At 41.7% G+C, this 72,089-nt stretch overlaps 3 protein-coding genes across 5 annotated transcripts; 1 reads left to right on the forward strand and 2 right to left on the reverse strand.

Annotated features, from left to right (window-relative positions):
- Window positions 1-1,531: 1,531 nt before the first annotated feature.
- On the forward strand, window positions 1,532-9,225 carry LOC125098442 (pepsin B-like). The gene is given in 9 exon segments (XM_047727271.1): window positions 1,532-1,602; window positions 2,026-2,197; window positions 3,331-3,430; window positions 3,932-4,050; window positions 4,725-4,924; window positions 5,367-5,489; window positions 7,548-7,695; window positions 8,604-8,702; window positions 8,928-9,225. Coding segments are annotated over 9 exon segments (1,170 nt in total). The 5' UTR covers window positions 1,532-1,546; the 3' UTR covers window positions 9,081-9,225.
- Window positions 9,226-14,834: 5,609 nt separating this feature from the next.
- On the reverse strand, window positions 14,835-28,867 carry PIFO (primary cilia formation). 3 transcript variants are annotated; one of them, XM_047726956.1, is made up of 6 exons: window positions 28,657-28,867; window positions 20,030-20,172; window positions 19,341-19,439; window positions 18,485-18,615; window positions 16,315-16,432; window positions 14,835-15,326 (listed from the first exon to the last, which is right to left on the reverse strand). In XM_047726956.1, the coding sequence occupies exons 1-6, from the start codon at window positions 28,829-28,831 to the stop codon at window positions 15,258-15,260; spliced, it is 735 nt and encodes a 244-aa protein (XP_047582912.1). In that variant the 5' UTR covers window positions 28,832-28,867; the 3' UTR covers window positions 14,835-15,257. The 3 variants fall into 3 exon arrangements, with proteins under 3 accessions (XP_047582912.1, XP_047582913.1, XP_047582914.1); XM_047726958.1 differs by lacking the exon at window positions 28,657-28,867 and adding an exon at window positions 20,397-20,457 and having other exon boundaries at window positions 14,839-15,326; XM_047726957.1 differs by lacking the exon at window positions 19,341-19,439.
- Window positions 28,868-32,343: 3,476 nt separating this feature from the next.
- On the reverse strand, window positions 32,344-41,388 carry CHIA (chitinase acidic). Its single transcript, XM_047724907.1, is given in 9 exon segments — window positions 32,344-32,597; window positions 33,370-33,511; window positions 33,599-33,718; window positions 34,189-34,374; window positions 34,663-34,786; window positions 34,958-35,082; window positions 38,572-38,738; window positions 39,416-39,471; window positions 41,195-41,388. Coding segments are annotated over 9 exon segments (1,251 nt in total). The 5' UTR covers window positions 41,272-41,388.
- Window positions 41,389-72,089: the final 30,701 nt, after the last annotated feature.

Raw genomic sequence — 72,089 nt, forward strand, 5'->3', positions numbered from 1 at the left:
TAGCTCAAAGGCTTCAAGGCAGATTCATGACAAAGTTCCAGTAACTTCTCTCGTGCCCGCTACAACTTTATGTAGGGAGTCATTTTGTAAACTGACTTCTTTCATCACATGCTTCTAGAAGGCTACAATCTAGACATTAGTAAAGGATATATGAAAAGCATTAAGTGTTTCATTTCCTTGATTAAAACAAATTAAGGGCTCCTTACTGCTTAAGGAATAAAGTCCACGTTATTTAACATGGCATACGAGGTCCACATCAGCAACAAGTCATGCCAGTGTAGTCACCTACTACTGTGCTCCAAGAGTTTGATCCAGATGCTCCATGGCGTGCTTCATCAGTATGAGGCTTAACAGTAAATAGTTTGATGGAACAGAAGTTAAATACTGTGGATACTGAGCACATGCTGCTTTAATATAGTTTTGTAGAATCAAGAGTATTCTTATTTTAGCATTATAGTCCTTTCATTTGCAATGGAAACCTGAGTAGACAAAATTTCCAGAGCTAAGTGGCATGATGAGGACTGTGCAGACCCAGTGCAGGTCCTTTGGATGGGTCTTAGCTTGTGAAGAGCCATGCTGAGAAGTGCTCTTGGCCACACTGGTCACAGTGTTCCATGACACCAACTGCACTTCTGGGTGCCATTGCTCAGGCTTTGCTTCTGCCTCCAGTGGCTTTTCCACTTTCCTTACTTTCTCATCTACCAACCAGGAAGATCCTAACTCAAGTTACCTCTTCTCTGAAGGCTTTTCCATGCCTCCACAGGAGCTGTCACTTCCTGTCTCTGCTTGCTTTATGAATACTGTTCTTATCATTCTCATTCATTCAACACACATCTGGATGCTAGAGTGATCACATCATCTCATAATCAGATTCTGTGTCAGTCATTAGGCAGGATGCTGACTTTTCATAGGAGGAACATTTCTGAATTTTCTTTGTACTCCCAGAGCTTAGTACAGAGGTAAGCGCAGAGTAGACAATCCATATACGTTGGCTAATTGTGAACTAGAAATTGAAAATAAAGATCAGAGTGTCATGGACCATGAGAATCACACCAGAAGACTACAGCAGAGTCTGATGAGAGGAACAGGAAGGAAAAGGAGAAGAAGAACTGGAGAGTCTACTGCAAATCTCCAAAAGCACATGGACTTTGGAGCCAAAGAACAAATTGTTCCATTGTTCTGGCAGAAGTTGCCAGCACCCATTTTCCAGCAGATGTGGGCGCCAGGATCCTTTGTCTCCAGTGCATTTCCCATTTGCTATCACATCCTAATCTTTGGATTCCATCAGCAAAGTCACTAATCACTTCTTAAGCTGACTACAGAGTGTATATGAAAGGCCATAATTCTTGCCAGGAGGAAAAACAAACAGAATCCATAGATGTGTAGGGGCACAGGTTGGTACAAGGCTAAGAAGATCATGTGCCTACAGGTGAAAAGGGCAGGGAGATCAGAGTATAAAAGAGAGAACCAGTCTCACTCTGTGTGTCCTACACATTGGGTGTGCCACTGTGTCTTTTTGTGTGTGTGGGCCACCAATATCAGCACCATGAAGATCCTGGTCTTGGTCTTGATTTGTCTACACCTCTCAGAGGGTGTGGAAAGGTATGTATGAGGATTCAGCTGCAGATCTTTTGGAAAGGCAATCATATTGTGTCTTGGTACCATTAACTGAAAACCCAGGGAATCATGACTTAAAATGGATGTATGGATGGAGAGATGGATGGATGGATGGATGGTACATGCATGCATGAATGTGGTGTGTGTGCGTGTGTGTAAGGGTGGATTGGTTTTGTGTTGGCTAAGAAAGAGGGAAACAGGATTCGTGTCCCAAGTTTATAGGAGGGACTTCAGATAAACAGAAATTTATTCTGTGGAAACAATATGTAAGTAGAAAAACCCAAATATATGTTGCAGTGGATTTTCAGAGTACTAAGGAGATTTGAAAACTCTAGACCAGAGCATTGAAGGAATTCCTTTAATGGAGAACGTGAAGCTCACTCCTTTTGTTTGCCCTAATCTCTGCAAAATCATTCTGAAGAAAGGCAAGTCTATCTGCCAGGTAATGAAAGAGCGGGGTGTACTAGACACATTCCTGAAGAACCACCCAAAGGTCGACCCAGGTGCCAAGTATCTTTACAATAATGATGCTGTTGCTTATGAGCCCTTCACCAATTACCTGGATGTAAGTGAAGGGGAGGTGGTGTCCATAACCCTTGGCTAAGAACCATTCTTGGATACTTATTTAGATTTCTCATTAGCTCTGATTTTGGACTTCTTACTAAACCTAAGTCTCACCTTCCTATGGAAAGTGTCAGGATAAGTAATGAGTTGGAACCACTTAACACTACAGTATTCCCTTTCCTTCCTTCTTTCTTCCCATTCCTGGCTCACTCTCTAAAGCTCCATTTATATGGTTATGAGAATCACAGTGACCATATTGAAGTCAATTGAGAGAGCCAAAGGAAGTCCCAGTGATGAGCTCCAGGGGAAAGAAGAAAAGCACATGCAAAGCTGCCAGGCAAATCTCCAGTGGCTCCAGATGCCATATATCTCCCCATTTGGAAACATACACTGGTAGTACTCAGAGCAAGTATTTGAGTGTTCTTCAAGGCTGCAGTGTCTGCTCAGGGCGTCTCAACACACTGGTGTCCTATGGACCACCCTTAGTGATGTCACATGTGTGTCAGATCTAGAAGCCACACTAGGGATCTCCCATTTCGACTTTCACTTTCTATAGATGGTGTAAGAAGAGGCAGGTACATGACATGACTGGCCTGCATTCACTTAGAACTTAAACCGTGTCTCAGTGAAGTTCTCTTCTTGCTTTCCATGCTACCTCTCATTCTAGACTTTCTGGTGCCTTAGCTACTGTGTCACCAGAGTGAGGAGAATGGTGGAGAAATATTTAACACTGGAAGAGAAAGAAGTGTGTGTATGTGTGTGTGTGTGTGTGATGTGGGGAGAGGAGATGGACACTGGAAATGGAGAAAAAGTGATTACTTCTCCAACTTTGCATGTTCTAGCATAGAATGGTAAATCCATAGAGAGATATCACCTGATAAAAAGTGAAAATGCTTTGGAAGATGAGATTGTGTTGCTAGACTCAGCTAGTCACAGGCTTGTAATTAGGGACAAAAATGGGGAATATTGAGAGGAAACTGGCTGCAGATGGGAAGAACTTTTTGAGGGAGAAGGTACTTAACTCCCCAGGGAAATGATTTTGGCGAGATGTGGTTTCTAGTGAGTCAACTTCTTCCCCATCCTTAGGACAAAACTTGGCTGCTTAATGAGAGTGAAAAACTTTTCTTTGCAGAACTACTAATTTTAGAGATCAGTATTGGGACACCACCACAAAATTTCCTAATCCTCTTTGACACAGACTCCTCCAACCTCTGGGTGCCCTCCACCTACTGCCAGAGCCAGGCCTGCTGTGAGTATACCACCATTATCACTCATCCATGGAGAGGAGCAGAGGGCAGGGCAGAGTCAGGATTGAGCACAATCTCAGCATCCAAGTCCAGAGTTCTTGGTGCATACCCATGATCTCATCCTCCTTAAATTCAGACCATCTGGAAATCTTGACCTTGGTCTACATTTCACTGGTGCTACAATTCTGGAGAGAGACAGTAGAAGTAGACCGAGGCTTCCATTCTTTTCTACATTGTTCCCTTTCCTCAGCTCTCTCCTGTAGGTCCCAATTCCTGGCACTTTGAATTGAACCATCCCTCAGGAAATGGAGGGAAGGGGCAACATCTTTTTCCTAAGGGGACAGACTTTTCTGGGGCTACAGATTGTCTTTAGCACAAAGGATCTGAGACTGAGGCCCAATCCCAGGCTTGGTCGGATGGTCTCAGACCATCAAGGATAAGTGTCCTCCAAGTATGTTGGAGAGCCATGAATGCTGCTAATATTTCCTTCTGTCTATCTGCAGCCAATCATAACAAGTTCAACTCCAGCAGTTCCTCTACCTACAGAAGCAGTGAGCAAACCTATACATTGGCCTATGGTTTTGGCAGCCTGACTGTGCTCCTGGGATATGACACTGTGGCTGTAAGTGCTGTTCTCAATCCTTCTGTGGGTCTGCTCTTTGGATCTCCTTCTTTGGAGCTTAATGCTCTCAGAGAGACCCATGATTACTAAATAGGTACAAATTCCTGGAAACTGATGTTTGGAAAGGATGCTGAAGACGATTTAAACATTTCTCCCAAGACAGGAATTGCTTCCCCAGCAGTCCTGACTGCAGGGAGCTCTTTTTATTGTGCCTCCCCTGACTTTGCTCCCTGGTCTTAAGCTGCCCTCCATAGCCACATGGAGCACATCTGCTTCCTTCTCCACATGGTTTTACTGTAGGTATTTGAAGACCTTCCTTTCACTATTTTCTTTTCTTTACATCAAGCACCCACAGTTCCTATGTCATTTGTGCACATGGATTGTTCAAAATAAAATCAGCCACTGTCCTTTCACTGTCCATGGAAGTAGAAACTCTAACTCCAGAGCACAATGGCCTCTGCTTCCCCAACTCCCACACTCTTCTTTCTAAGACATATACGGTTGGGTGATGCTGAGTCCCTTCATCTTCCAGACCCCACCCATGATTGAGCTAAGGATGAAATAACCCAACTTCCTCTCTCCGCAAAAGGGTCTAGATTCCATTCCCTGGGCACCTAAGTCTGGGAAGACTTTGTTCACCTGAGTTGTTAATCTTTTCTTTCTGCTTGTCCCAGGTTCAGAACATCATCATCAACAACCAGCTCTTTGGCATGAGTGAGAATGAGCCCAACTACCCCTTCTACTATTCACACTTTGATGGTATCCTGGGAATGGCCTACTCTGACCTGGCTGTAGGCAATAGCCCAACAGTTCTTTAGAACATGATGCAGCAGGGCCAGCTCACCCAGCCCATCTTCAGCTTCTACTTCTCTCGGTGAGCACCCCTGCCATGGGTAGGTCTCAGCAAATGAGGCTATGGGGGCTTTCAGCAAGTCAACATAAGACAGGGCCAAGGTCTTAAAATTTCCTGATACAATGAGTTTAACTAGCTAAATGCAATTCATGCATCTCTGAAAATTTATTTCATTTTGGAGGGAATTTTATTTTAAATGCACTGGAAGTATTTTTTTTAAAGATTTTATCTATTTATTTGAGGCAGACAGACAGACAGACAGAGACAGGGCATGAGCAATGGGGAGGAGGGAGAGGGGGAGGAAGAAACCGGTCCTCTGGTTGAGTCTGAAGAGCAGATCAAAGCACAAGACCCCTCATCCTCTGGTTCCTCTGTGTCTGAAAAGAGAAGGATGGTGAGAGGGGAGGAAGGAGATATCTGATCATGTGTATTGTGGGAATTCATGCTCTTCTTTTTTCCATAGCCAACCAACCTATGAGTATGGTGGGGAGCTCATCCTGGGAGGTTCAAACTCCCAATTTTATTCTGGTGAGATCGTCTGGACTCCTGTCACCTGGGAAATGTACTGGCAGATTGCTATTGATAAGTACTAGAGGAAAATTCCTATGGATCATGGACACCCCTAGGATGTTCCTCCAATATGACAATATTTCCTGTTCTTACATTGGCACACACTTCTGAAAGAATCAGCAAACTTTCAGACTGATTGTTCCTGGAGCTCAGTAGACTCTGGCATCTAGCTCTTGAATGAACTTTCTGACTTGGTCACTGAACCTTGTCATGTCAGCAGGTTGGTCATTCCTAGGATTCTGTGAATCCATGTCTTTGTTCCTGGAAGCTTCATTATCCCATGTAGCACAATCTTTACCAAGTCCTTCATCAGTGAAAGTAACAGCTGTCATTGAGGTTCTCTATGTGCCAGATACTGTGCTAAATATTTTATATGTATTATTGTATATGTATATTCCGCTAAACACTGTAAAGTGCTCAGTAGTATATTTCATTGCGTAGATAAAGGAATCAAGGCTCAGAGGTTCAGTAACTTATCCAAAGTCACACATTTCACAAATTTCAAAATTTGAGCACAAGCATATCTTCTCCCAGAGCTCAGGACCATGAATCAGTTACTTCTATACTCCAAGCCTTCAGGAAATCTCCATCACTACCAATTCAAGATGCATTTCTTTGGCCTTTACTCAAGACCATACAACAGCTGGGCACTACCTGTCAGTATGGCCTTCCTACCACTTCCTGACGTGCAGTGCGGACTTCAACATGTCCTTGCACCTTGTCATGACTTTCTTGCTTCTTCTCTTTTGACTATATCACCTGAAGCGCCTCATGTTCTGTGTGTATCCTTTGGAGCCCATATTAGCTCCTATCTCCTAGCTCCTCCTCTTTGGAGGAGAGGGCTCCTCCAAAGGCCTCTCAGGGGCCCAATCTCTCTTCAAGTCCCCTAGTGTTACTGGCTTGTGTCCCAACATCTAGCTCGTCATTTGCAGGTAGACACAGGGTAATAAGCCCAATATGCATGAGTAGAGAGAGAGGTAAGCAGTTGAATGTCTGACAAGTAGTTTTTTGTGCCTGCAATAGAAGGGTCTTTTCACTTGGACTGATTGCACTCACCCCTTAAGCATCTCTTTTCAGAATAATCCTTGTCTGACTGACTCACTCTCACCGCCAGAGCAGATCAAGTCCCCTCCTCTCTGGCCTATTGCATTTCTTTCATGGCACTCACCAGAGATGCAATAAAACACCATTTATGTGTTTCTGTTATGTATGTGGTGTCTGTCCTGTTCACCATTACATCCAAGTAGTTTGATTCACCAACTATACCCAAAATACAAAGGGACTTAAGAGGAAGAGTAGAGCTGCAGAAAAAGCTGGATGAGCGATTGGGGACTGAATCACATAGGACTACATTATGGAGATCAGCAGCTATTGGCTTATGGTGTTGTCTCATGTCCATTAGAATGGGTTGTTTAAAAATAGCGAATACAATTTAGTCCTCTTTATATCACCATAATTCTTGTAAGAGTGTAAGAGTGTGTTCTACATGGTAGGTGTCCAATGTGTATTTACAATGTGACTACCAGCTCTTGCTGTTTGGCACTATGTGCTGGGCCTCATGTAGGCAGATTAAAGAGGATAAGACATAGTACCTACTCCCCAGAGCACTCAGTTAGAGCTGGTGTAGTCACCAGACCAAGACTGAGGATATTACTCCAATGGTAATTACTATTATTATTAATTTTTATTACATTATTATATGGATTGCAGTGTCAAGGTATGCCCTGGCTTTTTGGAAGAGGCATATTTTCAGAGCTGCGGGGTTGGGAGATTAGGGTGGATGTGGCACTTACTTATGGCAAATATGTCTGACTTTCTCTCTCTCTTTTTAAAGATTTATTTATTTATTTGAAAGAAAGAAAGAGAGGGAGAGAGAGAATGGGGAGGGGGAGAGTCAGAGGGAGAGAGAATCCCAAGCAGACACCAAACTGAGCATGGAGGCTGATGCAGGACTCAGTCTCACAACCATGAGATCATGAATCAAACCAAAAGCAAGAGTCAGACGCTCAACTGACTGGGCCACCCAGCTACCCCAAGAAATGCCTGACTCTCTTTGTATTGGTGTTCCCCTCAGGTTTCTCATTGGTAACCAGACCACTGGCTTGTGCTCCCAGGGCTGCCAGGGGATCATGGATACGGGAACCTTTCCACTGACTGTTCCCCAGCAGTACTTGGAATCCTTTGTGAAGGCAACAGGAGCCCAGCAAGATCAGAATGGTGATGTGAGTAACCAGAAGCCAGGGCTCCTCTGCACATCCAGGCAGCCTCAGCACAGGAGCCTGAGTGCAATGAGTTCATGAGAGACAGAAGAAGGGATTGGTGGAGAACTGAGCTCCTAGTGGGACAGAACAGGTGGGGACACATCATGGCCTTTTAGGCATGAACCTTGAATTCAAGGAGGCATAAAGGGAGGGAATAACACCAACTCCAACTGTGAGTATGGGCCGAATGGTTGTCAGGAGGGGTGGCTGTTCCATTGCAGGCCCTAGGAACACCTCTCACCTTGGCATGGCCACTGTCATTTGACTGTACACAACAGAGTCAGGCATATTGTACTTCTCCAGTCCACTTGGGTTTCCTTCTTCCCTAGGAATACTCCTTTGGCTTTTACTCTGAGCAGCCTCCTGTGCCCAAACCTGTTCCCTTAAATGTGCTTCTGTAGTTTGCTCCTCCTGCATGCAAGAGTCTAGGTAATCAGACGAAATCTTGGTCCTCAGGGTGTGTGTGTGTGTGTGTGTGTGTGTGTGTGTGATTTGAGCACATGGATAGGTGCACACTACTGTGGATATGAATTGTGTGAGAACGTGTTTCACACTGAATGTGCCCAGGCTTCTTCTCTGTAAGTGGGACTTTCTGGCAATAGAAATCTGTGTTCTGGAACGAGCCTGACTCCTTATGGCCATATCAGTACAACCAAAATCTCAGAGCTGAGATGTGTCCAAGGAGGCCCAGGAAAGCAAAAGCTTCTGGTCAGTGTTGTGCCTGGGAATCAGGCTTTGCCTTCCACGCTCTCAACCAACCTCTGCTGGAAGGTCAGGAAGAGATTCTCACAGGGAATGGGAGACTTGGGCCCTTTGTCTGGGCCCCAAGCCTCCTGGCACTCTACAGCTCTGCATCTCCTCTCTCTCAGTTTGTGGTCAACTGCAACTTCATACAGAGCTTGCCCACCATCACCTTCGTCATCAGCGGGACCCCATTACCTCTGCCTCCTTCTACTTATGTCCTCAATGTATGTATGCACCCCAGGCTCCAGGGAAATGGGATTGGATTGGTCCACAGCTGTTGCATGTCCCAGCTCACATGGAGCACCTATGGAGAGTCACCAGTGGTAGGGCTGAGGGTGAACAAGAAGCCAGGGACCCCACAGGCATTGTGGAATATAGGGTGGGAGGTACCTGTGGGGAAAGGCCTCTCCATGCACCTGGTTATATCCTTATGTCCTTTGTCTCTGCAGAACAATGGCTACTGCACCCTTGGGATTGAAGTCACTTACCTGCCCTCCTCCAATGGATAGCCCCTGTGGATTTTGGGAGATGTCTTCCTCAGGGAATATTATACTGTCTTCGACTTGGCTGTCAACAGGGTGGGTTTTGCCCTTTCTAAGTAGACTAGCAAGAGGCAGCTGTTTCCTCCCTCCCAGCAAGACTCTGGGATTGCCCTATTGTCTCTCTGGGCTGACAGCAGCATTTTATTAGACTAGTTCGATCCCTCTGTGCACTAGAATCATACTCCCTCAAGTAATAAACTAAGAATCTCTAAACATCCTTACTGATCCTTCTAGATGTCTTCTTTGTATTCTGCTTGTATTAAATAATCCAGTCAAAAAATGGGCAGAAGACATGAGCTGACACTTCTCCAAAGAAGACATACAAAGGGCTAACAGACACCTGAAAAAACTGTTCAACATCACTGACCACCAGGGAAACACAAATCAAAACCACAGTGAGATACCACCTTACACCAGTTAGATAGAATGGCAAAAATTAACAAGACACAACAAATGTTGGTGAGGATGTGGAGAAAGGGTTCCCCTTGTACACTGTTGGTGGGAAAGCAAGCTGGTGCAGCCACTCTGGAAAACAGTGTGGAGGTTCCTCAAGACATTAAAAAATAGAGCTACCCTATGACCCAGCAATTGAACTACTGGGTATTTGCCCCAAAGATACAGATGTAGTGAAAAGAAGGGGCATATGCACCCCAACATTCATAGCAGCAAATGTCCACAATAGCCAAACTGTGGAAGGAGCCGAGATGCCCTTCAACAGATGAATGGATAAAGATGATATGGTTCATATATACAATGGAATATTCCTCAGCTATCAGAAAGGATGAATGCCCACCACTTGCATCAGTGTGGATGAAACTGGAGGGGGTTATACTTAGGGAAATGCATCAACCAGAAAAAGACAATTATCATATGGTTTCACTTATATGTGGAATATATGAAATATCATGGAGGATCATAGGGGAAAGGAGGGAAAATTGAAGGGGGAGAAATCAGAGAGGGAGACAAACTATGAGACTATGCACTGGGGGAAACAAACTGATGGTTTCAGACGTGGGGGTGAAAGGATGGGGTGGCTGGGTGATGGGCATTAAGGAGGGCACGTATTGTGATGAGCACTGGGTGTTCTATGAAACTAATTAATCATTGAACACTACATAAAAACTAATGATGTGGCTAAATTAAAAAAAGGTTTATTCTAAACTGAAAACAACAATTCTTTGGGGGATCTGTGAATTGATCAACGGGTGAGAACACAGGGCAGAGCTCCCTGAGTGAGGACCCACAGCACAGAGATTAAGGACACAGTAGCTCCTACATTCTGGTGGAGGTGACTAGCCCTCCCAGCACTATTCCTTCTAACACATTCTTCTCTCCATTCTTGAAAGTTAGAGAAGAAAGAGAAACCTTAGAGAACATTTCAAACTGGTGGTCTGAGGCCGGCTCAGATGACAAAATGGTGGGTCTTTTTGAGACAGCATCACAGTTTTAATGAATTTTTTTCATTAAATGGGGGTATTTTCACAGACCCCTTTCCTCCCTACTCACTATGGGAGCTCTCAGCCTGCTCACATATGAGTTTATCTGCCTGGGGCTTAAAGCTTTTGAGTTTTGAAACCCAATCTCATTTTACAGTGGAAGAAAGTGAGGTGTGGGGAGCCTGGGTGGCTCAGTGGGTTAGGCCTCTGCCTTCGGCTCAGGTCATGATCTCAGGGTCCTGGGATCATGACCTGCATCGGGCTCTCTACTTGGCAGGGAGTCCGCTTTCTCCCCTCTCTCTCCGCCTGCCTCTCTGCCTACTTGTGCTCTCTCTCTCTGTCAAATAAATAAATGAAATCTTAAAAAAAAAAGTGAGGTGTGGATGGGTAATCATACAATTACTGTTAAAAGATGGGATTGGGAGGGAGACAAACCATAAGTGACTCTCAATCTCACAAAACAAACTGAGGGTTGATGGGGGGAGGGGGGTTGGGAGAGTGGGGGTGGGGTTATGGACACTGGGGAGGGTATGTGCTATGGTGAGTGCTGTGAAGTGTGTAAACCTGGTGATCCACAGACCTGTACCCCTGGGGATAAAAATATATTATATGTGTATAAAAAATAAAGTTAAAAAAAATCGGATCCAGATCAATGTATTAAGTTTTTTTGTCATGTTGCTATATGATAAAGCCTGCTCTGTGAATGGCACAGAGGCACGTGATGACAAATAAGACATGGCGTTGGCTCACTAGGAATTTTCTATCAGCCTATTGCTCGTGAGCATGTTTCCTGTCTGAAGCAAGCCCAGTGCCTGAACTTGCAATCCACAGTAGGTTATGAACAATCATCCGCAGTGGGTTCTTCTAATGCAGTAATGCCACCTTTAGGGAGGTAAAAACTGGTACTGCTCTGGGACCCAAAATTCTTGCAAGAAATGTAATTAGAAGGATGTACCTGGGAAGAAAGATGCAAAGAATTCACCATCTAGATGTGTGGGAGTGATAGTGGTGTATGGAGGAGTACATTTTCCTTCATCATTGCATCATTCCCCTGCACCAACACACAATGGAATTGATCTTATGGAGTTGGGTAATGTCTGAACTCTGGCCATTCCTTTCTCTTTCTGTTGTGTTTCTCTCGTGGGAAACACAGCCTTTTCTGTCAAAGGGAAGGGAACTCAGCTCAGCCCCAATTCACCTGCATCCTCATTCCTACCCCTTCAGCCACGGTTCCTGCCTCTGCCTCATGCTCTGGTGGTGGTTGGCCTCAATTATATCTCTATCTTGAGATAGAGATATTATTGCTAGAAAGTTCTCAGCACCAAGATACACCAAATTCAGGTTATCATGAGTAACCTAAAATTCATCAGCGGGGACTAAATGCAGCCACGGGAACAACATATGGTATTGGTAAGGCCAGAGCTAGCAATTCTGTCTGCTCCTGGATTCTAGAAAATAACACCCAACAGAAGCTGTCCACAAGTTATGGTCTGTTCCACCTTGTCTATCATTGTAGGACAGGGACAAGATTTATTAATACGGGAGTGTTCCCCACCTTGCAATATGTTACTCTGTCCCCACCACACTAGTAAAGATCTTGCCTGTCTGATTCTTGTGTCTTATGTGGTAGAAACCGAAGGTCTGTGGACAGAGAGAGACACACACACACACACACACACACACACACACACACACACCACATGCGCACGCGCGCAGAGGAAGAAGATGCTAGTGGGTCAAAAAATGTAAAAGGAACGAGGAGCAAACGAAATTTTTAAAAAGTCAGAAGGTAACAGGGAAGAGAGAAGGGGAAGAAACTATGGATGGGAGAGGTGAAAATAGAGATTTGGAATTTGGAGTTTCTTGGGGGAAATGTTCCCACAGCAACATCTTGGAGGGGAACGTAGGATGAAGATTTTGAGAAATGTTGCCTATGCTTACAAATCAGAGACTTTTTAATGTTCTGTAAGAGATATAAACATTGGAATTTCTCTTTGTTTTGGGCAGCTGTAACATGGTTTTTAAACATGAATTCATGCAGAAAGTGGTCACATGGAACCCAGTCTGTATTTGGGTTCTACTTGTAAAACACGTTCTGAGTTTTCTTTCCATTTACTACTTGTGCCATCATCACTGATGAAATATCATCAATTTATTCATAAAGTATTTATTGAAATCTCTTTGTGTAAGTCAAATCTTCCCTGATCCCTGAATCTTTCTGCGTGTCCTCTGCCTACCCTCCCACACTATGAGAGGTCATTACTCCTCCTTCCCTCCCCCCACAGCACCTTCTATGTCTGACGTTTCACTACACATCACACTGTACCCATGGCATGTCTCTCTCCCCAACTCATTATGATCAAGGGGAAGAGATTGTTCATTTTTCTCTTTAAGTCCCCAGATCTGACATGTCTTGTGATAACAAGTCCTTAGCAATGCCTGCTATACAACCAAATTCACGGTAATACAAGTGACATAGAGACTGTTACAGGAAAAGGTGCCTGAGAGCAGCAGGCAGGAGGAAGGTATCACAAAGGAAACCCTGTTAGATTTCACCCTGAAGCATGTGTAGGAACTCACTGGGTAGAGAAAGTTAGAAAAGGGATCTCATGCAGAAACTGGCCTAAGGACAAGCACAGAGGCTGGAGAGAGTTTGTGTGATTGTAGAGCAGCAGGAAATGCCAGCAGGTGGACACAAGGTACCTGGAAGGGATAGCAGGAGAGGAGGCAGCCAAGGTGGGCTGTGCTCAGATGGGCAGGACCTTGCGAAATGTCCAGATTTGATTCTGCTGTCAAGGGGACCCATATGGGTTTTTGTGGAGGAGAGACCAATGATTAGATATTTGAGGAAGAGGGCTCTGCTGGCAGGGCTCCTCTGCTGTTCCCTAGCCTTCAGCTGGGGTAGCTTCCGTGGAGACTCAACTTCAGATAGAGGCATATCCTTTGTTCCTGGTAGAGCTTCTGCTCTAGAACTCTGTCCATTTTCCTGGGCTCATAGTCATGGCTGAAAGACCTAAACAGAATGAAAGACCCCTTTGTATCTCACCCCTAAATCCAGAATTTAGAGCCAACCAGTAGTGGTGAGGTCTTGGCTTCCCCTTTTCTTAGTTCGACTTTGACCCAGCTCTTACTATGCAAACGTCACCAGAAATCTCAAAATCTGCTTTTTGGCCATGATGGTAGGAGTTTTGATTGAGGCCTGCTTCCATGTGTCATTCGCCATCAAAGCCATGTGCAGAAGAATACTATCTTGTTGAGAAGATTTAATGTGTCATGAGTTCTCTGAACTTGGCCACAGCAAGTGGGGGCTCTGCCAAGAAAATAGGCCGGTTGGTGGGGAGGTGGGGCTCAGGAATGGACAAATGTCGACCCGGAAGCAGGCTTTAGGCTGGATTTCTGGTACTCTGCCTTCTGCAGCTGTTCCCCCTTCACAGAGACACTGAGGCCCCTCTAGGCTCAGATCTTATGTAGAGGGCCTGGGGCCCCAAGCTTTGTGCTGGACGGCAGCCAAGATGGGATGGTGCTGCTTTGAGCTGCTAAGTCACACAGACCCTAGCTGTTTTGTCTCTCCAGCAAGGAGCAGGGAGCAGAGATCCAGCCCCCAGCTTCAATGGACCAAGGCTCAGTTTGGATTTTTCCATACCATTTCTCTCTTGTCCTGGCTTGTCCCCTGACACCCCCCCGACAGGCCTTTAGACCTCTGGTATTTCACACTATTGCTTTCTCTCCCTTTTCCATGTGCTCAAGGTCCAGAATATAAAAGTGACGCTCCCTGTGGGTTGCTAGAAAGTGCTAAAGGAACCACATAGAGCATTTCCAGGGCCTAGAGAATGTGTTCCAGCAAGTCAGGCATTTCTGGAATATGTCTACAGCAGGACATTGCTTCTGTGGCTTCCAGACCAGGAGATGAGGTTATTTTGATTCCTGCTACATTCCCAGTCCTTGCCACACTTCCTGACAGATGGTAGGAACTCAATTAACATGATGACTGACAAATGACATAGATGAGGTAATGGGAAGTGAGGAATTTCTGATCCAGTGAGTTTAATATCAGTCTGGGAAAGGGAACAAATTCTTGACCTGCCCATGCATGTCAGAAACTCAGAAATCTGGACAGTTTCCTTAAAAATAAAGTTTTCTTGGGGCGCCTGGGTGGTTCAGTGGGTTGAGCCTCTGCCTTCGGCTCGGGTCGTGGTCCCAGGGTCCTGGGATCGAGCCCCGTGTCGGGCTCTCTGCTCAGCGGGGAGCCTGCTTCTCCATCTCTCTCTGCCTGCCTCTCTGCCTATTTGTGATCTCTCTCTCTATCAAATAAATAAATAAAATCTTTAAAAAAAATAAAGTTTTCTTAAAAATAAATGTTTACCCTGCCTGTCAGTACCCTCTGAGTATAGCAAGCCCATGAATAAGTCCAAGGTGGCCATCCAATCCAATCCAAACTGACCATCCAGTCAATGGCGAGGCCAACAGCCCCTGTCCCCAGGGCTCGTGGTAGAACACATAAGACTGGGAATTAGAGCGTGAGGACAGAGACCCATGAGTATTTCAGTAAAATGGAGCCACCACACTGAACATTGGGCAGGACCCCCCCAGGCCCATCTACATATGTACATGACAAACCAGCACATGGACACAGAACGCTCTGATGTAGTCTTTCTGTTCTCACATAGGAGTTGGGAGCCCCTTCCCTCCCTGGGTCCCATGCTGGCAGACAGCGAGCACAGCAGTGCAGGGGGGAAGAGTAGCCCTGTCCTCAGTCCTAGATCCGTGGTCAGGAGGGGCGCGTGAAGGTAGTCACAGCACCTCAATTGTAAAACAGGCTTAGGTAGGCCACACGGTTCCGGTGCTTTCTGAAGTCCTTGTCGGTGGACAACTGCAATGAAGGAATATTGTCTGGGTCAATATTCTGATGCGATACCTCTGCCTCTGTCTTCCTGACTTGCAAAATAGAAGTGCACATCAGAGCTGAAGCCCACCCCATAGGAACCAAGTCTTAGGATTCTGTCAATGTACAGCTGCTCTCTGTCATCTCCCTGGGCGGTCATGCTAGGACTTGGTAAGTCTCTAAGTATTCCTGGTAAGCTTCTCAAAAACAAAGATATGCATTTGATTCCTGAATGTTACTCAGAGGTCTAGCGTGATGATGTTGATACATTAGGCGTTTAACAAATAGTTGTGGAATTAACCCAAATTTCCTCTTAAAAAATAGCACCTCTGAAATTATGATAACTCACATGGGTTGAACATTTATTACGTTATAAGTACTATGTTAAATGCTTTTCTACATTAGCTTGATCTTTAAAACTGTATCAAATTGATTCTATTATAATATCCATTTTTAAAGAAGGAAAACTGCGGCTTAGAAAACTTGCCTGAGATCACCCAGTCAGCAATATGGGAGCTAGTATTTGAACCCAGGCAGTCTGTCCCCTGAATCCATCTTCTTACCAGAATGCTCTACAGCCCCCTCATGATCGGATACTCTAGTGGTATATGGAAAGAGCACTGGCTTAGGAGTCACAAGATCTAGATTCAAGTTGTCAGCTTGCACAGATCACTTAATCCATCAGAGTCTGATTTCCCTCCTCCGTCACCAAGATATAATTGTCCTGTTCCTGTACCAGAACATTATTTGAGGATTAAGTATGAAAATGCGACTTTCGTCGTTCATAGCCACCTATAAAAATCTAATGAAACTGGGTAACTCTCCAAAAGGATTCTCATATGCATATCTGTACAAAACCGCACAAACATATACTGTCAGGGGAGCAAGGACTTCCTGCAGCTCTTTCTGGATAAGAAGCCCTGATACATATGAAAGTACCAGAGAGAGGGCTCTACATAAATTCAAGTCTTCTTACCTCAGCTTTTAGGGTTCTTTTCTGTAGACATGGAACCTGAGCCCAGTCTGGAGATCCAAATTTCATTGGCCAAGTGATTTTGGGGGGTGGCTTCATCTCCGGGTTGTATGTGCCAGGGCTAGAAATAAAAATTTAAGCATCATGTGTAATAGCTTAGTGACCATATACGAACTCCATCAGTACCACAGCTATCCTTGAACTTGGCCTAATTCTTTGAGAAAAGTCAACAGGCCAATTAGCTTTCTAATGTGGGGGCAACTGTGGGGTTTTCTTGCCTCTTAGTGTATTTCTGATTAGCTGTGAGTGTTACAGATATTTAGTCTTGGGATGCCTGGGTGGCTCAGTCAGTTAAGCTCTGCCTTTGGCTCACGTCATGATCCCAGGGTCCTGGGACTGAGCTCCACACTGGGTTCCTTGCTCAGAGAGGAACCTGCTTCTCTTTCTCCTTCTCCCACTCTCCCTCTCCCACTCCCCTCCCTTTATCTATTTCTCTCAAATAAATAACATTTAAAAAATAAATATATCTATGGGGCGCCTGGGTGGCTCAGTGGGTTAAGCCTCTGCCTTCGGCTCAGGTCATGATCTCAGGGTCCTGGGATAGAGCCCCACATCGGGGTCTCTGCTCAGCAGGGAGTCTGCTTCTCCCCTCTCTCTGCCTGCCTCCTCTCTGCCTACTTGTGATTTCTCTGTCAAATAAATAAATAAAATTTTAAAAAATATATATCTAGTCTTGACATCCCAGTTAAGATTAAAATCGATTCTAGTTTGAAAAATATTTCTGCAACCCAGTATCCTTGGCTGAGATCCCAGGAGGGGTGGGTGAGGAGAGAGTCTACCACCATCGTGAGTAGGTACTGCCCGTGATTTGAAACTGGGAGTAAGAGAGTGATGATTATTCAATCAGCAATCTCAGGATAAGGAGGCAGAACCAGTTAAAGTTTGACTGAGGTGGCATTATATTATAGTTGCCTTTGTTCATAACACTTGGTCTTTGGTGTAGACTTTTTGCTGTGTTAGAAATAGTACTTAGTTGGTTAAGCGACTGCCTTCGGCTCAGGTCATGATCCCAGGGTCCTGGGATTGAGCCCCGCATTGGGCTCCCTGCTCAGTGGGGAGCCTGCTTCTCCCTCTCCCTCTGCTGCTCTGCCTGCTTGTGTCTCTTGCTCTCTCTGTCAAATAAATAAATAAATAAATAAATAAATAAATAAATAAATCTTAAAAAAAAAGAAAGAAATAGTACTTAGAATCAGCACGGGGGCCAATATTCAACACTTCCACTTCCTTAATGCAGCCTGGAGAAAGTTACACTCATTCACTGATCCCTGCATTTCTCATGAACCAAAAAAGACCTTGACTCTTTGCCCTGCAGTTCCACTCATGCTGAGTGGCTTCCTGAAACACTGGGTCTACAAGGGCCACATGCTCAGCCTCCGCCCTCCTGCTCTGTCTTCAGTTCCTCTCTGCTCACACTCTAGCCACACCAGCCTCCCCCTTATTCCTCCCACCCATTCCTCCCCAGCTTATAGCCTTTGCACTTGTAGCTCCTCCTTCCTAGGAAGCCCTGGCCCAGATCTTCACAGGCTGGCTCAGTCTCGTCATTCAGACTTCAGGTCAAGTGTCATTTCCCCTAAAGACCTTTCTGGACATCCTTGCCAAAGTGGCGCCATCCATCCCATCACCACCACCTTGTTCACTGTCTTCACAGTGCATCACTGGGTCACCACACTGCCCAGTATGCCTGTGACAGTCCTAGCTCATGGCTACTGTCTTGCCATAATTAGTAAGCACACTTTCAGAAGGGTCACTGTCTGACTGCTAAATTATATGGTAACTGTCCTTATTACCACTGATTATTTTTTTAAAGTGTATTTGCTTCTCATCTGTCCAGATTTGGCAGTGTAATTTGCAAGGAATGAGGAGCCTTGTGCGATGGGTTTAATACAAAACCTCTGGATCCCTTGGAAGTGCCTAGCACATTGATAACTATTGATTGACTGAACCACTAGGATTTAGAATTCTATAATGCCAGAGATCTGGAAGGTCAGAGGTTGGCTCTTTAAAGATGGGTGGGTGGTTTCTTATTCAGAGGCATGGTTTGGATGGAACCCCTCCTTTGTGCATCCTTTCCTATTGCTGTTTGATGAAATGCTCCAGAAGAGAGAAGACATACCCAGGATAAGAATTGTCCTTTGAGTATGTCTTAAATCGAGGCAACGAGGCATTGAATGGAGCAAAATTTTGTTTGTATATTTGTTCCTGAGGATTTGCAGCCTGGTACATGCCTGGGTAAAGCATCGTGTCCTGTTTGTCAGAAAAAGATAAACATGTTAGAGGGTGAGATATATACTTATAAAGGCTCTAATTAAAGAAAACCGACTCATCCTCTTTCTGTTCATGTATCAGCCATAGGTTTACCACCCCAGCTATAGACATAAGGCTACAGTAGGGAGAAAACCAAGATAAACATGGGATTCAGCTATTGAAACACACATACGCTGAGGCTGTAGAAAGAGATCAGCAGGAGGTAAAGGACCAAAGTGACTTGTTGCAACTGCTGCCCCAACCATCCTACTTGGAGACTCTTTAGAGCCAGTACCCGTCTCTTGGAGCTCCAGTGTCAGAAAAATATCCAACAACTGATTAGGATCCTGTACTGAAGACTTTTAGACTTGAAAACCAAAGGGTGCAAAAGTAGCAATTTGTTTTTTAAGTGGCAAGATAAAAGGATATATAGAAACAAAGCTTTGGTACTTGAACATAAGCTGTGTCAGCCCCAAAGAAATGGTCTTGATACCATTTCTTTCAAGAACTGTTTTCCATGCTCCCAGGACTCTCATACACGTTTGAGATGCTAACCCCTAAACGTTCCAGATAGATTTCTTCATAGTGTTCATCTAAATATTTTTCTTGAATTTCAGGGCACATTTTTTGGTAACTTCCCACTCTCCCCGCTTTGCTTCCCAATGCAAATACATGTAGCAACATGGATCACACGAAAATCTAAGCACATTCAAGCCATTTCTAACCTTGTTGATCGCCTTAAACCTCTCAGCTGTTCTGGCACCAAAAGTATATCCTTTTCTACTGGTCGGGATCTTAGAGAGGTTGTATGCCAATCCATATACCTTCAGGTAGTATATTTAAAAAAAGAGAGAAAGAAAGAAAGGAAACACACAGAGAATATCACAGTCATCAAAACAGAATGAACTCAAAATGTTCTTGTCTGACTCTTTTGCAGAAGTTGCTCTTTCTTTTTTGACTCCTCTGAGTGAAGACCATAGCAACAATTCTATAAGTCTGGTATACCAGTCTGCAAAGAAATGTGGCTGCCTAGGCAGAGTAAATGACATTCCTGTGCATTCCAGTGAATCCCGTCCTGTAAGCCCCATAGAGCTGAATTTGCCATAATCCCATCCTCAGTCTGATGGCCTTCACAAACTGATCTAGCAGCACAGCAACATTCCCAGTTTGGACTAATGGGAGGCATTGGTTCGGAGGCTTCGGAAGGTGAGGATGGAGTGGGGACTATATAGAGGACTATATGAAGAAAGGCTAGAAAGGCTTGCGTTTGGAGGGTGTTGGAAGTGGGGAGCAAGGGTCTTTTAATTTCCTACATTGGCCCTGACAGCTGGGTGCCGAGGACTAGGACACCTTCTCAGCCTGGGTATTCGCAGACAGGACATTGAGACCCACCCAAGGGAAGGTGTATACTCACATCTTCTGCTATGTAACATCCAGGCCCTCTGTGGGGCGCTCCTCGAAGCGGGAGAAACTTGTTCCCCAACAAGTTTTGGGGGTGGTAATGAGGAAAGAGCTTCCTTTGTTGACGTGTACCAAAGGGGTAGCTAACCAGCGACTCTGAGGATCAAGAAAGAGCAGAAACTCCACGTGAGGAAGTCCCCTTCGTCTAAGTGAGCGCCCTGGGGGCACGTAGGTTGTGGGGAGGCCGAGACAGGACTGGGCCCCATCAAGAACAAAAACCCGACCGAACCCCATGGAAGGTACGACTCCCCCCGCCCTCCAGCCTCCCCACTCTTCCTCCTGCCCTCTACCCTTGATTCCTCCACCTCAGCCCCGCGCACCCGCTTTGCCGAAACACATCGCGCGCGTGGCCGGGCTAGCAATTGTGTACCTCGTTGCTAAGGGAACGCAGGGGAACACAAGGGGAGTGGCTCCCCGCGCGCCTGCAGTGGGAGGGGTCTCCGGCCCCGCTGAGTCCGCGGCGGAGAGCAGTGTGGCCTGTGGCTAGGAGCAGGTGGAGGGTTTGCTGGACCCGCGGCTCCGGCGGCTTCGCGGGTGAGGGATTGAGCAGAAGGGCTTTGGAAGCTGGGCCACCGGGAATGCGCTGCTGAAGCGGGACACTGGGTTCAGAATGCCCCGAAATCTGGACTGCCAGGATCAGGGACCTAGGAAAACAGAGCCCCTGCAGTGGTGGCGGGTGGGGTGGGCTCCCAGGACAACGCCTGCAGCAGGGGAAATGGGGACTAAGTGGAGCTTAGCCCAGACAATTCCCCTAAAAGGCCCCTCTTAGACCAATTTTTCTGCAGGTTGCCCCCTTCTATCTCTAAACGTGGCACGCACGAGGCTTTTATTTATTTTTAATATTATACTGACGCGAAGGGCAAAAGCGGGGGGGAGTAGCAGGGAGAGGGAGAAGCAGGCTCATCGAGGAGCCGGATGGGGGGGCTCAATCCCAGGACTCTGGGATCATGACCTGAGCCAACACCTAAGGACTTAGCCACCCAGGCACCCCAGGCACAAGGCTTATTTATTTATTTTTATTTTATTTTATTTTTTTAATCATTTTTTAAAATTTATTTTCAGCATAACAGTATTAATTGTTTTTGTACCACACCAAGTGCTCCATGCAGTCCGTGCTCTCTCTAATACCCACCACCTGGTTCCCCCAACCTTCCACCCCCCACTCTTCAAACCCTTCAGATTCTTTATCAGAGTCCATAGTCTCTCAATTGTTCACCTCCCCTTCCAATTTTCCCCAACTCCCTTCTCCTAACTCCCCATGTCCTCCATGCTATTTGTTATGCTCCACAAATAAGTGAAACCATATGATAATTGACTCTCTCTGCTTGACTTATTTCACTCAGCATAATCTCTTCCAGTCCCGTCCATGTTGCTACAACATTGGGTATTCATCCTTCCTGATGGAGGCATAATACTCCATAGTGTATATGGACCACATCTTCCTTATCCATTCGTCCGTTGAAGGGCATCTTGGTTCTTTCCACAGTTTGGCAACCGTGGCCATTGCTGCTATAAACATTGGGGTACAGATGGCCCTTCTTTTCACTACATCTATCTTTGGTGTAAACACCCAGTAGTGCAATTGCAGGGTTTATTTAAAAGAGTTGGAAGCCTTGAGTAGAGCAGGGACTGCAGAGGAATCACAGAAGTGCTTAATAGTTGTAAAAATCTTGGGCAGTCACTTAAATATTTAAGTCCCAGTTTCCTCATCTCCAAATTGGGAATAATAATTCCTCTTTATTGGGTAAGGGCAGGATTGAGAGAACATGATGAGAGCAATCAGGAAGGTGACAATTCCAAGTACATTTTGTGTGTGTGTGTGTGTGTGTGTGTGTCTACATGGGTTTTTATTCGTCTATTTAAAAAAAATTTTTATTAACATATAATGTATTATTAGCCCCAGGAGGCAAGTAGTTATTCTTAAGATGGTACTCAGCCTCCTCAGGAGCACTCCCATCCTAACCCAAGAAGAAAGGTCACGGTGTATGTTGACTTCTTTACCTTCTTTACATTTACCTGTCCTGGATATTAACACCAATCTGTTTTCTCTTCAGTTTTGGATGGCTTTAGGAGTTATCAGAGGTGGGAGGCAGCAGACCTACAGTGTGACTGGTCCATGTTACCCTTTGGGCTCTAAAGATGACCTTGGGATCCACACACACCTGGCTTAGAACTGTCCACAGGGATGATTTCATGCATTTAATGTAGGGTTTCCAAAAAAGGTGATACTGAGTCCTACAGGATATTTTGGAAACTTGAGGAAGCCTTTTGCTTGTTGAAAATTACTAAGTGGGGGACGCCTGGGTAGTTCAGTGGGTTAAGCCTCTGCCTTCGGCTTAGGTCATGATCTCGGGGTCCTGGGATCGAGCCCCACATCCGGCTCTCTGCTCAACAGGAAGCCTGCTCCCCTCCCCCCCCCCCCGCCTATTTGTGATCTCTCTCTGTCAAATAAATAAATAAAATCTTTTTATTTTATTTTTTAAATATTTTATTTATTCATTGGACAGACAGAGATCACAAGTAGGCAGAGAAGCAGGCAGAGAGAGAGGATGAAGCAGGCTCCTTGCTGAGCAGAGAGCCCGATGTGGGGCTCGATCCCAGGACTCTGGGATCATGACCTGAGCCGAAGGCAGAGGCTTTAACCCACTGAGCCACCCAGGTGCCCCAAATAAAATCTTTTTAAAAAATTACCAAGGGAATGCTCCTGGTGACTGCACCAGGGAGGCCGGACACCTGCAGCTCATTGTCCCATCACACAGTGCATTGTCATGTGTCCTACATAACATTCAGATGTCCTGCTGGACTTTAAAAAAATAATTCGTTGTACCTGACTTATAGCTAATGACACCGAGAAATTTTTTTTACAAGAAATAATGCATAAAGCCTAGTAACATAGGAGAAGATTGTGTGAGAAACAAAGCTTATAAATGGAATAAGGATACGGTCTCAAAAGTATTGTATAATTTGCTCTAAGCATTCTGTCTACTCAAAATACTCAAAATATAATTGCAGTAAAATTGATGATAAAGAAAATATTAAAATACTGGTATTGATTTGACAATTTTCTCTTTCATTAATATTTCAGGTAATAGTAATATTTCTAGACACCCACTGTGCGTTTTGAAATTACTGTTTACATTATCAGTGACATGAAACACGTCTTGCAAAATACTTTGATATGATGGCACCTAATTTCCTCCATTGATGGGCTAGATTGCTTCAGACTAATCCTCCAGCTGAGAAGAGCTAGAAAAGCTGGACAAAATAAAACACGTATGTTTGGAGACATCAGAGATTTACCACGGAAGAAAGAATAGACAGGGCCAAGAATGCAGAGAGAGGGGAAGCCCAAAATTGTGAGCCACAGTGGGTGCTCCTGTTCTCTTTGAACATCTGCTAATCAAAGAGTGGCTGAGAAGCAGAGAATTTGCGTGGAACTTTGGACATGTGTGTCTCTGAAAACTGGGGATCAAAAATTAGGTTGGCCATGGAGGATGGGAGATTGGAAAACACCCTGGGTTTTTAATTAGGGCCCTAAAGGGATAAACTCTAGGAATAAGGGTAAATAAGAAATAAACTGACTCTCAAAAAAGAAAAAAAAAATCCTGAAATCCACCTTTGTATCTACATAGTCTACAACTGTATTAAAGTGATCTGCTTCTACCCTTACTATATACCAGAAAAAAAAAGTAAATAGTCTCTGAAGATAACATCATCCAAAGCTTCAACTAATTTTTACAGTTTTTCATGAAAAATATTTGGCATTTAATATAAAATAGCACTCACACCAAAAAAAAAAAGAATGGAAATAAACCCAAAGGAAATCTAGAGATTAGAGTTATTAAACATGGACTTTAAAGTAACTGTACTTGGCTCCGATTTTGGAGGAAGCTTCCAGACTGCAGGGTAAACATGGGAAGCAAGAGAAAGCAAGGAATTTGTGGCCATCAAGCAAATCCTTGGCTTCTGAGGTAAGACGCTAAAAGAAAAGGTGATCAGACCCTAAAGACAAAGTCAGTAAAGGTCCCAGTGTATTATAGAAAGAGAAATTTCCTCCATGTTACTAATATAACACACCACTGGGTCCACCAACATCCCAATTGATGCAAATTATCAACTTGTCATTAAAGCCAATCCAAACATACTACAAAGATGGACTGTCCGTATACTACATGTATCTCTTGTATAAGCATTGTGTAATGGTGAAATTGAGGAGTTAAGGTAGAACCTTAGGCAGCTCTAAGGATTAGCAAGGATTCAATATCTGAATGATGCTCACACACAAAGGAAACTATGCAGGTGATGGTCTAGTACCAGAAAATGTTTAGACAAAGTTTTATATTGGGGCCACTATTGATGATGACCTGAAGAATTTTGCAGTTCCCATCATGTACATTTCTAACCATAGTTGTAACATCAGAAGGATGCCTGATATTTATGGAGATTGTTTTAGTTTTATGAGACAGTTTATCAGCTCTCCTCATTTGACTACGTATGGGGCCATTATAAGAATTATTTTTCTGGGGTCCCCTGGGTGGATCAGTTGGTTAGGTGTCTGTCTTTAGCTCAGGTCAAGATCCCAGGGTCTGGCTCCCTGTTCAGTGGGGAGTCTGCTTCTCCCTCTCCCTCTGCACACCCGCCCCCCACCTGTCTTGTGCTCTTTTCCTCATGCTCCCTCTCCAATAAATAAATAAAATCTTATGAAAAATAAAAAGAATTATCCTGGGAAACCACCCACTCTGTTGTAGTGGTCTAATGGAATGGGATAAATAGATTTTGTTTTTGACATTATGTTTTATATAGATTTTTGTCTCATTTAAAAATTTATTGAATTAAGTAATAAATCACTTCAGCAAAGGGGAGAATGCTGGTAATTCAAGAAATTAAATGATAAGTTGGAAAACTTTAGAAACAATAAAAAGGAACCAAATAAAAATTGTGCAAATAAAAAGTGCCATCTCTGAAAGTAAGAACGCAAGGCATGAGTTTACCAGTAGGTTGTAAAAGCTGAAAAAGAGATTATGCTGAGTGAAATAAGTCAAGCAGAGAGAGTCAATTATCATATGGTTTCACTTATTTGTGGGACATAACAAATAGCATGGAGGACAAGGGGAGTTAGAGAGGAGAAGGGAGTTGGGGGAAATTGGAAGGGGAGATGAACCATGTGAGACTATGGACTCTGAAAAACAATCTGAGGGGGTTGAAGGGGCTGGGGGTGGGAGGTTGGGGGAACCAGGTGGTGGGTATTGGAGAGGACACGGATTGCATAGAGCACTGGGTGTGGTGCAAAAACAATGAATACTGTTACACTGAAAAGAAATTTAAAAAAATAAAAAAATAAAAATTAAAAAAAAGAGAAGGAATTGGGAACTAAATCAGAAGAAAATATTCAGACTTGAATCTTGGAGATGCAAAAGGACAGAGAATACAGGGTAAAAAGCATGAGAGACAGATGAGAAACAATGAAAAGTTCCAATTACGTGCAGATTTTTTATAGTACAGCATTGTAAATATATTTTCTCTTATGATTTTCTTAACATTTTATTTTCTCTAGCTTGCCTTATGGTAAGAATACACTGTATAAGGCATATAACATACAAAATACATGTTAATCAGCACTTTGGGTTATTTGTAGGGTTTCTTATCAATAGTAGACTATTAGCTTTGGGGGAATCAAAAGTTATAGGTAGATTTTTAACCACGCAGGGAGTAATCACTCTTAACTTCATGTGTTCAAAGGTCAACTGGATGTGTGTGTGTGTGTGTGTGTGTGTGTGTGTGTAGAGAGAGAGAGAGAGAGGACAGAGAGAGAAGTAACATCTAACAAAGAATTAGGGTAAATAGGTAAGAGAATTCTTTGTACTGTTTTTACAACTTTTCTTTAGGCTTGAAAATATTTCAAAGTAATAATTATAAAAATAGATACCATTAGAAAAGTGAGAAAGTAAGCCAAAATGTTGAGGAAAACATAAGCACAAAAGCATCAAGACTTGCAGTGTCCATCCAATGCATAAGCCACTGCCCATATTAACTCTTGGGCACTTGAAATGTGGTTAATCTATTTATTATTTATTTATTTATTTGACAGAGAGGGAGAGAGCACAAGCAAGGGCAGCAGTAGTCAGAGAGAAAAGCAGGCTCCCCAGTGAGCAAGGAGCCTGATGTTGGACTCCATCCTAGGGCCTGGGATCATTCCCTGAACTGAAAGCAGACGCTTAATCAACTGAGCCACCCAGGCATCCAGAAATGTGGTTAATTTAAATTGAGATTTGTATGAATGTAAAATACACATCAGAATTTAAAGACTTAGAATGAAAAAAAAAGAGTACAAAATATTGCATTAATAAATTTTATATTGGTTACATGTTGAAATGATAATATTTTGGATATATCAGATTAGATAAAACTAGTAAAATTAACTTCACATGTTTCTTTTTACCTTTTTAATGTGGTTGTTAGAAATTTAAAACTAAACACGTTGCTCACATTATATTGCTATTGGATAGTGTTGATCTAGGATATATAAAACAACAATTACAGATCAATAAGAAAAAACAGTTTAATAAAAAACTGGTAAAATACTTGAATGGGAAACTCAAAAAGAAGAATATACAAATAACCAGTAAGCGTATAACAAGTGCTGAACTTCAGTAGTCATAAAAGAGTTAGAAATTTAAACCACAATGAGCTACCCACAAGATGGTTAAAATAATAAAGACAGTTAACACTTGGTGCTGCTAGGATGTGAAACAGCTGGAAATCTTGAATGCGCTCCTAGTGTAAATGGAAACTGATGGATTCTCCTTGGAAAACTGGCAGTATTTACTAAAGCTGAAGTAGACATCCCTAGGATCTAAAAATTCCAGCTCCTTGGTATTTAGTCAGCAGGAACTCATACAACTGTGCACAAAAAGGCATATATAAGAACATTAAATACAACGTGATCCATAACTGTTCCAAACTGAAACAACTAGATGCCCATTAATGGTAGAATGGAAAAACAAGTTGTGGAATACTCATATGAAGGAATATTATATAGCAATGAATAGGAAAAAATCCTGTACATGCAACAATTTAGCTCAATCTCACAGTGTTGAATGAAATAATTTAGACATTTAATACTGCATGAGTACATTTACATATATCCAAAAATGGGCAAAACTAATTTATGTATTAGAAGTTGAGTGGGGATACTTTTTAAGGAGGGTGGAAACAGTAAAAGGGAAGGGACAGGAGAAGGGCTTTAGGAGAGATAGTGGTGTTCCATTTCTTGGACTGGGTATACTGCTTACCCTGAGGAGTTTGCTTTGCATATTTCCTTAATCTGTTCAGTTATGATTTGGGCCTTTTTTGGTGTGCATGGTAGACCAATAAAATATTTTTAAAAATCTGAGAATCCGAGAGGAAGCACAATAACATTTGAAAATAACATTTGATAACATAGGCATATTCCTTTTCCTTTTTTTTTTTTTTTTTACTTTACTGGTTTATAATTAGTTGTGTATTATCCCTACTTTACCCAAAGCTATTCACCTCTTTTTGTTATCAGAAAACAGTAAGTCTGGAGTGTTATTAATTTTCTGAAACTGGTCTTTGTTCTGATGTCCACTTATAAGTCTGCTTTTTTTATTTTCCTAAACCACTTGTATGAGATGAAATTTAGCCTTCTTAATGCTAGGCTTATTCATTGTTTATTATATGGTGCAAAAGCCTGACTATTTCCTTGTCTTATAAAGTAGTCCCATCTGGGCATTTATATGTTGAAATGAATATTATTTTATTAGAAATTACTTTTCTCCTTTACAATTATGGCATTATTTATGAAATTATGCATGACAGGTTATGTTATCCATGAATTTAATTAGGATAATAAAAGGGACATTACCAAATAATGTGTTACTCAAAGTAGGACTTGGTTTTGGATTTTTTTAGGATTCAGAACCTCTGATCTAGAGAATAGGGGTTCTGCTGGAGAATAGATGTGTCTTCAGAAGGTGGAAGAAGGAGAGGAACATAGACTTTCTAAATCCCACATTCCAGACTTAAGTACCAGCCTCTCTCATCTGGTCGTAGAGGAATGAACACAGGCTTTGAAGGCCCTCAGAACTGGTTTCCAACAGGTACTGGTGTGTCATTTACTAGCTACATGACTTTGTGGAAGCTACTTAGCCTTGATTCATCTATAGAAAGGCACTAATTATTTCCTGCCTCCTTAAGGCTGCCATGGGAATTGAAAGAGGTAACACCAGACAAATCTTACACAGCAAATGACGAGCCTATATCGGCATTTAACAAAAGTTAATGCACTTCTGGTCTACCACCTCCATGCCCAGAGCCACAGGTAAATCCCAGAGCACCTCTGTGCAAAAAAAAAAAAAAAAAAAATTGCCCTTTCATCTGTATGGGTGCTGTGCTACATCTTATCAAGGCTCAGGATTTGGTAAGAAGAGCACTTCCCCCTGCCCTGCCTGGATCAGGGCTTTTATGAAATCCTGAGCATACCCCCTCTCTTTCCAGTTAGACTCCCATGCGGAAGGAATGCGTTTTCATAGATGTACAGGAGTTTAAGAACATGATTACCTTCAACAAGCTTCCAAAGATCTGGATGGGTGATCCATGGCAGGATTTTGTCATTCATGTACTCAAATGGATCAGATGGCTTGGACTTTGAAGATCTCCAAGAAGATTTGTACCCAATGTCCCCATTGGAGGGCCTTTGAACCGAGCTGTTTCCCTCATTTAACAATGGCTCCATGAGTCACCACTCTCATAAACAGACCTTAGCCAAGAAGATGAAGGGTGTAACTCAGACTGGCTGCTAAGCAGTAGCCCCACCCTTGAAGTCCTCCAGGTCATTGTGACATTGCTCTCTGAAGGGCAGCATTAGGGTGAGAAGGAAGCCAGAAAGCTCCCTCTTTGAAAATAAGTTCTAATTATCTACTGCATAATTTAGGGCAATGTTTTCTCACAAGATCTCAATTCCCTCACCTATAATGTGAGGACAATAGTCACCACACAGGAGATAGCCCATATAAAATACCTAGTCTCATGCTTGGAATACTCTCCTTGTTAGTTCCTGTCTCCCTTCCTGCCCTCACCGATTTATTTATTTAACAAGTACGTATGAAACTCTTGTAATATGCCGGGCACCACTCTAGGCAATGGGAACATAGCAGTAAACGGAAATCCTTATCCTCACAGAGGTTAATTCTACTGAAGGAGGCAGACAATAAAAATGGTAAATATGTAAATTGTATGATATGGCAGGTACCAAGAGAAAAGAAGCACAGGAAGGGCAGAAAGAATAAGGTTTCAATTTTAGGCTGTGCAGCCAGGAATGGCTTCACTGAGAAGTTGGCTTTGAGGAAGGGCCTGAAGAAAGTGAGGTCAAAAGTGAAATGGAAATCTGAGGAGAGTGTTGTAGCTTGTACAAAGGCCCTGAGGCAGTAACATGCCTGGACTATTTGATAAGCAGAAAAGAGGCTAACATAGTTGAAGTGGAGGGAATGAGAAGAGTCAAAGGAGGTGACAAGAAAGCCTTCACGGATCTAGAGCTGGGTGGTGCCTGTCCACTTCTTGCATGTAGTAGATATGTAGTAAACACTCATTTGACTGGCTCATTAATATGGAAAAGTAGCTGGAAAAATGAGGGACACCATTTTTTTAGGCTACAGTAATTTCTGTATTCTAGAAATGGTGACAGAATCAATTTTTATGGGAAAATAATAACAGAAGAAGGCGTTAGTCTGGGAAACCACTTTGATTCAGCAGCTGACCACTCTCAAAAATGCTTTTCCTCAGAGTCAATGGCCTCTTTCATGGCCTTCACCAAGTCCAGTTCCCCGCATCCTCATGTCTCCTCCTCAGTGTTATTTGCCATAGTAGTGACCTAAACAGAAACTTCTTCCAAAAAGTAAGCCCAAATTTCTATGCTCTTCTTACTCTAGGCTTTCTTGTTCTTTGTTTAGAAATGTAATTATATTAATAATAATACCAAATTTTAATGACTTTTGCTTTTACCTGCTTATTGAGGACACTCCCATATCTGTTTTTGATCTCCAAGATATGTCATGTGAGCTCTCAAAAGTCAGTACATCAGCTATAATCATGAGTGCAATTTTCCCATGTCCTGTAACCCTATTCCAGCCCTGTCTTCTCCATGGTGAATTTAACCCACTGAACCACCCAGGCGCACCTCCATGGTGAATTTAGATGTCACCACCTCTCCATCCCTGCTATAAACTTCTAATGGCGCCACAGCTCAATTGCAATAAAATACAAACTTGTAACCATGTTTCAAGACCTTGCCTCATCTGACCCCTCCTATTTCTTTCCTGTGTCTGCTACCTCAGTGCAGCCCTGCTCTTTTTTGTTCTAATCTGCCATATTCATTTCCAGCTCAAGGACTCTGTTGTTGCTGCACCTGTGCCCAAAATGCCCTCTTCCCAAATCTCAAAATGACTGGTTCTTCTCGAATGTCAAGGCTCATCTCATTTGGGACCTCCCCACAGAGGATTTCCTTTTTTTTTTTTTTAAATTATTTATTTGTGGGGGGGGCAAGGAGGGGCAGGGGGAGAGGTTGAGAGGATCTCAAGCAGACTCCAAGCCTGAAACAGGGCTTGATCTCATGACCTGAGCCAGAACCAAGAGTCGGACACTTGCCCGACTGCACAGAGGCCTTCCTGGGCTGCCCAAACTAAAGTACATTCATCTCCTTGTCACTTGCTATCACTGTTAACACTTTTTTTCATTTCTTTGTTTGCCTAACACTCTCACCATCAAAATATAACTACCAGAAGGATGGAGTCTTTATCTTATCTACCACTATGCCTTTAGTACCAAGAATATTATCTGGCACATAATAATCACTAAGTGCGGTGAATTCATGAATATGTCACCATTACCCAGAAAGCGGCCTGTGTCTTATCATTATCCCCAAAGTGGCCATCTGCTGTGTAAACACGGACGTCTGTATCAAGGGAGGTGACGAAGCATCGTAGTTAGGACTGTGAGCTCTGAAGCCAGCCTGCTTGGCTTGGGATCTGGCTCTGCCACTTATTAGCTGGGTGATCTTGGGCAGGTGACCTAATTCCTCTGTGCCTCAGTTCTCTGGAATCAATGTTATCTTCCTTACAAGGTTGCCAGGAGAATTAAATAATAAAATACATGTAAAACACCTAGAACAGAGTTTGACATACGCTAAGCCTGCCAGTTTTTAGGAGCCATTATATTAGTTAGGATTCTGCTAGTTGCAATAAAAGCAAACTTAAGCCAGCTGAAGCAGCAAAGAGGAATGTATTGTATAGGTATAGGTGTGTTCACAGAGCCCAAATGCAGAAATGCATCTGGGTCTCAGGAAGGAGCTGGAATCTAATGGTGGACAGCTGTCAGTAAGTGTCCTCCGTCTCTTGTGGTGGCTTTTCTCTGTAGCTCCCTTTTGCTCTTCTTGCTCTGGATCCAGAGCAACTGCCCTTCTCCACAGTCTCACTACAGCTCTTGAGTTTAAATATCCCAGGGCAAGCCACTCTGGGGTATGACAGCCACTCCGTGTTGTCTGTTGCAGATTTCACGGCTTGATGATCTGATTAGCGCTCTTGAGTCTGACATTCATCCTAGTCAATCAGCCAAGCCAGGGGAGGAGAAGATGCAGTAAGACACGGCAGCCAGGGAACACAGCCATGGCTTCAAAGAAGAGGACAATCTCCTGATAGAGGGACACTGCTGGTCCACAGGCTGGGCAGACATCCCCAAAGGGGTCCACGGCACAGATCTTCACAGCACCTGGTCTAGGAGGCGCTGGACCAGCTTTGGGATCTCAGCAGATAGGGACAGAATGCCCTGGGCTGCTTCTTTTTGAGGAAGCCACACAGGCCTGTACCCATTCGTACCACGGAATCACTCTGGCTCTTTCCTGAGGACAGTCACCAGGCTACAGACCTATCTTCATGTCTTCATCCCATCCCAGCACCAAACATTCAAGCATCTCTTCCTGACAGCCTCTAACCCTCATGCAGAAGGCAAATGGATGCAACTTGGGCAAACAGAAGATGGCAGGCTTGCTGGCTCCCCCACTTCCTCACATACTCCCCCTTTGGCCACCCTCTGCCCCTGAGCAACTTGTATTTTCACATCTAGAAAGCTCCCTCCCCACCCCCCCAGCAATCACTTACAACCCAAAAGACTCATGTTTAGACTGATGGCTTTTATTGTAGAACTGTAGTTAGGAGCAAGATGTACTAAATGAGGAGACTTGGGAATGCAGACAGGTCAGGTTCGCCCCCAGTTGCAGCAATCACAGCTGGTGTCAAAGATGAGCCCAGCCTCAAAGTTCTGCTGGTACGTGACTCCATTCAGGCAGTGCTGGAAGGCATTTTTGTTATTCGCCACGGGGTAGAGGCCGTTGGCCTTTCTGGCACAGAATCCACTGCCCCCAGAACTGCCCCCAGAGCTGCTGCTCCTGCTCCCACTTTCGCTCCTGGGAGGAGTTATGGGCTCCATGGGCTGAGCAGGGGCAGTGCAACCTAAACCAGCACAGAACAGTAGAACAGACTTGTGGACCTGGAAGAGGTTCCCACCATCGCCTAGAGGCGAGGAGACTAGTGGCCCTGAGGAGAATGTCTGGAGGTGGGGTGCTGTTAGCACTGGGTCCCTACAAGTGAGGAGATACAAGATTACTCCATACTCAGGAAAAGCTACAATTTCAAGCCATTCTAGTTTTAAATCTGAAAAGTTCTCTCTTCCCTTAAGATGTTAACATCATTAAAAAAAAATTACTGAGCACTACTATGTGCAAAATACTTGCCTAGGATCTGGGTATAAGTGGCAAGCCAATAAGCTTAGAGATTATTCCAGAGAAAAATCTGGAAAAAATTTAGGGATGTGGTATTTCCCCTGAACTACAGATTAGAAACATGTGAGCAGTCCTGAGGGTTTCTTGTTCAGTCTCCAGGTGGGCCGAAAAAGACTTTTAATGAGGGAGGAGTTCATAGAAAAGTAAATGCTTATATGTTGAAGGTCAACTGAATTTCTTGGGGCTTTTCCACAGACTTTGAGACTTAGCTGACATGGAAAACTCACCCAGATAGGCCTGGTTTCTCATAAGCTCATAACATGCCTGACCTGGAAGTTCAGGGGTAGAGGAAGAATGGAGCCCGTGTGTCTCAGCTGGGCAAGAGCAGGGAGGTGAAATGGGAAGTGACTCCCAGGCCAGTGGGGGTGGACAGATGTTAGATTTGCCTTTTAAGCTGGAGAAGCAACAATTGTATACCCCTGGCATCCTTCTCTTTCACTTACCTGCACTCTGCAGCCCAAGTGCTTTCTTCAGGGTGTTGACCAGGGGGAGCTTGCCCTAGTTACAAAACGTGTCTGTGAAGTCATTCAGGTCAATGGCCCAGACCATGGCACCTCCAAAATTGTTCTCCTTAAGCCACTGAGCCTGTTCAAGGATAGAGGACAGCAGAGGTCATTTTACTTCCCCAGACTCACGGCTGGGCCTGCAGCAGGTCAGAGGGGCTGGCCTTACCTTGACACTGAAGCTCTTGACATCATCATAGCCAACCCACTCATTGCCCTGGTAGGCATAGGGCACAGCCTGAGGAGCATCCCATACCTCAGTAGTTTCATTTTTCAGGAAGCTACAGGTCTTTAAAAAGTCAAGAGATTCAAATCTTTTAAATAAGATTCCCATGAAAGGAGAAACAAACACTTGCCTATTTTTTTTTCTTTTATGTCTCCAATTGGGATTTTCCTGTTTTCTAATTATGGGTTGTTATTTGAAGTAAACAATACGAAGTTGCTTTTGAAATATTCCTGTTAATCTTATCCTTAATGCTCGATTTTGGGAGACTACATTAATTTGAAAGATATCATTCTTTTATTTCCTTACACGCTCATATAAATGACCTTAAATATGTAGTCTGTTGCTTGAAGGGATATGACACATTATAGGTGGCCTTCCTACTGGATTAGGTAAATGAATAGGTTACTTAAACTCTTGAAACATTTTAGAACGATAGCTGTATTTTAAATAGATAATTAGTGGACAGGATGAGCATTCATTCTGTTCAGCACAAGACATGGAATTCACAGATTTGTCCAGCCTCCTCTCCCTACCTCATAGTAGGCCCAGAACCCAGCCTGCCTGGTGTAGGGCCCCGCAGGACCAGCGCCAGAGGTGGGGACACCGATGCCAGTGTTGGAGAAGTCACTCAGGATGAAGGTGTGGCCATAGGTGGGGAAGCCAACGATGAGCTTCTCAGCTGGGGCCCCATTGTCCTGCCAGTAGTTCATGACGTAATCCTGCAATGGCTGCCCGTTAGCTAGGGGCTCCACCTCGCTGATGACCCCGTGCTTAGTTGTGTTAGTCCACTGTTCTAACAGACACAATTGTATGATGTTAATGACAGATAGATAGTAGTTTTTCAAAGCATTTTGGCGAAATTATAGTTAATGAGATAGGCCCAGCCACTAGAAAGGATAGTTATCCAAATGAGACATTTGCAGAATTTTCATTTGTTTTGTCTGTGAATTTCCATGTGATGTATAGCCTTATCTCTGCTCTGCATCTGCATGTGTCCAAGGACTCACCACATTGAGGTCGGCGTTGCTGCCCATGTCAGTTGGGTATTTGTATAGGGGGCTGTTCTCTCCAGTGTAGCCTTCCCAGGAGCCGTGAATGTCATAGGTCATGACATGGATGTAGTCCAGGTACCTGAGCTGGTTAAAAAGATTTGTGATAGTCATTTCCCATACCTATGTAGGTGAAAGTTACCACTTCCAAAGCCTCCTAAAGGTGGTCCCTGAATAGCAAGACAGACTGAGGACAAGTCTACCTTGCAAAAGCGATAACTACAGGAGTTTGAGGATAGGGTGAATCACTCACTGGGCCAGCTGAGGGATCTCATAGCTGGACTGGATGTTGGAGATGCCAGCCGCTACCGCAGCAGTGATCATCAGCCTGGGCTTGTTGATCTGCTTGGCCTCCTGCTCAAAAGCTTCACGCATTTCCTATAGAATAATCAAGTACTGTAGGCCATCTGTGCCTCTGATTTCAGCTCCTTAAATAAGGTTTGTATCATCCTTTTCTTTTTCAAAATGCTTTCATATATTTCATCTTACTGCAGTCTCTCAATATCACTATAAAGTAGATAGGACTGATGGTATCAGTCAATGTTATAGCTATCTAGTATGAACAGAAGCTAGACAATTTCACCAAAGTCCCACAGCAAGTTAGTAGCCAGGCCATGCCCAGAATGCAGGTCCCAGATGACCCGTCAGAGCTCCAATTATATCCCTATACTCTGAACTTAGAGTTGCTGTAGTAATCTATACCCAGGTTTTGACAATATACATGTTGCTTCCCTTCATCCAGTAATTGAATTACTTTACAGGACTGACATCTCATCAAATGAAATGCTGATTTGGCCAATAAAGGAAGTGGTTACATCTGGGGGATGGGTTCCCATTCAGCACTGGCAGCTTTATTCTGGGTGACTCTAGTCCCATTTGGAGGACTGGGTTCAGGGTTCAGGGTGTGCCGGGGTGTGTTCCAGTGAAGGGTCTGAAAATTGTCACGTGACACTGGCCAAAGGAACTAGGGTGTTTAAACTGGAAGAAGAGGAATTATAGGCAGGATGTTATAACAGTCTGCAAATATTGAATGATAGATTACAAAAGGTATTTTGACCTTTGTTATTTTGGTGAGCAGAGCTAGCCCCCATGACTGGAAGTTATAAATTATGACTGGAGGTATGTTTTGGCTAAGGACAGAGATGTTCTTTCTTTCTTTTTTTTAATTTTTATTTATTTATTTTTAATTTCTTTTCAGTGTTCCAGAATTCATTGTTTATGCGCCACACCCAGTGCTCCATGCAATACAAGATGTTCTTTCTGATCTCTAGAGCTGTTCAATAAGTAGATTGACTTTCAACTGATTAGTTTCTTAATATTGAAACCATTCAGAGGCTGGCTGATGATCTGGTATATGGGATGGTGGAGAAAGAGTCTCTGTCTTGGGAGAGGGTAAATCTAAAAACTATTCTTGGCTTTTCTTTATTCATTTTTCCTTGGTAATCTCTTAATTATCAACCTTTGCTGATGACTTCAATATGTCTTGAACTCTAGATTGGTACTCATTCAGGGACTACTGGCCATTCCTATAGGAGGTCCTACAGATTCCTCTCACTCTTGATGTTCAAAGGCACATTAATGAGCCCTTCCTATTTCAAATCTACTTTTTTAAAATTTTCAGCATAACAGTATTCCTTGTTTTTGCACCACACCCAATGCTCCATGCAATCCGTGCCCTCTCTAATACCCACCACCTGGTTCCCCCAACCTCCCACCCCCCATCGCTTCAAACCCCTCAGATTTTCAGAGTCCATAGTCTCTCATGGTTCACCTCCCCTTCCAATTTCCCCCAACTCCCTTCTCCTTTCTAACTCCCCTTGTCCTCCATGTTATTTGTTATGCTCCACAAATAAGTGAAACCATATGATAATTGACTCTCTCTGCTTGACTTATTTCACTCAGCATAATCTCTTCCAGTCCCGTCCATGTTGCTACAAAAGCTGGGTATTCATCCTTTCTGATGGAGGCATAATACTCCATAGTGTATATGGACCACATCTTCCTTATCCATTCATCCGTTGAAGGGCATCTTGGTTCTTTCCACAGTTTGGTGACCGTGGCCATTGCTGCTATAAACATTGGGGTACAGATGGCCCTTCTTTTCACTACATCTGTATCTTTGGGGTAAATACCCAGTAGTGCAATTGCAGGGTCATAGGGAAGCTCTATTTTTAATTTCTTGAGGAATCTTCACACTGTTTTCCAAAGTGGCCGCACCAACTTGCATTCCCACCAACAGTGTAAGAGGGTTCCCCTTTCTCCACATCCCTTCCAACACATGTTGTTTCCTGTCTTGTAATTTTGGCCATTCTAACTGGTGTAAGGTGATATCTCAATGTGGTTTTAATTTGAATCTCCCTGATGGTTAGTGATGATGAACATTTTTTCATGTGTCTGATAGCCATTTGTATGTCTTCATTGGAGAAGTGTCTGTTCATATCTTCTGCCCATTTTTTGATATGATTATCTGTTTTGTGCGAGTTGAGTTTGAGGAGTTCTTTATAGATCCTGGATATCAACCTTTTGTCTGTACTGTCATTTGCAAATATCTTCTCCCATTCCGTGGGTTGCCTCTTTGTTTTCTTGACTGTTTCCTTTGCTGTGCAGAAGCTTTTGATTTTGATGAAGTCCCAAAATTTTATTTTTGCTTTTGTTTCCTTTGCCTTTGGAGACATATCTTGAAAGAAGTTGCTGTGGCTGATATTGAAGAGGTTACTGCCTCTGTTCTCCTCCAGAATTCTGATGGATTCCTGTCTCACGTTGAGGTCTTTTATCAAATCTACTTTTCCTCTTGTATATATACTTTAGTTATAGGACCACTACCAAACCAGTCCTCAAAGTCAGAAAACTGGAAGTCCTGTAGTTTCCACTTCCATTTGGTGTCCAAATCCTATTGATTGTATCCCCCTAATGTCCCTTGCTTACTTGCCCTTTCTGTCCTCACTGTTAGGATGTTTGTTTGGGCCATCAGCCCTTTATCCCTGCCTTCCTTGTAATTCATCCTTTACGGTTAAGCCAGAGTTATCTTTCTAAAGTGCAATTTTGTCATATCTCTCCATTACTTTCAAAGCTACCCATAACCTTGAGAGGAAAAATCCAAATTCCTTAACATCATCTACAAGTCCCACACGATCTGATTTTTGCCATGTATGCAAACTCACAGTCATCCACATGGCTTCATTTGTGTGGTTCCTATCTTCATTGCTAACACCAATTGCTTTCAAAACTGAGCTCAAGTGTCACTTTCTCTAGAAAACTCTTCTAGATCCTTCTCCAGAGTAGAATTAGGTACCCTCTGTACCCACTATAGCATGCTCAAAGCATATTTTAAATGTTGGTTATTTTTCAACCTGTCACCTCATATTGTATTCCCTAGAGCCAAGGGTTATCTTATTCTTATCTTCAACCTGAGACCTAACCCAGTGACTGGGACAGAGTAAGTGTTCAGTAATAATAGGCCTAGTGTAATGGTTAGAAGCAGTGGGCTCTTTAGCCAGACTGCATGGGTAGTTCTGACATCTACTAGTTGTGTAACATCAAGCAAGTTACTTAAACCTCACTTTCTTCTGTAAAATAAAGATTATGATTTGTATAGTACCTAGATCATAGAATAGGTGTACAGGTGAAATGAGTTACAGTTTTAAAATATAATAGTAGAATAAGGTAGAATAGTGCCTGGCACATAGAGCACTTGTGTTCTTGTTGTTCTGTTATGAAATGCTGTTGAATGAAGGCATGAATCTTTGTGGTGAGAAGATTCCATAATTCTAAATTCCATTTTAGTTGCGCTTGGGAAACACCAGATTCTCCTTGGAAAGAATAGGCTTTGGATTTTCTTGGGTTAGAGATTGCCACATCCTCCCTCACCTGCAGTAGGACAGTGAAGAGATGCTTGTCCTGAGGAGGGCTCCCACAAGAGCCAGTGTACTCCCACTCAAAGTCCAGTACATCAAACTCATGCTGGTGCAGGAATTTGATGACCGAGGCAAGGAAAGTCTGGTGGTTCTCAGAAGTGGAAACCATGGCAGTGAAGCTGAGAGAGACCCAAAGAAGGCAATGTGAGGGAACACCTTGGTGGTCCCAACACCCTGTGGTAAAATCAAACTTTTATATTTCTGCCTCAGAGCTCTTCATGGGTACCCACAACCCAGAAATAAGTATGGTTCCGGTTTTCTCTAGTCCTTACTTTGTAATCAGTAAGTACTCAGCCAGCCATGGGATTTCAGTGTTCCCTTTATTCTGTTATTAACCCAGCTCTGATCTCCGCCCCCCTAGGTTGCACTTGTTGCTTTGAACACTACCCCACCTCACAGTTCTCTCTCCAAATAGCCCCCAAAGTTCATATGCCCTTAAAGAAGTCTTCTTGTTTATTTGCATGACTTTCTCTTCTCTTCCCCCAGAAGATATATAGAAGTGCTATGTAGCACTCTCCACAGGGACTGTGCTTGTGAAATACTTTAAGAAGAGGTTGTTTTGCAATCTCAGTAACTAAACCTCTGTGAATGGAATCCCAGAATATCCATCTAAATGTAAACATGTAAAATTAATTGTGTTCTGCTTTAATATTGAGGTCTTGGTCAAGTAGTTTATTCCAGTACCCTATTTGTTTAATGTGCATCCTTCACAACCTGTCTTAGATTGTGAAGTGTAAAGGAACATAACTTGTTTTCAGTTGCAAAAGAACACCAGGCTCTCCCACAGAGGACTTTTGGGGCAGTTCCAAAGTTCCAGCCTCCAATGGCCAGGAGAATTTTAAGCTGGCTGTTCCTATAAAGCAAAGAACAGAAAAGAGAAACTTCAAAATCCATGAGTCCTTTTATTTAAAATAACATTGCTTTGGCATTGAGCCTGGTCATATACTTTGATGTTGCCTTGATAAGACATTCTGTAGGATAGTTTTCCTTCACTACTGAAAACTTTCTTTTTTTTAAAAGATTTTATTTATTTGACGGAGAGAGACACAGTGAGAGAAGGAACACAAGCAGGGGGAGTGGGAGATGGAGAAGCAAGCTTCCAGCCGAGCAGGGAGCACAGTGCAGGGCTTGATCCCAGGACACCGGGATCATGACTGAGTCGAAGGCAGACACCTAACGACTGAGCCACCCAGGCACCCCTGAAGACTTTCTTTATAAAAATTGTGTTGTTAGCCAATACTTAGTATAATACTAAGTAAAATAAGTCAGTCCGAGAAAGACAAATGCCATATGACTTCAATCAGATGTGGAATTTAATAAACAAACAGAAAAAAGACAAACAAAAAACAAGACTCTTAAATATAGAGAACAAACTGGTAGTTGTCAGAGAGGAGGTAGGTGGGGGGATGAGGTGATTTATTGAGATGAAGGAGATTAACAGTACACTTATCATGATGAACACTGAGTAATGTATAGAATTGTTGAATCATTATATTGTACACCTGAAACTAATATAATGTTTTATGTTAATTATATTTCAACAACAACAAAAAATTGTGTTGTTATCATAAAGGCACTCAAAGTTCTTTGAGGAAATCCAAATTATGGGACCAGATTTTGTAAAAATAGCTATATGTTGGCAATAAGATATATAAAACTTAAAAACATAATTAAATCATATTCTGCTATAATCAAATGAAATGATAAATGTTGCTTGAGCATAATTACTTTCTCAGGCTCCAAGATAATGAATAGAAATCAATTGCTTAAAATTATGCACATTTTTCTTAAATAGTGTTTCTCAAGATTGGAGTGCAACAGAGTGGGAAAACATTAAAATTCTGGGTTTATAGCCCCTTTCTCAGAAATTCTGATTTGGCTGGGCTGTGGGAAGGATTGACATTTTTATCAGGTGCCTCCATGTGGTTTTGATGCATAGTCAATGGATCACACTTCAAGAAATACCACTCTACAGGCATTTACTTCCTGTATTTATCATAACTTAAATTCTAATAGCTACATTCAGGATAGTACCCCTACTGATGGTAGCGATGGTCTGTAGCCTTATTTCTCCTAGAAATAGCTTGACTGAGTAAATCAGAAATTAAAAGACACCAAGGTTGTTGTTTCTTTGTTATGCTTCATTGTTACACAACTAGAACTCTTAAAATACAGCAGACATTTCTGATTTGGGGGGCTCAGTGCTGTCTAATCTTCATTATCTTCCACCTCCTGCTCTCTGATGTGAGTGGCTAAGATGGCTTGCAGTTTCTTGGGTCATAAAAAAAAGAAATTGACAGGGAAAAGGAGAAATAGAACTGATATATTTTGAATGCTTGCTAGAGCAGACAGTGTGCTATGTTGTCCATATCTTTGCTACTTAAAGTATAGCTTCCTGGACCAGAAGCATCAACATCAGCGGGGAGCTTGTTGGAAATGTAGAATCTTCGTCCTCACCTCAGACTCACTGAACCTGAACTCATTTTAAGAAGATCCCAGGTGATCTGTTTGCACATTAACGTTTGGAGAGCACCACCCTAGGAGATACCAAATGAGATATCTCCTCCATCTCCTACTTGTTTTTCAGGCCATTGAAAGCTTGGTAGAAAGCCACATCATCCCATTCAATGGTGGCGATCTCATTGTTCCTCATCCCAGCAAAGGCATAGATCAGGTGAGTACATAGGCAGGAGTCAATGTCATCAGGCTTGAAGTGCCCCAGGCCTGGCCAGTACTGGGCCCAGTTAGTGAAGTAGCATGTCAGCTGGTAAGCAGAACCTGAGAGCAGTAAGAAGTGAGAATAATGACCTGATTAAGGTGCCACTGAAATGTGCTGTGGGTTTCGGCTCTGCCTCTGTTTCCCTCCCTTTGCCTCAATGCCTGATCTCTGTGTGGGGGTGTTTAATATAAATATTCTTGCAGATGAGTTCAAAGATCTAACTTGGGAACTAGTCACTGACTTGGAGTTAGTTATTTTTGGTTCCAGCAGACTCATTTGTGGTGTAAAGCCTAAGAACCACTTAAGAAAAGATGTCCAGTAGTCCTGTGAAGCCCAGTGAATACCAATTTATAAATCCCAGTGGTCATGCTAAAGAGGTTAGTAGTAACAGCCAAACCGAAATAATAGGTTCTCTCAATATCAAACCTGTCTGTGAAGTAGACAGTATCTCTCTTTCCCTCAGATGGCTTACCTCTTGATATATTTTTTAAAAATACACTAATCAGACAATTGCATGATGAATAACTTATAGAGATTAGTGGTTTATGGTAGGAAAAGATTGTATCAAAGATAAAAGACAGAGTTCATGACTTACCTAGATGAGCATTCAGCAGAAGGGCCAGACCTAGAGGGAAAGAAAACACATGTATCCTGAATCAATTGTCTATACCCTGTGCAATTTGATTCTGAGGCCTTGAGCGCCATCCTATTTGTCATATGTTGTTCCAGCCCAGTGGCATGTAGGGATTATGCCCAATAGTGGCTTGCTAGTGAAGGCACCAAGAGATCCAAACTTTCCTCCTCTTAGTAAAAAATGGCCATGGCACGCTCTTCTTCCACCTTTCATGTCAGTAATAAATGTTACTGAATGCAGAGTTCACAGGCTACTATTTTGGAAGATCTACTGAATTTCTACTGAAATTACCCAGAATGTACTCTACTTAATGAGTACACATCCATCAGTGCTTCACCTCCCTGAACCGGGATGAGTAGAGCCTTCCACAGACAAGGCATCCTCCAAAAACAGTGAATTCAATATCTCCTGGAGCCTGAGAATTTTCTTGGAGGCACTGTTTTGGAGCTCTTACAGTAGAAGAAAAGTACCAGGAACTGTGAGGCAAGACTTCAGATGCCTCTCCCTTGTTCTACCAAGCACATCTGACTTGAGTGTTTTATAAATTGAGCTAGAGGTTTCATTTATAAAATGTTCTGAAACTATAAAAACTTTGTAAATAATAGCTCTAGAACAACTAATAAACTGAGGATATAGCTTGGTTATAAATAATTTACTGACTTAACCCCTTTAAATTATTGAATTTCTAGCTGAGATTTTTATGATACATCAGCAATTCTGTAGGATAGAAGGAGATAAAAAAGGAGTAATGCTGAAAACAGTAGAACCAAGATAACTCACATCATTCCCTCTCAGTTCCTACTGATTTTCATCCCTGGAAAAGCTAGACCAAGGATTCAAGCATGTAAATAAAAATGATACCGATTAAAATAAGGTGGTGCAGGAAGATGAATGCAGAGCAAGAAACAATTGTTAAGGGATTAGAGAATAAGACAAGCATTGGAAGAAAATAAGACCTTTCTTTTAGCACCATGCCCATGGAATCAATGAAGGTAGAAATGTTTAGAGTAAGGCTGAGAGTAGAGGAATAAGAGACAGACTGATCTGTATATGTCAAGATTCTCTTGGAAATTTGATATGATGGAAGAAAAGTGGAAGAGCCGGGAGGTATAATGTGAAGACTGCTTCATGGCTCTCAGATCCAGAGAGAAAAAGGAGTCAGGTGAGAGTAAGGCTCTGTCTCTGACTGCAGACTCACCTGCAAGGAGAGTAAGCTCTTCCATGGCTGTCATTGGTACTGGTCTAGCAGAGCCTGGATTTGCTTTTTTTAAAAAAAAAAAAGATTTTATTTATTTATTTGACAGACAGAGATCACAAGTAGGCAGAGAGGCAGGCAGGGGTTTGCGGGGGGGGGGGAGTAGGCTCCCTGCTGAGCGGAGAGCCCAATGCGGGGCTCCATCCTAGGACCCTGAGATCATGACCTGAGCCAAAGGCAGAGGCTTAACCCACTGAGCCACCCAGGCGCCCCTGGATTTGCTTTTTATACCATCTGAATCCCAGGTTATTGTAAGGGCTTCCAAGTGGAGAATAATGAATTCAGATGTGTATGTAGCTAATCATAAATCAACAGATCCGCTCCCCTACAAACACCTCACCTTAGACCTGCAACCTATAGTCTCCCACCACCACCACTTTCTCTGCTCAATAAGAACAAAGCAATGCTATGACCCCTAACAAGGTGGTAGAGACCATCACAATGGAAATCACCAGCTTAATAGCTTTTATGGCAGTTCCCAGGGTTGATAAGCATCTGTTTAAACATTCTGGTTAGGTTTTTATGTTGTGGACATTTTGTCCCTGACATCAAAGCATATCTTTATTGGAAAGCAAATAATAAAAACCCTTAGAAGTTATTAGCTGTTTTTAAACCCTTTTTCTTTATGGAATTCTTCATGTATAATTTGTACAATCAGTACAAACTTTCTGTCTTTACGTGCTACTTTCTGAACATTTTACCCACACCTGCTCTTTGGAATGACCTTAAGTCATGATTATATGATAATTTTTTCTAAGAATGTATGGTTTCAAAAATGTCCCCTCTGAAGGTCAGCAAGAACTCTCTAGTGTCCCATAGTTCCAAATTACATTCAGTTGATACTTTTGTGTTGCTGCTGGGTAGAGATGATGGTGATGATATTGAAAGGAGTCTCTTTTAATAGAAATATTTGCAACTTGACTATGTCTAGATTTTTATATTAAAAATTAATTCCAATCTACTTTTCTTTTTTTTTAATTTTATTTTTTATAAACATATATTTTTATCCCCAGGGGTACAAGTCTGTGAATCGCCAGGTTTACACACTTCACAGCACTCACCATAGCACATACCCTCCCCAATGTCCATAACCCCACTCCCACTCTCCCAACCCCCCTCCCCCCATCAACCCTCAGTTTGTTTTGTGAGATTAAGAGTCACTTATGGTTTGTCTCCCTCCCAATCCCATCTTGTTTCACTTATTCTTCTCCTACCCCCTTAACACCCCCATGTTGCATCTCCACTTCCTCATATCAGGAAGATCATATGATAGTTGTCTTTCTCCAATTGACTTATTTCGCTAAGCATGATACCCTCTGGTTCCATCCACGTCGTCGCAAATGGCAAGATTTCATTTCTTTTGATGGCTGCATAGTATTCCATTGTGTATATATACCACATCTTCTTTACCCATTCATCTGTTGATGGACATCTAGGTTCTTTCCATAGTTGGCTATTGTAGACATTGCTGCTATAAACATTCGGGAGCACGTGCCCCTTCGGATCACTACGTTTGTATCTTTAGGGTAAATACCTAGCAGTGCAATTGCTGGGTTGTAGGGTAGTTCTATTTTCAACATTTTGAGGAACCTCCATGCTGTTTTCCAGAGCGGTTGCACCAGCTTGCATTCCCACCAACAGTGTAGGAGGTTTCCCCTTTCTCCACATCCTCGCCAGCATCTGTCATTTCCTGACTTGTTAATTTTAGCCATTCTGACTGGTGTGAGGTGATATCTCATTGTGGTTTTGATTTGTATTTCCCTGATGCCGAGTGATATGGAGCACTTTTTCATGTGTCTGTTGGCCATCTGGATGTCTTCTTTGCAGAAATGTCTGTTCATGTCTTCTGCCCATTTCTTGATTAATTCCAATCTACCTTTCTAAACATTATCCACTATCATTACCCTATAATAAATTTCTGCTTTGGCCAAATGGTCCATTTGTTGTCCCCAAACATGTATTTCATGCCTTTGCTTACACTATCTTTCCACCCTTTGCCTGTAACATCTTCTCCTTCTCCTCAGTCCTTATTTTCTTTCTCCTCACTGACAATGTTACAGTTCTTCAAAGCACAGCTTAGACCCTCTCTATGAAGCTCGCTGATCTCTTCTTCCTCTGAAATACCTTATATACTTATTTTTGCAAGTGACTAATACCAACTATAACAAGCACAGATTGGCATTTTGGAAAATATGAGGACGTTCACAGAATCAAAGATAAGATAGTACTGTCTGTGATAAGACAGAAATCAAGCATTTTAGGTGGTAGTGCAGTCAGATGAGGTCTTAGAATAAACCTTAATTTTATTTTTTTAACCATGCTTCATTCAACATAAGAATCAAAACCCCAGGAGAAATAATCTGAGCTTTCATCAGACACTTGATTAGGGACAAAAACAGGACACTTGGATTCAAATTTCCATCAGGACTGATCACAAAATGAAATTCCAGGAGAGTGGAGGGCGAATACTGAGTGACTGAAAAACAATGAATGTTCATCTTAGGGTCTATTAATTATTTCATTTAACCTATGAAAACCATTATTACTCTTACCCCAATTTTGCAGATGAGAAACTTGATCAAACAAATCTTAAGCACCAGATCCAGGATTCAGTGCCAGGATAGCTGCCTCCAGAATGGAATTCTCTTAATCTTTACACACCACTGCCTCCTTATGTTTAGTTGGTGGTCCAGGTTGAACTGGGAAAGGCATTTTCCTGAGGCACTCAGGAGAATATGGTTGGGACAAAGAGCCAGAATTGTGTTGAATCAAGGTTAAGTCAAGGATTTGCAAAAATAGCAAAGTCTCAGGGTTATCCTCTTTGACACTATTAGGTCTAGCTGCTGTTTAGATTTAGTAAGATATTTTCTCTTGAATTTGGTGCCTCTTATCTTATATGAATGACCTGCGGGTAAACTATCCTTTCTTAATGGTTCCTTAAGGGCTCCGGGTGTGTCCCTATCAAGCCTGCCTCCCATGTGAGCACCTATGTATTGAAAAGAATTATCAGCATAAGCTTTATAGAATAATAAAGATTTAAAAATGTGGCATTGTGTATCCTTTGATATTGTTAGATTTTTTTCAATAAGCCCTCATTATTTTTAGATTCTCAAATTTATGGTACAATGTACCACACACAGGAGCTTAGATATGCATTTAAAGAAAAATTTTAAAATGAAAACCCCTGTTCTACCACCCAGCTTAAACATGATAATACTATCTTTGAGTATTATTCTGTGTGTGTCTACCCAGCTTGATGTTTCTCACTCCCCTGGAATAAGCAGCTATATGAATTTTGTGATAATCATTTCTTTGCTTTATTTATAATTTTATCACATATGCCTATATCCCTAAATAATATATTCATTGGTTTTATAATTGTTTATTATAATAAGAATATCTTTATCAGTTTTATTATGTTCCTTAATTTTAACTTTAAGTGAAATAATGTCAAATGTATTCTTCTTTCTTCATTTTTTAGCTCAGCATTAAGTCTTTGGATTCACTCTGGATTCATCCAAGTTGTTACAGGTAGCAACTGTTCACCCATTTTCTTTTTTTTAAAGAAGATTTTATTTATTTATTTATTTATTTATTTATTTATTTATTTGAGAGAGAGAGAACAAGAGTTAGGTGGGACGGGCAGAGGGAGAGGGAGAAGCAGACTCCCCACTGAGCAGGTAGCTCAGGACCCTGGGATCATTACCTGAGCTGAAGGCAGACACCTAAATGACTAAGCCACCCATATGCCCCTGTTCACTCATTTTCATATCTGTATGGTATTCTATTATGTGAGTATGCTACAATTTACTTATCCTTTCTACATAGAGCAACAAGTGGGTTGTTTCCAGCTTTTTCCCCTATATGCTGTTATAAGCATTTCTTAACATGTCTCCAAAGGCAAGGGAAATAAAAGCAAAAATGAACATTTGGGACTTCATCAAGATAAAATGCTTCTGCACAGCAAAGGAAACAGTCAACAAACCAAAGAGACAACTCACAGAATGGGAGAAGATATTTGACACTACAGATAAAGGGCTGTTAATCTAAGATCTATAAAGAATTTCTCAAACTCAACACCTGAAAAAGAAATAATCAAGTCAAAAAATGGTCAGAAGACATGAACAGACACTTCTCCAAAGAAGATATACAAATAGCTAACAGACACATGAAAAAATGTTCAACATTATGAGCCATCAGGGAAATTCAAATCAAAACCACAATGAGATACCACCTTATACCAGTTAGAATGGCAAAAATTGACAAGGCAAGAAACAAGAATTGGAGAGGTTGTGAAAAAAGGGGAACCCTCTTTCACTGTTGGTGAGAATGCAAGTTGGTACAGTCACTTCAGAAAACAGTGTGGAGGTTTCTCAAAAAGTTAAAAATAGAGCTACCCTATGACCCAGCAATTGCAACTACTGTGTATTTATCCCAAAGATTCAGATGTAGTAAAAAGAAGGGGTACATGCACCCCAATGTTCATAGCAGCAATATCCACAAAAGCCAAACTGTGGAAGGAGCCAAGATGCCCTTCAACAGATGATGGATAAAGAAGATGTGGTCCATATACACAATGGAATATTACTCAGCCATCAGAAAGGATGAAAACCCAACATTTGCATCAACATGGATGTAACTGGAGGAGACTATGCTAAGTGAAATAAGTCAAACAGAGAAGGATAACTATTATATGGTTTATTTGTGGAACATAAGGAATAGCTTTAATTAATTAACTAATAACATTAGGAGAAGGAAGGGCAAAATGAAGGGGGCAATCAGAGGGGGAGATGAACCATGAGAGAGTTAATTAATTAACTAATAACATTAGGAGAAAGAAGGGCAAAATGAAGGGGGGCAATCAGAGGAGAAGATGAACCATGAGAGAATGTGGACTCCAGGAATCAAAATGAGGGTTTTAGAGGGTAGGGGGTGGGTGAGCCCAGTGATGGGTATTAAGGAGGGCACATATTGCATGGAGCACTGGGTGTTATATGCAATCATGGAACACTACATCAAAAACTGATGATACACTGTATGGTGACTAACATAATAAAAATTATATATAAAAAAAGACTCTTCTAACCCATTTGATTCTTACTTGTCCCCCAAGAGGGAGGCAAGCTAGACTTTATTGTTCATATATACAGATGAGGAAATGGAGAACAAGAATTTCATGAAATTACACAGTCAGATGTATAGCCTGAACTGAAACGCAGAACTGCTGACTCCTAGTCTAGTGTTTATCTTTCCTTTTGCTGAATTCTATATTTCTACTACTGCAGCCTAAGATTGTATTATCTCTTACAACAACTTTATCATGTTGTTGCTTCATATGGAGTTTCTTACATGAAATAGACTCAACTCTCACTCATCACATGTGCTTGAGAAATTGATTTTTTATAACCTTATGCATATTTTCATTATATACACCATTGTGTTTTGTGTCACTTGTTTACAGTCCATGTCTCCTACTAATAAGTAAGCTGTTTGGAGGCAAGTAGTATTTTTTATGCATCTTCAAATCTCTAGTGAATTGGATAGTTCTTGGCATTTCAAAGATGAGACTACAATGAAGTTGAGGAGTGCTATGACTCCTACTCCACAGCCAGATGATTTCTTTGTATCCAGAATAAATGATGGGCACAGAGTCCTAGAAGGGAATACTGGAAAGCTAAAAATGGCTGGATGAACCTGCAGGGTGCAGATCTCATTTGCTTGAGGCTGACCAAGGGAGATGCTCATTCATAAGGGAGAAGACCCCCTCTTGGGCATAGTATACAGACCAGAAAGTATCATGTATAACCAGGGTCAACCAGTCACTGATTGTTCTCCTTACTGATGAACATAAGCATTCTGTGGGGTTGAACAAGGCCATTATTGGGAGACTCAATACAAAGGTCAAGATGTAACTGAGTAATGACTACAACATTGGTCCCAAGTCAGTTCAAATGGCTATGAAGCCAGTAACATCCTAGAGGGAAGGAAATCTCTCCTGCATGGACTACTAGACCTAGGACCTACAATCTTTCATTGACAGTGAGTTATACTGGCAGATACTGGGTGGTAAAACTCAATAGAATATTCTAAAAGGGCAATGACATTACAAGACACCAAAATGACCTCTTGTCTCTCCCTAGCTGCACCTAGTTCTGGATATAGATTTAATCAGAAAGACAAATACCATATGATTTCACTCATATGTGGATTAAAAAAAACAAATGAACATGGGGTGGGAAGGAAGAGGCAAATCAAGAAACAGACTCTTGACCATAGAAAACAAATTGATGGTTACCAGAGGGGAGGTGGGTGAGGGGATGGGTGAAATAGGTGATGGGTATTAAGGAGGGCACTTGTTGCGATGAGCACAAGGTGTTGTATGTAAGGGTTGAGTCACTAAATTCTACACTTGAAACTAATATTATACTGTATGCTAACTGGGATTTAAATAAAAACTTGGGGGAAGAAATGGAATCAGTAGCATGAAGATTAACAGAAGAGTCCACTACCTGTGAGAGTCGCATCAAAGAACTTGGGAAAACCTGATTGAGAGTTCTCCTAGGAGGATCAAATGCAGGGCAGTCAGAATGCATCACTATCCCATATCCTGTGATTTCAGATGTTTCCTTCCTACCTAGCAAGGGACTTCTTCTACTTCCATAAATATCCATGGCATTTTGCCCATACCTGGGACCATCACCTTGGTAGGAATCCTGCACCAATGTTTTCCCTTTCTTGTGGTCATGCAATAGTTGGACCACTTCATTTGCAACAGCACCAGAATAAGAATGACTTCCCAGTGTCCACATGGCAGAGTATTGGGACCATAGCAGGTGTTCAGTCAAAGGTAACAGGCAAAGCTGCAATTGGGGAAACCATCAACAACCAGGTAGAGACGGCAGTGACCCAGAGTGTTCTCCACCTGTCCCTTAGTGCAGCAGTCCTGATTTCACAGTTGCTCAGACAATGTGGGGGAATAAAAAGAAAAAGGTGTGGGAAGGGATATCTGGATTGGGTTCCCAAATCACAGTTGTTCAGCACCAGAAAACTTCCTGTCCTCAGAATCCTGGGTTTGTAACAGATGGCTAAGAACAGATGGACTGTTGCTGGGAATGGCTCTGTTTGGGATATTTATAGCATTGGGCAAGCAATCCAGTTAGCATACCAGTTTGGGTGCATTGTCTTTGTGCATTCTCCTGCTTTCATCCTCTGTGGGTAATAAGAAACATGAAATAGCCATCAGATTAGGTTTGGACATTGTCTTAGCTTGCTCTGGCTGCCATAACAAAATACCATAGATTGGGTGACTTAAACAACAGATATTTATTTTCTTATAGTTCTGGAGGTTGGAAAGTCCAAGATCAAGGTTCCGACAAGATTCAGCCTCTGGTGAAAGCTCTCTTCCTGGCTTGCAGACAGTCACCTTCTGTCTATATTCTCACATGGGAGAGAGATAGAGACAGAGACAGAGAAAGATCTAGTGTCTCTTTTTTATAAGGGCACAGTTCCATTGGATCAGGCTCCATCCTTGCAACCTCATTTAACTTTAATTACCTCCTTAAAGGCATAATATCTCTAGTACATGTGAATGATCCTTTCATGACCATCTTATTCTCAGGAAGTCTACAACAGTCTAGCAGACAGTGAATCTAGGTCTGAGAGAGAGATCCTGGACCTTAGATGTTGGGGTCTTTAAACTTCTTAATTATTAAAGAACCAAACCTTTCCTAGTGAAATTAGGACATAGGCTCTAACAGCAGAACCTTGGCTTTCAGTTCTACCCACTATCTCAGCATTCATCAACTGGGAGAACTCTTGGCTTTCCCCAGGTGTGGTCTTAACCCTTGTGATTACAGCTCTACTACTAGATGGGAACTTGGCTGAGGTCTTGATCCACATGTCAGCTCTCTGCCAGGATGGATTGCATTAAACCCTAGGTGGCTATCACTGGTGTCCAGAGGCAGCGAGCTGACTTGCTCTCTAGGAGGCCAGCCTACAAGGCATCAGTTAAGTTAATCATCACCTCTCAGCTATCTTCCATGAAAAATTGATAAAGAACCATCAAAGCCAAGACATAGCTTAGTTAAGTTATTGAGTACTTCAGGCACCAGGAAAAAAATTATGAAATAACTTGAGATGTATGGGTTGATGAAGGGATAGTGGGTACCCACTGGCCTCAAATATCCCCACAACAATATTCAGTGCCGGAGCAAAATGAAGCAATGTCTACTATCTAAGGTTAAGTTCTCCCGGAAGTAGTTCATGTGAAAGTATTTCATTTGGGAGTAGAATCTGGGAAGCAGGAATAAAAGATAAAAAAATGAAATGGGAAAAAGGGAAGACCAATACAAAAATATATTATTAAGTTGGTCATTGTTAGAGGCAACTGGATGCCCAGTCCCTTGGGAGTATCTTAGAAGTCTTATGAAAAGTGTTTCTAGACCATCCAGAGAAGAAAAGTGGAAAGAACATGGTCTCTTGACCTCCCAGGGATGACATTAACTCCTCTACATGAGTAGGTTGTCCATGCTTTAGTGGAAGCCTCTATCTAAGAAGCCTCACATGAGAAGCCAGAACTGTAGGACACATGCCTGAACAAAGGACAACAACTCCATGAAGGTGGTTGAAACTTATGCAGAGCTGGTTGCTGCAGTTGTGGCTGAAGTTAAAAGTTAAGGCCAGCATTACCTTCAACGGACAAATGGATAAGGAAGATGTGGTCCATATACACTATGGAGTATTATGCCTCCATCAGAAAGGATGAATGCCCAACTTTTGTATCAACATGGATGGGACTGGAAATAAGTCAAGCAGAGAGAGACAATTATCATATGGTTTCACTTATTTGTGGAGCATAACAAATAACACAGAAGACATGGGGAGATGGAGAGGAGAAGGGAGTTGGGGGAAATTGGAAGGGGAGACAAACCCTGAGAGACAATGGACTCTGAAAAACAATCTGAGGGGCGGAGGGTGGGAGGTTGGGCAAGCCTGGTGGTGGGTATTATGGAGGGCACATATTGCATGGAGCACTGGGTGTGGTGCATAAACAATAAATTCTGGTACACTGAAAAGAAATTCAAAAAATTAGAAATTAGAAATTTGAAGAGGTGGGGGGGTGGAGGTTGGGGGAACCAGGTGGTGGGTATTAGAGAGGGCACGGATTGCATGGAGCACTGGGTGTGGTACAAAAACAATGAATACTGTTATGCTGAAAATAAATTTAAAAAAATGTTTAAAAAAATTTAAAAAATTAGAAATTTAAGTTAAGGCAGTGAGAATTTGAAATGGTGCTAAGAGGTTTTGTCTACACCTATAAAGTTCTGATGAAAACAATATATTAGCCTGTTATATACTCCACCAAGGAATTTTGCAAGTATCAAAGGAACAGGCAGACATTCTCACTTGTGAAGGGACTCAAGGTCTACAGAAGCCACAGCACTACTTTAAAAAACTGTTCAGCTGCAAAATCAGCCGACGACAGCAAAAACAAAAAGTAAATGAAAAGCCACAGCAACAGAAGTAGCTCAATACGCAATGCCAGAAAAAAAAGGACTAATATGAAATTTTGAGAAAAAGAAAGAGCCAAGAATTTTATGTTTAACAAGCTATTAATCAAGTATAAAGGCAACAGTCAGGCATTTTCATGACTGTGAGAAAATGGAAGAGCACAGCTTCAGGCCCTTCCTGTCAAACAAAAACAAAACAAAGGAGGAAATGACCTGGAGAATCCAGTATTAGAGAAGCTGTAGTAAGAGCACTGGTCATGAACATTGCATTAATTTAAATATAAGAGTTTAGTTCTATTATAAAATGAAGTGATATTAAAATTTTTGAGTAAATGAAAATTTTAATAACATAAAATCTGGAGGTGACAAGTACTGGAAGAGTGTTAAATGTTTTTCATACCTCTAGCATTGAAGCACGAGTTTAAACATACAAGTCCAGCTCCTAGTTTCCATCGTTTTTTCTTCTTAACCTATTTCTTTGCTTTCCTTTGAGGCACATCAGATAGGTTTGTGTATTCTGTCCTCAATTCTTTTCCTTCCATTCTTTCTTAAACCCTGTCCACTCAGGCTTTTGTCACGAAGTGGAGTTCCACCTCTGCCCTTGGTGATGGCCCACATGTTGTTGAACCTAATGGTCAGCTCATAGACCACACCTTACTTGACCTATTGGACACAGTTTTGGACACAGTTGATCACTTTCTCCTCTTTTCATACTCTTGACTCTCTTGGTGTTCTCCCTTGATGCATCCCTCCTTTGGTCTTCATTTCCCATTGCTAGTCCTCTGGACTACTCATTGCAGCTTCTGGATATTGGAATGGCCAGGGTTTAGTCCTTGGACTCCTTTCTCTTTCCATACTCATTCCCTTAAAGATTTCACCAAATCTATTGACTTTAAGTACCAACTATATTCCAACCTCCAAAACTTTCATGTCCAACTGCCTTCTCAACATTTCCCACTAGAAATCCAATAGGAATCTTAATTCAGCAAGTCCAAAACTGAATTCATGATCTTCCTCCAGAGCTCTCTCTAACTTCAGCCTTTCTCATTCCAGTCAATGGCAGCTCCATATTTGCAGTTTCTCAGGTCAAAATGCTGGGATCATCCTTGAAACCTTTCCTCCCCCAGCCATACTCTACATATAATCCATAAAGAAATCTGTTTAGGGGCGCCTGGGTGGCTAAGTGGGTTAAAATCTCTGGCTTTGGCTCAGGTCAAGATCCCAGGGTCCTGGGATTGAGCCCTGATTGGGCTCCCTGCTCAACAGGGAGCCTGTTTCCTCCTCTTTCTCTGCTTGCCTCTCTGCCTACTTGTGACCTCTGTCTGTCAAATAAAAAAGAAAAATCTTTTTAAAAAATCTGTTTAGTTAAAAAAAAGCTTTAAAACACAGCCTAAATTCAGTCACTTCTGACCACCCTCTACTGCTGCTACCCTGTTCTGAGCCATCATCTTTCTCCTGGATCACTGCAGTAGCCTCCAAACTACATTCTCAGCAAAGCAGCCAAATTATTTAAAAATAGAAGTCAAATGATTTGTCCACTTAAAAGCCTTCAAAGATCCTCATTGCTTCAGAGTAAAGGCAGAAGTCTTTATAATGCTCTATAAAGCCTTAAATGGGTCTGAAAGCTATTGTCTAAGGGCCAAATATGACCTATTGCTTATTTCTGTACAGTAGCCTGGGCACTAAGAATGATTTTTACATTTTTAAATGGGTGAAAAAAAAAAACCCAAAGGACATTTGGTGACACATGAAAATTATACAAAATAAAAATTTCAGCATCCATAAATAACATTTTATTGGAATACAGCCATGCATATTTGTTTATGCATTATCTCTGGCTGCTTTCACCACTACTACAACAGCAGGGTTGAGTGGTTGCAGTGAGACCATATGGCCCACAAAGCCTAAAATATTTACTAACTGGCCCTTTACAGAAAAAGTTTGCCAACTGCTGCTTCAAACAATCTGCTCTCTCCTGACCACATCTCTTACAACTTCCCCCACAACTCTCTGTCTTTGCTCCCTTTTCTCCAACCAAACTGGTCTCCTTCATTTAATATGTCAGGAATTTTTCTTTAGGGACTTTGTACCGATCTTTCCCTCCACAACACTGCCCCCAAGTTAGCCACAAGACTAACATCTTCATTCCTTTACATACTTGTTCAGGTGATTTGTGAGCCCCATATAATTAGAAACAGAGGACACCATGTTAAAAAATGATTAAGAATCCAACATGTTAACAACAGAGCATTAAAGCAACTACATAGTTCATATGCCTAAGAAACTGGCTAAATGCCCCATTTTAAACAGCGACCCCTCCCCTGGAAGCCTCCAGCTCCTCTCCTCTCCATTTTTTATAACATGCTTTAGCATCCAACATACTATACAGTTTATGTATTTATTATATTTATTATTTAATATCTATCTTTCTGGCTAAAACATAAGCTGTATACAGACAGAGATCTTTCTCCCTTTCCTTCATTTATGTATTCAATGCATAGAATTGTGACTGGACTATAGTAGGTACTCAGTAAGTAAGCATAATAAATTTTATTGAAAAAATTGTATGAAATCCAGCAATTATCATGTTCTTTATTCTTATTTTAAACTCAAATAAAATAAAATATACTATTTTATTAAAAAGAACATTTCTACCTATGATTTACAAAATTATTCCTGTCTGGCCATCTCTTCTCTCCCATGTGCAAATAATGACTACTGGGTACATAATATAAATAGGTACTAAGAAGTATAGTGGATAGAATTAACCTTCTAGGGAACTGCTATTTTTATTATGTAATAGTGTGGTATTTTTGACTGATTTATGTACATGTATTATTTTGACAAAAACAAAAAGTTAGATTAAAAAAAGATAAAATCTGAGAACTGAAAAAAGTAGTGTGAGTCCTCAGATTGAAAGTTAGCATTCAGGGAGGAGCAAGATGGTGGAGGAGTAGGAGACCTAAATTTCATCAGGTCTCAGGCATTCATCTAGATATTTATCAAGTTGTTCTGAACACCTACAAATCCAACAGGAGATCCAAGAGAAGAAGAGCAACAATTCTAGGAACAGAAAAGCAACCAGTTTCTGGAAGGTAGGATGTGTGGAGAAGTGAATCCAAGGCGGGAGGATAGACTGCGGTGGAGGAGGTGCTGGCTCCCAGCAAGCAGTGGAGCAGCAGAGCACAAAATCCGAACTTATGGAAGTCTGCTCCACTGAGGGAGGTCACTCCAGAGGCTAAGTAGGGGATGGAGCCCTTGTGGGGACAGTGTAGTCTCAGGACCTGCAGGGTCACAAAAAGACCAGAGGTGTCTGAGGGTGGGAAAGCTCCCAGGTACTGGAGCAGGGAAGCAGGCTCCAGAGATGGGGCCGAGGAGTCAGTTCTCAGCTCGAACTTACCTTAAACCATGATCCCAGACACAGGCCACTATTCTTCAAGCAGGGTCCCCACAAGTGGCAGATCCAGGGAGACCCCCTCCTTCCTCTTCCAGGAGGAGTGGCACAGGAGAGCATGGCAGGAATCTGCTGGGTTTGGAGACTCCAGGCAGGGCTGTGTGCCAGAGATAGAGAAGCTTGGTCAAAGACTGGGTGAGCACAGAGTGTGGCCAGAGACCAGGGAGATGGGAGGGATTGACTGCTTTTCTCTGAGGGCACACTGAGGAGTGGAGCCCCAAGCTCTTGGCTCCTATGGGGCCAGAGATTGGGAGGCCACCATTTTCATTCCCATCCTCCAAAGCTGTATGGAAAGAGTTCAGGGAACAAAAGCCCCTGACACCAAAAACCTCGCAGATTACTTAGCCTGGATCCCAGCAAAGGTGGTGCAATTCTGCCTCGGGCAAAGATGTTTGAGAATCACGGCAAAATGTCCCTCCCTCAGAAGATCAGCAAGAACATCTGGCCAAGACCAAGTTCACCAATCAATGAGAACTGTGGAACTCCAGAACTAGGGGAATGCAACACATGGAATTCCTGGCTTTTTCTCCATGATTCCTTATGTTGTTCAAAGTTAAATTTTTTAAATGTTATTTTTTTCTTATTCTACTTTTTAAATTTTTCCTCTTTCTTATTTTAACCCTTTTAAACAATTTTATCTTATCAATACCTTTAAAAAAATCTTTTAAAATTTTCATTGTTATAGTCATGTTGTATCCCTTCATTGTATTTAACTTTATTTTTTGTATACATATAGATTTTACTTTCTTTAAAATTTTGGGATACAGATTCCTCTAACAGATCAAAATATACCCTAAATCTAATGTGTGGCTTTGTTCTAAAGCCTGATCACATTCTTTACTCTTTTTTTTTTTCTTTTTTCAACCAACTTCTTTTTTTTTTTTTTTAAAGATTTTTATTTTTTTATTTGACAGACAGAGATCACAAGTAGGCAGAGAGGCAGGCAGAGAGAGAAGAGGAAGCAGGCTGCCTCCGAGCAGAGAACCTGATGCAGGGCTTGATCCCAGGACCCTGGGACCATGACCAGAGCCGAAGGCAGAGGCTTTAACTAACTGAGCCACCCAGGTGCCCCTCAACCAACTTCTTATCTTACAAATTCCTTTTTAAGAATCTTTTTAAAATTTTCATCTTTATAGCCATAGTCCATCCCTTCATTGTTTACTCTTATTTTTGTATATATATAATTTTTCTTTCTTTTAAAATTTTGAGAGGCAGTTTCTTCTAACAGAACAAAATACACCCAGAATCAGGTCTGTGGTTCTGTTCTACTCAACAGTGTGTGTGTGTGTGTGTGTGTGTGTATGTGTATGTATATATATATATATATATATATATATATATATATATAAAGAGAGAGAGAGAGGGAAAAAAACTATATATATAGTTTTTTTCCCTCTCCATATACACACACACATACACACACACACACACACACACACACACACACACACTGTGAGTAGAACAGAACCACACGCCTGATTCTGGGTTCTGTTTTATATATATATATATATATATATATATATATATATAGTTTTTTCCCTCTCCATATATATGTATATATATACACACACACACACACACACACACACACACAGAAAGGAGAAGGGAAAAGAAAACTATATATATATATATAGTTTTTTCCCCTTTTTTTCATCTTTACAGCCATATTCCATCTCTTCATCATGTTTGCCCATTTTTAAAAGATTTATTTGTCAGGGAGAGGGAGAGAGAGAGCACATAAATGGGCAAAGTGGCAAGCAGAAGCAGAGAGAGAAGAAGTCTACCCACCAAGCAAGGAACCCAATGTGGGACTTGATTCCAGGACCCTGGGATCATGACCTGAGCCAAAGGCAGTGGCTTAACTGACTGAGCCACCGAGGCATCCTTACCCTTATTTTCATATACAAATAAGTTATTCTTTCTTTTTTAAAATTTACTTTAATTTATTTGTGTGTGTGTGTGTTCCAAAGTTATTCTTTCTTTAAAATTTTGGGAGGTAGTTTCTTCTAATAGACCAAATATACCCAAAATCAAGTGTCTGGCTCTGTTCTATTCACCAGTCTAATAAATATTTTCTTTCCTCCTTTCTTCTCCCCCCAGTTTCACGTCTCTTCCAATTTGGTTAGTGTTTATTTTTCTGTGATTGTTGCTACACTTTTAGTATTTTGTTCTCTCATTCATCATTTCTTATCTGGATAAAATGAAAAGTTGGAAAAACTCAAGATTTAAAAAAAAGAGAGAATAAGAGGTAGTACTGACAGCTGGGGACCTAATCAATACAGACATTCATAAAATGTCAGAACTAGAATTCAGAATGATGATTATCAAGGTGCTAGCTGGGCTCAAAAGGCATGGGAGATACTAGAAAATCCCTTTCTGGAGAAATAAAATCCCTTTCTGGAGAAATAAAAGAACTAAAATATAACCAAGTTGAAATCATAAGAGCTATTAATGAGGCGCAATTAAAAAAATGGATGTTCTTACTGCTAGGATAAATGAAGCAGAAGAGAGATTTAGTGATATAGAAGACCAAATGATGGAGAATAAAGAAGCTGAGAAAAAGAGAGATAAACAGCTAACTACTGGACCATGAGGGGAGAATTTGAGAGCTAAGTGATACCATAAGACAAAACAATATTAGAATAATTGGGATTCCAGAAGAAGACAAAAGAGAGATAGGGGCAGAAGGTATATTGGAGTAAATTATAGTAGAGAATTTCCCTAATATCGCAAAGAGAACAAACATCAAAATCTAGGAGGCACAGAGAAGCCCCCCTCAAAATTAATAAAAAATAGGTCCACACCCCATCATCTAATACTAAAACTTACAAGTCTTAGTGACAAAGAGAAAATCTTGAAAGCAGCTCGAGACAAGAAGTCTATAACATACAATGGTAGAAATATTAGATTGGCAGCAAACCTATCCACAGAGACCTGGCAGGCCAGAAAGGACTGGCATGATATATTCAGAGCACTGAATGAGAAAAATATGCATCCAAGAATACTATATCCTGGTAGGCTGTCACTGAAAATAGGAGAGATAAAAAAAAAAAAAAACTTCCAGGGCAAAAAAAAATCTAAAAGAATTTGCAAACACCAAACCAGCCCTCCAGGAAATATTGAAAGGGGTCTTCTAAGCAAAGAGAGAGCCTAAAAGTAACAGACCAGAAAGGAACAGAGACAATATACAGTAGCAGTCACCTTATAGGCAATCCAATGGCACTAAATTCATATACTTCAATGTTGACCTGAATATAAATGGGCTAAACGCCCCAATCAAAAGACACAGGGAATCAGAATGGGTTAAAAAAAAAAAAAACCAAGACCCATCAATATGTTGTCTACAAGAAATTCATTTTAGACCCAAAGACACCTCCAGTTTGAAAGTGAGGAGGTGGAACACAATTTACCATGCTAATGGACATCAAAATAAAGCTGGGGTGGCAATCCTTATATTAGACAAATTAGACTTTAAGCGAAAGACTATAATGAGAGATGAGGAAGGACACTATATCATACGTAAGGGGTCTGTCCAACAAGAAGATCTAACAGTTTTAAATATCTATGCCCCTAACATGGGAGCAGCCTACTACATAAAAATTAATAACAAAATCATAGAAACACATCAACAATAATACAATAATAGTAGGAGACTTTAACAACCCCCTCACTGAAATGGACAGATCATCTAAGCAAAAGGTTAACAAGGAAATAAAGGCTTTAAATGACACACTGGACCATCACAGATATATTCAGAACATTCCACCCCAAAGCAACAGAATACACATTCTTCTTGAGGGCACATAGAACATTCTCCAGAATAGATCACATCCTGGGTCACAAATCATGTCTCAACTGTTACCAAAAGACAGGGATCATTCCCTGCATATATTCAGACCACAATGCTCTGAAGATAGAACTCAATCACAAGAGGAAAGTTGGAAAGAACTCAAATACATGGAGGCTAAAGAGCATCCTACTAAAGAATGAACAGGTCAACCAGGAAATTAAAGGAGAATTTTAAAAATTCATGGGAACAAATGAAAATGAAAACACAACTGTTCAAAACCTTTGGGGCACATCAAAGGTGGTCCTGAGAGGAAAGTATATAGCAATACAAGCCTTTCTCAAGAAAGGTCTCAAGTACACAGCCTAGCCCTACACCTAAAGGAGCTGGAGAAAGAACAGAAACGAAAGCCTAAACCCAGCAGGAGAAGAGAAATAATAAAGATTAGAGTAGAAATCAATGAAATAGAAACCAAAAGAACAGTAGAACAGATCAACAAAACTAGGAGCTGGTTCTTTGAAAGAATTAATAAGATTGATAAAAAAGAGAAAGGACCCAAATAAATAAAATCATGAATGAAAGAGGAGAGATCACAACCAACACAAAAGAAATACAAACAATTATAAGAACATACTATGAGCAACTCTACGCAAACAAATTTGTCAATCTGGAAGAAATGGGTGCATTCCTAGAGACATATAAACTACCACAACTGAACCAGGAAGAAATAGAAAACCTGAACAGCCCCATAACCAGTAAGGAGATTGAAGCAGTCATCAAAAATCTCCCAAGAAACAAGAGCCTAGGGCCAGATGGCTACCCATGGGAATTCTACCAAACATTTAAAGAAGAATTAATACCTATTCTCCTGAAACTGTTCCAAAAAATAGAAATGGAAGGAAAACTTCCAAACTCATTTTATGAGGCCAAAATTACTTTGATCCCAAAATCAGACAAAGACCCCATCAAGGGGTGCCTGGGTGGCTCAGTGGGTTAAAACCTCTGCTTTCGGCTCGGGTCATGATCCCAGGGTCCTGGGATCGAGCCCCACATTGGGCTCTCTGCTCAGCAGGGAGCCTGCTTCCCCCCTTCTCTCTGCCTGCCTCTCTGCCTACTTGTGATCTCTCTCTGTCAAATAAATAAATAATTTTTTTAAAAAGACCCCATCAAAAAGGAGAATTACAGACCAATATCCTTGATGAACACAGATGCAAAAATTCTCACCTAAATACTAGCCAATAGAATCCAACAGTACATTAAAGGATTATTCACCAGAACCAAGTGGGATTTATTCCTGGGCTGCAAGTTTGGTTCAACATCTGCAAATCAATCAATGTGATACAATACATTAATAAAAGAAAGAATAAGAACCATATGGTAATCTCAATAGAGCATTTGACAAAGTATAGCATCCTTTCTTAATCAAAACTCTTCACACTGTATGGATAGAAGGCACATATCTCAATATCATCAAAGCCATCCAAGAAAAACCCACAGTGAATATCATTCTCAATGGGGAAAAACTGAGAGCTTTTCCCCTAAGGTCAGAAACATAGCAGGGTGGTCCACTATCACCACTGCTATTCAACATAGTACTAGAACCCCTGGCCTCAGCAATCAGACAACAAAAAGAAATTAAAGGCATCCAAATTGGCAAAGAAGAAGTCAAACTCTCACTCTTTGTAGATGATATGATACTTTATGTGGAAAACCCAAAAGACTCCACTTCAAAACTGCTAGAACTCATACAGGAATTCAAGTGTCGGGATATAAAATCAATACATAGAAATCAGTTGTATTTCTATATAACAGCAATGTAACAGAAGAAAGAGTAATTAAGGAGTCGATCCCATTTACAACTGCACCAAAAACCATAAAATACCTAGGAATAAACCTAACCAAAGAGGCAAAGAATCTGTACTCAGAAAACTGTAAAGTACTCATGAGAGAAATTGAGGAAGACACAAAGAAATGGAAAAGCATCCCATGCTCATGGGTTCGAAGAAAAAATATTGTGAAAATGTCTATGATACCTAAAGCAATCTACACATTTAACGCAATCCCTATCAAAATACCATCAATTTTTTTCAAGGAAATGGAACAAATAATCCTAAAATTTATATGGAACCAGAAAAGACCCCGAATAGCCCGAGGAATGTTGAAAAAGAAAGCCAAAGTTTGTGGCATCACAATTCCAGACTTTAAACTTTATTACAAAGCTGTCATCATCAAGACAGTATGGTACACAAACAGACACATAGATCAGTGGAACAGAACACAGAGCCCAGAAATGGACCCTCAACTCTATGGTCAACTAATCTTTGACAAAGCAGGAAAGAATGTCTAATGGAAAAAAGACAGTCTTTTCAACAAATGGTGTTGGGAAAATTTTACAGCCACATGCAGAAAAATGAAAATGGACCATTTCCTTACACCACGCAGAAAAATAGACTCAAATAGACAAACCATAAGAGACTCTTAATCTCATAAAACAAACTGAGGTTTGCTGGGGGGTGGAGTGGTAGGGATAGGGTGGCTGGGTGATGGACATTGGGGAGGGTATGTGCTGTGGTGAGTGCTGTGAAATGTGTAAGCCTGATGATTCACAGACCTGCACCCCTGGGGCAAATAATACATTATATGTTAACAAAAAAAAGAAAGAAAGGGAAAATGGTAATTATGATTAAATTGACATAGACGTCAATGAATTCTCTTCTTATCTTCAAAACCCCTAAGGTAAAGCTCTTTGGAGCAAGCAGAACATTCTTCATTGTTAGAGATGTGGTTTGGGTGGTAAGCATGGGCAAAATTAGAAAAGCAGCCTTCATCTATGATTCTGTCCTATTGATTTGTATTCTAGTCTGGGATGCTTATTTATGTAAAACTTTGTAAGTGCCGAGGGATCTCTGTCTAGCCAGGTCTGCATCTTCCCAGTTGCTCTCCCTATTGAGTTATACTATCAAGACAGAATTTTCTTGAATAAAAAAATGTGATGTTTATCTGTAATATGCCTGCTAACTAACTTCAATCCTTTGATTTCTGGAGTTGGTATTTCTCATTTGTCGTCATCCAATATCTTTGTACACTATATCTACTATTTGATAATTTCTTCCTTACAAATCCCACTTTTCCAAGTAGAAGTCAGAAACTCACATTTCCTGTCTCACTCACTGCTAGTGAACAGGCCTGTGACCTAGAATCTACCAATCAGTGTGAGTGTTGGACTTCAACATGAGAGGTAGCCATATGTGAGAGAATCTACTTCTAAGAAGTGCAGTGGTGGATGTGACTTCTTCTTCCTGGGGAGCAATGGTAAGCTGCTGGCATAGTCCTGAGTGTTATTGGTTGTAGACAATTGGACACTGTGCTATCTCAACTGTCTCACTTCCACAGGAGACAGGCACTGTCTCCATCTCTTTCAGTCTTCCAGAGATTCTGTGCACCAAAACATACTTTAATAAGTTCAATTATTGCTTAGATTAATCAGAGTACAATTTGTTACTAAAAACTAAGAACTCTGGCCACATATAAAAAAATCTATGGCTAGGGAGCCTGCGTGGCTCAGTTGGTTAAGCATCTACCTTGGTCTTAGGTCATGATCCCAGGGTTCTGGGATCAAGTCCTGCATCAGACTCCCTGTTCATTGGGTATTCTGTTTCTCCCTCTGCCCCTCACCTTGCTCATGCTCACTCTCTCTTGCACATGCTCTCTCTCTCTCAAATAAATTAATAAAATCTTAAAAAAAAAACCCTGTGGCTAACATCATACTCAATGGTGAAAAGCTGAAAGCTTTCCCTGTAAGATCAGGAATAAGGCAAAGATTCTCCCTTTTGCCACTTCTATTCAGCATAGAACTGGAAGTCCTAGCTAGAGATTTTAGGCAAGACAAAAAGTGAAATTCTTCACAGAAGAAAAACAAAAGTCACCAGAATGAAAAGGCAGCCTATGGAATGAGAAAAAAAATTGCAAACCATAAATTTGGGTTAATATCCAACATATATGAGGAAGAACTCCTATAACTCAATAACAAAAAAATCCAAACAATCTTAACTAAAAATAGGCAAAACTGTTCAAAGATGACATCTAAAGGTCCAAAAGGAACATCAAAAGATGCTCAACATCACTAATCATCAGGGAAATGCAAATCAAAACTGTAATGAGAAATCACCTCAAACCTGTTAGAATGGCTATCATCAAGAAGATAAAAGATAGCAAGTGTTGGCGAGGATGAGAGGAAAAGGAAACCCTTGTGCACTGTTGGTGGGAATGTAAATTGGCTCAGCCACAATGGAAAACAATAAGGAGATTCCTCAAAGAATTAAAATTAGAACCACTAGCAATGCCACTTCTGGGTCTGTATCCAAAGAAAATGAAAATGAGATATTGAAAAGATATCTGCACTCCTATGTTATTGCAGCATTGTTCACAATAGCCAAGATAAGGGAAACAACCTAAGTGTCTATTAACAGATGAATGGATGAAGATTTTTATATGTATATACACAAATACACACACACATGTACACACACAAAGTGGAAAATTATTCAGCCATGAGAAAGAAGGAAATCCTGCCATTTGTGACAACATGGATGGAACTTGAGGACATTATGCTAAGTGAAATAAGTCACAAAAAAACCAAAACAAATACGGCATGATTTCATTTAAACAAGGTACCTAAAGTAGTCAACTCTTTGAAACAGAAATTAGAATGGTGGTTGCCAGGGGTTGGGGGTGAAGGAAAATGGGTAGTGGATGTTCAATGAGTATAGACTTTCAGTCATTCAAGATGAAAGTTCTAGAGATCTGTTGCACAATAATGTGATTATAGTGCTGAAATGAACTATATACTGAACTATACACTTAAAAATGGTTAAGATGGTAAATTTTATGTCATATGCTTTTTGAAAATTAAGAACCCTATTAATACAACTTCCAGTTTTTGAAGTTATTTAAGTTCGTATTTCAACTTTTTTTGGATATTAAACTTTATTTGTTTGGGTTCAGTTCAAGAAAGCCTTCTAAACAAGGCCTCTGAAAAGTAGGCAGACTAAAGATGAGTGTCTCTTGAACAAGTGACACATAGAGGAGATGGGGACAAGTCTTCATTTACCGGGACAGCTGGGAGATCTCATAGCCAGACTAGATGTTGGAGATGCCAACAATTACTGTGACCAAAGCAATCAGCCTGAGCTTGTTGATCTACTTGGCCTCCTGTTCATAAGCTTTACATGTTTCCTATATACAAGTAAAAGAAAGTCTATGAATATCAACTTGGAGTTGACTTCCATGACAACTCTTTGAATTAAATTAATCTTTCCCATTTTTCATTCTACAGCATTCTCACTGGAATAGGGTCCTTCATCTCCAACTGAGATCATAAGGAGCTAGGTTTTCTGCATACCTCAGTGATTTTTCACAGGAGACTTGTAGGCTTTCCAGTCAAAATGATATGGAACATGGCTCAGGTGCACCAGGACCCTGGAGAAATGCTTATCCCGAGGAAGATTCCCACAAGGACAAGAGTACTCCCAGTCAAAGTTGTCCAGCCCATTAAACTCAGACTGAAGCAGGAATTTGATGACTAAGGCAGTGAAGGTCTGGTGGCTCTCAGTAGTGGAAACCATGGCAGTGAAGCTGAGGGAGACCCAAAGAAGGCGGGGTGAGGGAAATCCTTGGTTCGCCGAACACCTTATGGTAAAATCAGTGAGGGAAGTCATCTCAAAAAAGAGTTCTAAAATTCGAGCCACCAAAAGCCAGAAGAGTTTGCAGTTGACTGTTCTGAGGGGGAAAAAAGCAAAGATTTGTTAGTACAAATGGAAAAGATCATTCATTTCAACTTTAGCTGTTTTTGGGATTGAGAAGCCAGGAGAAGTCTGATGCAGCCTCTCATACTAGTTTTCTTCATTCTCAACCTTATTCCTAAATTGTGAGAGTGGTTGGAGTAGGTGGCCTGAGGTTGGTATGTTTCAATGTCTCTACAGTTCTAAATACACCCCTTGGAGTGGAGCCCCTGACTGAGGACACTGAGTGCTTCATCAGTGCCAGCTTTAGTTGGATTCCAAGTGGAAGATTGTTTTCATCTGAGTCCACAAGTACTTGGACTTTGCTAAATTTCCTTGGCAACGGAGCTGGACTTTAATCGACAACCACGTCTTGTGAGCCAGCCTTTCCTCTTAATGTTAGAGTCACCACTGCGCTGGAAATAATAAGAAAGCTTGGAACTTAACTGTGCTGCTTGCTGGCTTATTTAGGATGGCTGCCTAGAGCCTGCTCTGGAAGGTTTTGCTCAAACTGTGCTTGAAGGTTAAAAGATTTTGATCCTTGGTCCTTTTACTATTTACTCGTTTTCAGGTCATTGAAAGCTCGGTAGGGTCACACACTGCTAGTGATCTCATCCTACATCTCAGCAAAGGCTTAGATCAGGGGAGTACAGGGACAGGGGTTGATACCCTCAGGTGACCGGGTATGCTTGAAGTGAGCCAACTTGAAGTGGCCCACGCCTGGCTGGTACTGGGCCTAGTTGGTGAAGTAGTGTCAGCTGGTAGGCAGAATCTATTATCTGAAGAGTGAGAAACTATTGAATAAAAAGCTCCCTGGAGAGTCATAGGTATCTTCAGAAACCACAGATTCCCAGGTAACTTTCCTGTTAACTCTCAAATGGAGGCAGAAATTCTGCATGAGAGCCTTGTGTATTGCAGCAAACCCATAATTAGCAGGCAGTTCAGGAAGATATCTTTTAGAGGTAGTGCTGTCCCTCCAAGAGAGAATTAAAGAACCTTAGAAATCAGTGCCTTAAGCCTGGAATGAAACCTTACAGCTAGTAAGCTTTTATTTAGATGTATTCTAGCCTCTTCTACATGTTAATAATAGCAATTATTAATGCTGACTTGGCACTTGTTATATACCAAGAATTGTTCTGAGTAATTTACTTAAATTCATTCATTAATCCTCACCAAAACTCTATGAGGTGGGTCCTATTATTACTTCCATCTTATTCATTTGGAAACTAAAACACAGAAAGAATAAAGGTAGAAGTCTATTTAGCACTTAAAGCTGTCTCCTGAGGGCGTCTGGGCAGCTCAGTTGGTTAAGGGATGGCCTTTAGCTCAGGTCATGATCTGGGAGTCCCAGGATCGAGTCCCACATCGGGCTCCCTGCTCCTCAGGAAGTCTGCTTCTCCCTCTGACTTTCTTCCCCCTCATGCGCTCTCTCTCTCTCTCTCTCTCTCTCTCTCAAATAATAAAGGAAATCTTAAAAAAAAAAAAAAAGCTGTCTCCCTGAGTAATAATTTCACCCAGAGGGAAATGAACCATCTGCTAGTAGTCAAGAATCCTGGCTCCTGGTTTGGATTCTGCCATGAACTCTTTACGTTTCTTAGGACAAGTCATACAACTCACCTCTGTCTTAGTTAACTGGTCTGTGAGATAGGGTATGAATGCTTTTCCTGTTCACCTCTCAGAGAAGAGCTGTTTCAAAGATCCAGTAAGATGAAGATTTGAAAATGCTTTAACAGAGCCAAGGACACCATGTGCATGATTTCTCCATTTTATTTTTTATTGTTAACATTAATTTTCAAGACCAGTGTCAGTTCATTTAAGCTTTGGGATTTTTAGGTCCATGATCCCAATCCTACAAATTTGGTTAGAGAATTTCAAACTCCCTAAAAAAATTTTTCTTCTAGGGGCACCTGGGTGGCTCAGTTGGTTGGGCAACTGCCTTTTGCTCAGGTCGTGATTCCAGAGTGTCGGGATTGAGTCCGACATAGGGCTCCCAGCTTCCCATGACTTCTCCCTTCTCATGCTCTCTCGCTCTCTCTCTCTTAAATAAATAAATAAAATATTTTTAAAAACTTAATGTTTGAAGTAGAAAGAAAAAGGGCTATGCTGAATTTCCAAATTATGAAGACAGAAACAAACAATATGGTAACCCACCCCAAGAATGCATACCTATGCCAGCGGTAAGCACAAGAAGCAGATCTTGAAACACCAGAGAGAATAATGAGCTAGAGGAAGAGCAGCATTTGTAAACTCATGCTTCACTTGTAAGAAACTTTTCCTATTTGACTCTTTGAGTCTCTTTATTTTAATATTTTATTTTATTTTATTTTTATTAACATACAATGTATTATTTGTTTCGGGGTAGAGGTCTGTGAATCATCAGTCTTACACAATTCACAGCACTCACCATAGCACATAACTTCCCCAATATCCATCACCCAGCCACCCTATCCCTCCAACCCCCTCTCCCCTCCTCCAACCCTGTTTGTTTCCTAAGATTAAGAGTTCTTTGACTATTTTAAAAAGATTTTATTTATTTATTTATTCATGAGAGATAGAGAGAGAGAGAGAGGAAGAGGCAGAGGGAGAAGCAGACTCCCCACTGAGCAGGGAGACTGACATGGGGCTCGATCTCAGGACTTGGGATCATGACCTGAGCTGAAGGCAGATGCTTAACCAACTGAGCCACCCAGGAGCTCCTCTTGGAGTCTTTTTAATACTCTCTGTAGACTCCCAACCTACTGAGGCTGATAAACTTCAGGGTTTTTCCTGAAAGCCCACTCCCCTCTGTTCAACCCACAAGACCATTAAGATGCCATAGCCTTGAGGCTTGTGAAGGGAGGGAGACTGCAGGGTTGACCCTATCACTGGGGATGGGACTATGTCCCTGTACTTTTGCCAAAGGTGACCATCTCAGGAAATTTGTTTGAAAGTTTTAAAGGGGCAAAAAAAAAAAAAAAAAAAAAAAAAACAAGAGGGAGAGAGTGGCTCACAGGCACAGAGAGTTGTGGTAGTTCTTCCCAGTGAGGATGGTGAGGTTGGCCATCTTGCCTCAGTGGTATGGACTACCTCATCCAACTTGCCTTTTAGAACCTCCTTCTCCTCTCTTATGACTTACCAGATTCTTCTTTATTGTGATTGCCTCTAAAGTAAATGTTGATCTTGATAGTGCTTACAAATCTCAAACCCATTTAAGAACCCATTATTGGCCGGGAAACCATGCTATCAAGATTGAGCTTGAGCCTAGGAACCACACCTATAAGCTCCATTATGGCGTAGCTTACATAATTCAAAATTATTTGTGTAGTGGGTTATAATCTGTTTGGACAGTGAAGCAACAAATGGATGATTTCATGCTTTCTTTGACAGACAGAAGAATTGACTAAATTTATATTCATTCATTATAAGAAGAAAGGGCCCTCCTTAAGCAAAGGCATAGAGGGGTATAGCCTACTCTGTCTTTTTGCCCCCAAATCCACTACATACTTTCCTCCTATTTATTTGCCTGTTCCTATTCCTCCCACTTTGTCTAAGACTTCTATCACTGAAGCGGCCCTAGTTTGGCTCCTCTCTGCTCAGGCTCCATCCTACAGTCTTGGTTGCCCTCAGCAGAGCATACCTGGCCACCAGACCCTGAGCCTAACAGTAACACTTCCCAGGTGGTTATCTCCTTGAGACAAGCACTCTTCCCATCATTCACATTTCTGTAAGTGGTTCCAAATTTCTCCTGGTCACTGAGGCTTTCACCACAATCATCTTTTTGACTCATTGCTTTCCTCTACTCTCTACAACCCATTGTTCATTGAACTATAGTGCTCTTCCCCTCTGGTGCCAGAATGCCTCCTCTTCTCAGGACCCTCCATTCCACTTTCCACCACCACTGCTCTCAGAGCTTATCATCTGTGACAGTGTACTGGGACCTCACGTTACCTCATTTCCTTTTTTTTTTTTTTTAAGATTTTATTTATTCATTTGACAGAGAGAGAGAGAGAGAGAGATCACAAGTAGGCAGAGAGGCAGGCAGAGAGGGGGGAGGAAACAGGATCCCCATTGATCAGAAAGCTCGATGTGGGGCCCAATCCCAGGACCCCAAGATCATGACCTGAGCTGAAGGCAGAAGCTTAACACACTGAGCCACCCACGTGCCCCATCCTCATTTCCTTTTAAATCTAGGCAATACATAACCCCAAGTCCCTGGCTCCCCATTGCCACATAGAGACAGTCCTTTCTCCTTCATCAGTCATCAAGACTCTTCACACTCTAACCTCAGCTTACCTTTCTAACATTGCCTCCTCCTATGTCCTTAGTATAAATCTTGCAGATTAAATTATACCATTCTAGACCACCCAAACCAGTCTCATCTTCATGTTTTTGCTGAAGCCATGTCCTCTGTATAGAAATTAGAATATATTTGCCCTGTATGCAACTCCTACTACCATCTCCCAAATGCTTTCTACCATGACGCTTTCCCCAATCATCACCCCTGGAAGCAATTACCTTCTCCATCTCGGCATTTCTGTCATTTTGTTTTACCACTCAGATAACTCATTGCTTGTTTTTATGGACCATTTGTAGGGAAGAAGTGTGTAATTAGTGGAAGGGCCATACAGATTAGGGTTCAAATCCTTTCTGCTATTTCACAGGTGTGGGAAATTGAAAAAGTTTCTTAATAACCTCTCCAATACCCACTACCTGGATCCCCCAACCTCCCACCCCCCGCCACTTCAAAAGAATCAACATTGGTTTGATTAGTGTTCTTAAGAAGAGGGGGATAAGAACATATACAGTATTATACTGTATATATATTATACTGTATATGTTTTTATCACACTGAAATTCTATTTCCTGTGCAAAATAGCCCCCCAAATAAACATTGGACAGCAAATGAATTAATTTTAATAGAAGTAACTATTGTGAATATTTTATATAGAAGAATAGGCTAGTACAAGAGCATTTTTGGGGGCAGGGATATTCTGATCTCTTTCAAGTCACAACTTGTAGAAAACTGTCTAGATATACTGTCTGCCTTAGTGCAAGCACTAGGAATTGCAAGATGAATTTCACTTGAGTCTTGCAGTCTGAGAAGGAGTTGCCATGAAACTTGAAGCCATAGAATTGAGGCATGGAGGCAGTGATATATCAGGTACACCTGGAAGAAAAGCAAGTGTGTTTTCTCCCATACTGTACTCCAGCTCTCCTAGCTCAGCATTATTCTGTCCTGTGTTTCTCTAGCTGTGTTTCAGAACATTCCCAAAGTGTTCCTCTCCCTTAAAAGTAAAATGGGTGAGTTAGGGACCACTAACAGTATAGCATATGAAGAGCTTTGCTGGTGCCTGGGGGTCTGGACTCAGTCCTACCTCTGACTTATTTTGGGTTCCCAATCTGTTGAATGGCATTGCGATCCTGGCCCTTCCAGATCTTATGGCTATCAGGTGAGTTCAAGAAAGTGCACAATCATTTGTGTTAGTTCAGTAGTGGAGCTGCTTCCTTTGAAAGTCTTCCCATCCTGTTGTGGGCTCCTGGAAAACCCTAGAGGGCTATGCCATTCCCTTGTCTGACCTCTCTATCAATGGTAAGAGCAGAACCCAGCCTATAATTCCAGGGCAGTGCTGTTCAAACCCTTCAAAGAACTCTAAGAACCAGGATCACAGCAGTAATAGGGGTAGGGTGACAGAGGAGAGGAAGAGTCAGATACATCCTTTAACCCAAGTCCAACATGTAATTGTTGAGATAGTGTCCTAGACTTGGCAATCAGGAAATGTCTAGTGTGATCGCTGCCATTAACATGTTGAAGGCCTTGAGGGGGATGTCACATAATCTCTCTGGCTTCCAATCTCATGTAGTTGGAGCGAATGATTTCATTGCTCCCTTCCAGAAACAGATTAACATAGTCTCATTCTGTATCTCTATCCCTTTGCCTTTACCTGATGCTAGAATATCTAACCCTTTTGAATAGGATAAATGCCCAGATTCTCAAATTCCGGATGTACTATTTGCTAGAAATTATTTGCCTGAAAACTAGTCTGCAGTCTGAAGATTTTCCTTCTTTGCTTTCCTTTTCCAAATTGTTATCCCCTCCAAAGAGGAGAGAAAACAGAATGTAAAACATGTGGGTCAAAAACATTGTAGGTTTTAGCTCTTTCTCTCCAGTGAGGCAGTCAGTCAGCAGATCTTTGTGAGACCTTGATGCACAAGACCACACCCTTGAGGCTGAGCCCAGTGACATCATCAAGAATTTCAAAGCCAAAATTCAAGACAGGGAGGGCATCCCACTTGACCAGTGGCATCTGATTTTTGTGACTAAACAGCTGGAGAATAGCCATACTCGGGCTACAC

The sequence above is a fragment of the Lutra lutra genome, chromosome 4 (genome assembly GCF_902655055.1).
Source record: "Lutra lutra chromosome 4, mLutLut1.2, whole genome shotgun sequence".
NCBI classification, from domain to species: Eukaryota; Metazoa; Chordata; class Mammalia; order Carnivora; family Mustelidae; genus Lutra; species Lutra lutra.

Coding starts and splice junctions, on each gene's coding strand:
- PIFO (XM_047726956.1), bottom strand. CDS start 28,831: ATGGAGCCATTGTTAAATGAGGGAAACAGCTCGGTTCAAAGGCCCTCC. Junction 20,173..28,656: donor TCTTTGGAAGCTTGTTGAAG/GTAATCATGTTC, acceptor CTTGATCCTCAG/AGTCGCTGGTTAGCTACCCC. Junction 18,616..19,340: donor GGTTTAAGGCGATCAACAAG/GTTAGAAATGGC, acceptor TCTGACAAACAG/GACACGATGCTTTACCCAGG.